Genomic DNA, 60,948 nt, shown 5'->3' on the forward strand with positions numbered 1-60,948 from the left:
GCTGAGGGACACATTAGCAGGGGAAGCAAGTCATAGTTGATAGTGAAGGTCTTAGCATAGATTAGAACACATTACAGAAGCAAGTCAGCCATTACAGGAATTCAGAATAGAGTAGGAAAGAAAACTCATGTCAAATAGTAAATGTAAACGTTCAGGTGCCAAAACATAAGTCTAAATGAACTTAAGAGGGTCTAAATTATTCAAGGGAAGCATATTCAAATAACATCTCTCAAAACTGGGAATTTTTGGTAAAAATCAAATGCTAAAGAGGTTCAGATCATAAGACAAGTTTAATGCTAGCAAAGTTACACACACGGATGGTCTAAGAACATATTAGGTCATGAAATTCAGAGGCATGAATATGCAGGAGAATAAGAGAACAATAGAGTAATAGCTTTGATCTTTTTTAGTGAATCCGGGTAATTAAAAAGTCTGTTTCAAAGGGGAAAGGGGAGGGGTTTAAATAGTAGTAGAAATCAAACAAACAAATCAAGGAAATACTGTAAAATCAACATAAATAAGGAAATAATAACATGCAAAATCAGTAAAAGTCAGATAAGAGAAAAATTAGGTAAACCCTAGTTGACAGAAATCAAAAATGGGCCAGAGATCTTGGCTAATCGAACCCATATAGCCTTGATATAAATGTATCTAGATGAAATATTGTCTGAATCCCAATGATTAGAACTTATTCCCTTTGATTTGAAGATTTGTACTTTTTCAAAAATAGAGCAAGTTTTGTGTAATACCATAAAGATGTAACCAGTGGAGAAGGAACACGGATATGGTAAGTAAATAATAGGTGAATCTCATGGCTAACGGGATTAGAAGAGGGATACGTGAAGGGCGGCGATTAGGGTTCTTCAGAGAGAGGCGAGACAGATAAATTTTAGAGGCGGCGGGTAGTAGGATTTGTCTCTAGGGTTTGGGGTATTAGTAGTATAAGGAAAATGAGGGGAGTGTTGTGAGCATTGATCAACGGTGGAGAGTTAAACAGGCTGGGGTCAGGTTTTCGACTGGGTAGGTTCATTAGGTTGCTTGGGCTGCTGGGGTTATTGGGCCAAGGGTCTATTGGTCCGAAATTGATCTTAATTTTGGGCCAGATTTGAAAAATAGAAAATTAAGGGGAAATAATTTAATAAAATAATAAAATAAATTATAAAAATGCTATTTATGCAAAGTAATATTTTAAAATAATAGTATAAGATTATAAAAAATGTAAGATATTATTTTGACCTTAAATAAAATGACAAATGCAATACAATTGTAAAGAAAAGGCTATTATTGAAAGAGTGTGCAAATGGCCTAAAAATACTAATGTAATTATAAAAAATAGAGTAAAATATCTTAAGAAAGTATTATAGATGCAAAATAATAATTTTAGGCAATTAAGTCATCACAAAATAATTGAAAGGAGTAATTAAAAAATATTCAAGTAATTTAAATGCAGGAAAATTAATTTTAAAGCTCTGAAAGTTATGAAAAATTATAGAAAAATGCTTGTATAGATTTGTAACTAAATAATGATGCCAAACGATGTTTCAAAAGTATATATACTATTTGAGAAAAATATGAGAGCAAAATTGGGTATCAACAGCTACCTCTCTTTATCCGGGAATGATGAAAGAGTTGTCGGGTAAAGAAAATGATGACCAATTTTGGCTGAATTGAGTGAGGAATGATGTGATTTGAAAAATGGGGCCGAACCCTGGTTTCTGAGTTGCCTACATATCCCTGGTGTTATGGGAATCAGGCCGTGTGTAGTTCTGGACCTAACGGTGAATGAAACCGATGAAGTTGTTATAGGAGTGTTCGCATGTTTCGGAGAGGGTTCTTTTGGGTAGGATAGTATCGGATGAATTTATGCGGAGTCATGCATGTGAATCTGAAACATTACGGATGTATCACAGAGAAAATATCTGAACGGTCATAGAGTAAAAATGGGCAATTGCTGGTGGTCTGTTACGTTTGAAACAATTGAAGGATGTGAACGTTGTGAACGGAAACCGGAGCGAAGATTGCTCCAGTTTGTAGAACGGTTACCTCTTGGATTACCTGTAAAACTTAAAACATGGTGCATGCGAATATATATATGGATTATTGCAAAAATTTAAAACATGATGCAAATTCCCTTTGGACCATGAAGGTTGTCTTTGGACGGTGAGGATGATATCCTTAGACCATGACGTCCTGGTCCATGAAGCGCATGACAAGGATTTGCAGGCCATGAAATGGTGTCCTCGGGCTATGAGGATGGTGCCTATGGACGACGACGCCTTTGAATAATGATGTGTAATATTGAGAGATCCTCAAGCCATGGCATGGTGTCTCCCGGCTATAAGGATGATGCCTTTGGACTATGACGCCTTTGGACAAGACGGCGATGTTTCAGCCCATGAAATACAAAATATGATGCTTGGTCACATACGAAAATGAGACAAGACAACGCTTAGTCTTGTGTAAGATGAGGGCAGTGCTTAGCCCTAGGTGAACAGAGGGATAGTGCTAGGTTTTAGGTAGTGTAGTGGAGACAGTATTTAATCTTATGCAAGGAAAAGGCAATGCTTAGCCTTATGCCAAAAGGGAAGACAATGCTTAGTTTTGTGCAGGGAAAGGCAGTGCTTAGCTTTATGTAAGAAGAGGAGACAATGCTTAGTCTCATGCAATTAGGGGAGACAGTGCTTAGTCTCATGCAAGGAAAGGAAATGTTTAGCCTAATGCAAGAAGAGGAGACAATGCTTAGTCTCATGGATACAGTGCTTAGTCTCATGTAATTAGGGGAGACAATGCTTAGTCTCATGGAATTAGGGAGGCAATGCTTAGCCTCGTGCAAGAAGGGGGGACAATGCTTAGTCTCATGTAAAGAAGGGAGATAATGCTTAGTCTCATGCAAGGAAAGGCAGTGCTTAACCTTATGCAATTAGGGAGGCAATGCTTAGCCTCATGCAAGAAGAAGAGACAATGCTTAGTCTCATGCAGGGAAAGGCAGTCTTAGCCTTATGCAATTGGGGAGGCAATGCTTAGCCTCATGCAAGAAGAAGAGACAATGCTTAGTATCATGCAAAGAAAGGCAATGCTTAGCCTTATGCAAGAGAACAGTGAGTGACGGTGAGAAAGTAAAGTATTTCTTAGCTGGAGGTGTTTGCGCTAGGTAATTTGTAATCATGAAGGTAGTGACTTAATGTATCTGCGGATAATGTTATTTTATCGTGCCTGCATCTAAAGAAATATTGTGAGTTTTGTGGAGGGAAAGGTCGGTTCGTGCTTTTGTCTTCTTGCTCGGCCTCTGCTCCTGTTTTGGGATCCTGTTTGAGTTACCCTGGGCAATATCGGCCTGTCATAGAAACAAAATTTTCAAAAAATATGCAATGCATTTGATAAATATAGTTATTTGAAATGTAGCAGTATGCGACATCAAATAATTTAGATGAGTCGGTGACTGTGACACATTTTAGAGACATTGCGACCTCCTTGCCTTAGAATTTCCCCTCAAAATTCTGCCCCAATTTAAATGCATGCTTCTGACAATACTTTTAGATGTTCCACATATGACGAAGTTGGCTGAACTTGCGATCTTGCCCCAGTTTCTGATCGTGGGGGAAAATGAAGATTTTATTAAGATGTGGTCGAACCCACAGGGCTGCCTACGTATCCCCTCTTAAATGGGAATCGGGTCAAGCGTAGTTCAGTTACATCAAGTAAAGAAATGTAAACAATCCTAAACATAGTATCTCTTGACTGCGTTTGAGCTGATAGGTTTTGGCCAAATCTCTCCGTCCATTTCTGCAAGTATGAGTGCTCCTCCTGTTAGTAATCGATGAACCATGTAGGGACCTTGCCAGTTGGGTGAGAACTTCCCCTTGGCTTCGTCCTGATGTGGGAAGATCCGCTTTAGCACTAACTGCCCCGATGTGAATTGTCTTGGTCTGACCTTTTTGTGAAAGCTCTTGCCATTCTATTCTGGTAGAGTTGACCGTGACATACCGCATTCATGCTTTTTCCATTGATGAGAGACAGTTGTTCATATCGGCTCTGTACCCATTCTGCGTCGCTGAGCTCAGCTTCTTGTATGATTCTTAGAGAAGGGATTTCTACTTTGGCAGGGATAACCGCTTCCGTACCGTAGACCAGTAGGTAAGGAGTTGCCCCAGTTGATGTGCGCACCATGGTACGATACCCGAGCAGAGCAAATGGCAGATTCTCGTGCCATTGTTTCTAATTGTCTGCCATTTTCCTAGTATCTTCTTGATATTTTTGTTGGCGACTTCTACAGCTCCATTCATCTGTGGCATGTATGTTGCGGAATTCTTATGCTTGATCTTGAAAGTTTCACACATGGCCTTCATTAAATCACAGTTGAGATTGGCGGTGTTGTCGGTGATGATTGACTCCGGTACTCCAAACCGACAAACAATACGATCCCGAACAAAATTTGCGACGACCTTCTTAGTTACGGCTTTGTAAGATGCGGCCTCAACCCACTTTGTGAAATAGTCTATGGCCACTACAATGAACCCATGCCCATTTGAAGCAGCGGGTTCGATGACATCTATGCCCCAAGCGGAGAAAGGCCAAGGTGCACTTGTTGGATTAAGTTCATTGGGTGGCACTCGTATCATATCAGCATGTATCTGGAATTGGTGACACTTCTGGACATACTTGATGCAGTCTGTTTCCATAGTCATCCAGAAACATCCTGCTCTTAGTATTTTCTTCGATAAGACAAAGCCATTCATGTGCGGTCCGCAGGTTCTGGCGTGTATTTCCTCGAGCAATCTGGATGCTTTTTTGGCGTCGACACACCATAATAATCCCAGGTCTGGAGACCTTCTGTATAGAATTCCTCCGTTTTGAAAGAAATGGTTGGCTAACCTTCGGAGTGTGTGCTTCTGAGTATGAGTTTCGTGTTTCGGGTACTCTCCCTTTGCCAAGTATTCTTTGATGTCATGGAACCACGGATTTCCGTCACTTTTTTATTCAACATGAGCACAATAAGCCGGTTGTTTATGAATTCCTATTGGAATAGGATCGATGAAATTCTTGTCTGGGTGTTGTATCATGGAATATAAAGTGGCCAATGCATCTGCGAACTCGTTCTGAATCCTCGAAACATGTTTGAAGTCTATCTTCGTGAACCTCTTGAACAACTCTTGTACACAGTACAAATATGATAATATTTTGGTATTCTTGGTAGCCCATTCTCCTAAAACCTGATGCATCAAAAGATCGGAATCTCCAAACACCATAAACTCCTGAACATTCATGTCAATGGCCAACCTGAGTCCCAAGATGCAAGCCTCATATTCTGCCATATTATTGGTACATGGAAACCTGAGTTTTGCAGAGACCGAATAGTGTTGGCCAGTTTCTGATACTAAGACAGCTCTGATACCCACTCATTTGAAGTATGCAGCTCTGTCGAAGAACATTCTCCAACCATCATATGCTTCGGTGATATCTTATTCTACGAATGATACCTCTTCATCGGGGAAATACATTTTCAGTGGTTTGTATTCTCCGTCTACAGGATTTTCTGCCAAATAATCTGCCAACGCTTGCCCTTTGACTGCTTTCTAAGTTACATAGATGATGTCGAATTCACTCAGAAATATCTGCCATTTTGTTGTCTTTCCTGTAGGCATGGGTTTCTGGAAAATGTATTTCACCAGATCCATCATTAATATGAGATATGTGGTGTATGCACAGAAATAATGCCTCAACTTTTGAGCTATCCATGTCAAAGCGCAGCAGGTGCGCTCCAGCACAGAGTACCAGGTTTCGTAATGTGTGAATTTCTTAGTCGGATAATATATTGCATGCTTCTTTCTTCCAGTCTCATCATGTTATCCCAAAACGCAACCAAAAGCCCTATCTAGTACGGACAAATAAAGCAGCAAAGGTCTTCCTGGTTCTGGTGGTACCAGAACATGTGGTTTAGACAAATACTCCTTGATTTTGTCGAAGGCTTTCTGACATTCTTCAGTCCAGCTTGTTGCAGCATTTTGAAGATCGGCTCACAGATCACGGTTGATTGTGCTATGAAACGGCTGATGTAGTTGAGACGCCCTAAGAAGCTCATCACATCTTCCTTATTCTTCAGGGGTGGAAAGTCCTGGATAGCTTTGACCTTTGACGGGTCCAATTCAATCCCTCGATGACTAACGATGAATCCTAACAATTTTCCGGTAGGGACTCTAAAGGCATACTTTGCAGGATTCAGTTTCAAATTGTACCTTCAAAGCCGATCAAAGAATTTCCTCAAGTCTGCTATATGATATGTGCTTCTTCAGGATTTGATGATAACATCATCCACGTAGAACTTTATTTCCTTGTGTATCATGTCATGGAAAATGGTTGTCATGGCTCTCATGTAAGTGGCTCCAGCATTCTTCAAACCAAACGGTATCATTTTATAGCAGTACATTCTCTATGGTGTGATAAAGGTTGTCTTATCGGCATCCGCTTCATCCATCCAGATGTAATGATACCCTGCGAAGCAATCCACAAAGGACTGGAGTTCATGCTCGGCACAGTTATCGATCAGTATGTGTATATTGGGCAATGGGAAATCATTTTTGGGACTCACCTTGTTTAAATCTCGGTAATCAACACACACTCTGACTTTCCCATCTTTCTTCGGAACCGGCACAATGTTGGCCAACCAAGTCAGATATTTAACCATTCTGAGAACCTTGGCTTTGATATGCTTGGTGACCTCCTCTTTTATCTTCAAACTCATATCCGGCTTGAATTTTCTGAGCTTCTGTTTTACCGGTGGACACCTGGGATTGGTAGGTAGCTTGTGAGCCACTATGGATGTGCTCAAACCAGTCATATCATCATAGGACCATGCAAGGATATCTTCATACTCTTTTAGGAATCGGACATACTCTTCCTTCTCTGATGGTGATAGGTGAATGCTTATACGTGTTTCCTTGGCCGTTTCGGAGTCCCCTAAGTTAACTGTCTCAGTCTCCTCTAAATTAGACTTAGGCTTGTTTTCAAAGTTTTCCACTTCTCTGACAATTTCCTCATGTATTATGCCGTCTTCCAGATCCTCTGAATCATTATCCTTATGTTGCGTTGCCTCATTACATGTCACAGTCGTAGATTCATCGGGATAGGTAATAATAATGATGTAGAGAGAAAATATAAAGAATAACAATAAATACTAAAAATAGCAATGCATTAATAAAATCTTGAAAAACGTCAACAAGTACGGCTCGATGACTCGAGCAATTATTTCAAAACAAAATACGTTCAAAACAAAATACTGAAAATGTTTTAGATGCTCAAAACATTGCTTTAAAATAATTGATGTTAATTGCCAGGCTACCCAGGAACTCTACAGGCCCGGGATGGTGCAGCAGTCTAATTCTTGAGAACAGCTCCTTTTTTAACGGTCTGAATGGTAAGGTCTTCCTCTTCCTCCTCCTCAACTATCGCACTGCAATCCATGTCTTCGTCATCCAGAAACAGCTTCCTTATGCCAGCTAAGGCTTCATATTCCTCAGACCCCCACATCATGTCAGCTTGATGAAATGTCTGGTGCAAATATGGTACCGATTGTCCCAGCGGATAATAAGGACCATGCCATGGTGGCGACCAATCCTGGCACTCTTGTCAAGTATATTCATACCCAAGTCTGAAAGTTGTACCATGACGCTTCAGCTATACCGGTTTGTTGATCCCTTGGAGATTCTTGCCGAGACCCTTACCAGGTTCATACCTTGTCCATAGCAGTATGCTTTCTATCTTGTTGCTCCACCATTTGTCCTTTTCAATTGCACTTACGCACTCAATGCGATGGTATATTTCTCCACCTAACTTCTTCCTATTCTCGATGATCGGAACAGTCTGATTGGTATAAATGGGATTACTTCTGTATTCGTGGATGATCACCTCCTGGTGGTTCCATTCAAATTTCACGGCCTGATGCAGAGTAGAGGTCATTTCCCCAGCGGCATGTATCCAAGGTCGTCCCAACAATAGATTGTAGGTAGCAGATATATCCAGCACTTAAAACTCAACATCAAACTAGGTTAGGCCCATCTGTAGGCTGAGGTTGATTTCTCCGATTGTGGCTCTTTGAGATCCATCAAATGCCTTCACATTCATGCTTCCTGCTCATATCTCATGCAGGCCTTTACCCAACCTCTTCAGAGTGGTCAGTGGATATATATTGAGACTCAAACCCCCATCTATCAGGACCCTGGTGATGAATTTATCCTCAAATTGCACTGTGATATGTAGTGCCCTGTTGTGACTAAGTCCTTCTGGTGGCAGCTCGTCTTCATGAAAGATGATTTTGTGGCTTTCCAGTACCAGCCCGACCATGTTGGCCATTTCCCCACTAGTGACATTGGCGGGTACATAGGCTTCACTCAGCACCTTCATCAAGGCATTCTTATGTGTCTCGGAGTTTTGTAGCAGTGACAAGATAGATATCTGAGAGGGAGTTTTGTTCAAATGGTCAACCACAGAGTATTCTCTCGCTTGCACTTTTCTCCAAAGGTCATCATGGACAGTCTCAACAACAGGTGGCTTAGATGCAGCTTCTTTGCTTGTTCCTCCCAAGTGCTCTAGTATATAAACCCTGCCAGTTCTAGACATGCCTTGTGCTACACCTGTTTCTTCCATTTTCGTTTTTCCTTTCCTTCTCGCTTCCGCAACATAATCCCATGGTATAGCATTAGACTTGTAAGATAGAATGGGTGCTACCATCACAGTGAAGGGTGTGGTTACCTCAACTTCAAACGGTGTTGGTGCGGTTACCTCAACTTCAAGCGATGCTTGGGTTTGTACCAAAATGGGCATGAGGGTGACTGGAGATGTTTTAGGATCATCCATCTCCCGAATAAGTCCAATGGACCCCTCCGGATCCCATTCTTCATTGGTCTCTATCACATTGACTCTCTCACCTCTGTGATTCGGCAGAGGATTATTACGAACATTGGGTGCGGCTTCTTTTGCCTGTATGACCTTGGTGTCGATCAATGTCTGAATCTTGTCCTTTAGAGTGAGACACTCATCAATAGTATGGCCATTCATGCCTGAGTGATAGGCACATGTCTTGTTTGGGTTAATCCACTGAGAAGAGTTTTCCATAGCAACGGCGGGAATGGGAGTGACATAACCAGCAGCCTTCAATCTCTCACACAGTTCGTCTATGGGTTCAGCAATTGAAGTGTATTGTCTAGGTGGTCTGCGGTCGAAGTTTGGTCTTGGTTTTTGGTAATTTTGGCAGGCGGGTGGTGATGAGTGATAATATACGGGTTGTATATTATAGGCATGGTAGGTAGTGGCAGGTTGTTGGTATCTGGGGGGTGAGGGATGGTATGTGGGTGGAGGTGTTTGGTATGTGAGAGGAGACTTAGGACCCTGGGCCACCATTACAGCACCCACTTCTTTCTTCTTCGAGATACCTCCTAACTGCAAAGCTTTATTTGTGGCCTGTAGTGCTTCGAAATTTGTCATCATTCCACTCTTGATCCCTTCTTCTATTCTTTCTCCAAGCTTGATGATGTCAGAGAATTTATGTTTTTCAATAACCATCAGCCTTTCATAGTATTGCGGGTCTTGAGCTTTGACGAAGAACTTATTCATCTGTTCTTCTTCAAGTGCTGGCCTTACTTTTGCAGCTTCAGATCTCCATCGAGTAGCATACTCACGGAAGGTTTCCGTTGGTTTCTTCTTGAGATTTTGAATGTAGAAAACGTCTGGTGCATTTTCTGTGTTGAACCCGAATCGGTCCATGAAGCCTGACCCATGCTCACCCAATTAACCCACTTCTTTGGGTTTTGACTGATGTACCAAGACAAAGCATCTCTTGTAATGCTTCTTATGAATAGCTTCATACGGATTCGTTCATCTTTGCCAACTCGTACAAGTTTGTCAATATATGTTCTTAGATATACTTACGGATCACCGGTTCCATTGAACATTTCTAACTTAAGAGGTTTGTAACCCTCCGGCAGTTCTACATCTGGTTGAATGCACAAGTCCTCATAGTTCAAACCTTCAATGCCCCTACCACCTTCGACATTCTAAACTCTGTCAGTAAGATTCTTGAGTTCCTCCGCCAAGTTCCTGATAAGCAAATCCTTCCCGGTTGATTCCGGTATATATAGGGTTTGTTGTGGGGTGTGAGGTAAAGTTTTCACATATATGGGATTGCTTTGGTGAACTCCGGGAATCTGGGCATAAGGGTGGTCATTGGTTGGGTTTTGGGGATCAAGAGTAGGTTGTGGTGAATTCTGGGGAGTGTGACAAGTGGTGGTTTGCGGGTATTGAGTCGGATGATGGTGGTGTTGTTGAGGAGTAGGTACTGGTGGAGGGTTATAGTTCTGAGGAGGTGTGGTGTATTGATGTGGTGCAGGAGGATTTGACGGTGGATTTTGGTTCTGTGTGTTTTGGGTGGTGCCGGGTTTTGGGCATTTGGATTTTGTTGGTTGATATCAGGGACGTTTAGGGTGAGGGAAAGGTTCGCCAAGTTTCGGACCTGCTCAAGTTCTCCTTGTAGCTCCAGGATTTTCTGTTCCAAGCATAAGACCAATTTGTTCTATGTCGGAGTACTTCGGCCATCTGAAGCTTCAACGTTTTCTGCCATAGTAGCATTGTCTTTTCTGATACCGCTTAAATCATCCATTTTTCCTTTCCCTTTGCTTCTGCCTTTAGGATCACTTAGTGGAGCAGGAGGTGGAGGACCTCTGGATCTAGTGTGATATGCATATGATACCAGTATGCACGAACCAGCCTTGGAGAATGGGAATAATTAAAAGAAAGAAAAAGGAAAAGGTAACCAAGTCAGTAAGGGATATTTGAAAGAATGATTGCAGTATTTAAACATGTTCTGTAAAATCATGCAATAATTCGCGTCCTAATTGGGGACCTTATTGTGCCTGAGGTAGGCCTAAGCGACACATAGACTTGGAAAAATTGATGCCAATATTGCGTCATTTCATTAATGTGAAAATGAGCCAAACTTTTACTAAATCGATAATAATAATGAAGCTACTAATGGCATCTTATTACAATCAAAATCTAAACTAAGCTAGAAAATAGTAAAGAACATCATTTGCTAAATCTATTTGGTCCCTGAGGGACCTTCTCCATGCTTGGCTCTTTTGACTCTATCAATCAGGTTTCCCAGGTCGCGCATATCCAACAATAAATAAGCTTTTTCTAGATGCCCTCCTTCGCTGACATCTGTGTTCTGACAATCCGCAAGCCTCTTTCTCATCTTTCCCTCAAGCTCCATCAATCCTTGCTCTAGATATTCCAATCTCTCGGTGGACTTAGTGGAGATTTCCTTCCATTCATTAATTGCCTCCATGTCCACTTTATGTTGTTCCAGATGTCTAGCTTTGGACTCAAAAACCCTTTTGCGAAGCCTTCTATACTTGACCTGTGCCTCAGCAGCATCATCGATGATCCTATTTTCAAAATTGACCCTTGGCTTGACGTCTCCCGCTACATCATCTACCAACCATGATGGATAGAAATACACATGACCGGCATGGTACCTGTCTGGCTCGATAGTCTCTCTTTCCACAATGACCTTCTGGTTCCATATATGTTGCGCCTCGAACTTGAAAGGAATGATGTCCCCTTTGAAATCTGCCTTGTACTGGACCATGTTGGAAACTCGAGGTATGACATTTTTCTTCCTGCTTGTCTCATTACCCTTATAGGAGCATAGGGATAAATGCCTCGCAACCAGATCAATACCAAATGAGTAGTATCCCTTGACCTGATGATGAACGCACTACTAGGAAACCACTCAAACATCCAATGTACCTTATCGTCTGTCAGATTGCTGAAGAAACGTACCCAACTTACAACACTTCCGGGTTGTGCGAACCTAACTGGGATGAATGTCATTTTATTTGGATGGTGGTAAACTATGTAGTCATTCAATGACCGTCGCAGAATCTCTTGACGATATTCTCCCTTCTGAAAGTATTCCAATAACTAGACTTGCAATAATAGATTACAACCTTCAAAATGTCCGAACCCCTACTTGCACCGATCTAGAGCGCGGTACAATTCAGCTAGGATCATAGGGATGATGGTGTAGCTTTGCCCCTCGATGCCTTCCATTAAAGTTCTTGCAACCATAGCTAAACGAGTGTGAATCCTCCCCCCTTTCATTGGAAATATCAACAAACCCAAGAAGCAAATGATGAATACATAAACTCGGCGGTGCGTCCAACCTAAGGAGGTAATGGCAAGTTCCTCATGATGAAGACGATATAACTTACTATGCCCGTAACGCTCATAAAGGAATTCAATGGGATGTATGACTTCTTCAAACAAAGCAACTCATCATTTTTCTTGAAACCTAGCATTTTTAGAAAACCGCAAAGGGTGCGATTCTCTGGCACTAATAACCCTGGACTATCCCATGGCAGCTTAGCGAAGCCTCCTATTTCTTCTAAGAGAGGAGTCATTTTTATGTCACCAAAGCGGAGGACGACCCTTTTCTCATCCCAAAATATGGTAGGGGCCTCGATCAATGCCCTATTTGGTCGGATGTCTAGCAAGGACGGAAAATTACCAAGGACCCTTCTCACATGATTCTTGTCGCAAGGCGCGAGATTTTTCCACCAATCAAGTAGCAGAGGTGGGATGTTTTGGACCATGCCAAACCTGGGGACTTCATGCTTCATTTTCTGCAAGAAAATTAAGTTAGCCCTCTCCCCCTCCAGATTCGACCATTTACACAATAATGATCAACATATTGTCACATTTTCTCCAAGTAATGCACATAACATGGTAGTGTCCATTAGGATTATGGAAATCCCGTCGAACTTTGGACAGGGCTTATCTTAGCGGGCTATTACATTAACAACGTCATAACTCGTACTAGGTTTAACATGATGCATGTACATTTGATGTTGGAGTAAGGTTTCTAGAATGGTCTAGACTGGTACTCTCAAGTGGACAACTTGAGAGGGAAAGGCATGAGACTGTCGATTGCACCGTTGATCGACTAGTCTACCGCAAATAAGCCTTTCTGATTTAAAAAGGGTCTGGAAGAGCGCGGACACTCATCAAGTGCCGCTATGTTGATAAATGGCACGAGTGGAGTATGATGTGGAGCATGCTTTATGCAGAGATAACACGTTGCCAAGTATTTTCATGATAAATATGTAAAAGCAGTAAATACGGTAATAAGTTAAAACATGAAAAGCATAAGAAAGAAAGACAAAGGGAGAAGTTAGTTCGTGAAATATATGCGAGAATGTAATAAAGTAAGGAAGGGAGTAGGGATGGGAGAGGCATGATATAGCAATCTTTAAACAAAATGAAGAGAAGTCATAGCAAATAATGGCGAACGGGAAAGGGATGTGCATGTTATAACAAAGAAAATAATCCGCATAAGCCAAGTTCATTATGGTAAGAGCCTAAGTATTTCTCCAGCAGAGTCGTCATGCTGTCACGCCCCGTTTTCTCGCGAAAGTGGGTTTCGACGTTGTGACAACTTATTTGGATGAGATATAGAGTGCTAAAAGAAGAAGAGTCGCCACCTAACGGTTTTTGAGGTGTGTTAGGGCACCTATTATGTAGATAACTCTGTTTGACTAGTCAACGCCACCAAAGATTGGGTAAGGGCTCAAATTACCTCAAAGAGAAGGTGTTAGGCACTCTTCGAGGTCCACAACTGTGGGTCCCGGCCGAACTTAAGATTATGTGAATTATAATTAGGCAAGATAAACAAAGAGAGTAAGGGTCAAAGAAATTTATTATAACACAATGAGAAATAAGGATTACAAGGATATAACTATGACGGTCTATATTAGACGGCTAAAAGTATAAACAAGAGAGGGGGGGCTAAGTTTTTTAGCCTAAAGGATCACCCCGTGCAACATAAATAATACTTTGCAACTCCCTTGAGGTAGGGAATTACTCATATTATTCAGCGGGCACAGACTATCATCTCCTACTACCCGATTACTATGTTAAATTTGTTTACTTAAGCGCTCTAATTCAATTCTAAGGCATGCCCTATGCGTGCACTGCTCGTCCCGTACCTATGGTCCAGGAGACATTGGACCTCTATTTAGGGTGGTTCTAGACTTTACTTAGGCTGCTCAAAATGATAAAAATAGGCGACATACAAAACAAGTTGGACTTCATGTAAGGACAGTTAGGGGCTCAAGTTAGCCTCCACACTTAAACAACAAATACACGCAAAATAGGTTCTCACATTAGGCGTTAGACAGTTTCAGAACTGAGACAAATTAAAGCCATTTAAGCCCTATAGACATGGTTTCTATATGACCTTGGAATCAAACGTGCAGGTAGTTTCAGATGCAAGACACCACTTTAAGCTTATAGAAATGATCGCTAGGTGATTTACGCAGCAGGGGGCAGTGGGAACCATCAGAAATATTCAGAATTACTTGTGTTTGATCCTATGGTCATGCTCTCTAATAGTGGCATGGCTAAGCAATGAAATAGTGTTTGAAAGTTCAGTATTGACACTTTAAAGCGAGTGGTAATACCCCATAGGCAAGATTTCTAACGATTAACGATTGAAACTGATTTTTTATACTTAGCCCCTATAGGCATATTTTCTAGGTGAGCAATATGATAACAATAGCAAATTAACCAATTAAAGTCCTATAGGCATGATTTCTAGATGAAGATCAATAGAACATAAGCTAGTATAATCCTATAGGCATGGTATCTAATGAATATGCTGCAGTTATTGAAGGAATGGTTATTGACATTTGTTTCCTATAGGCATGTTGTCTAGTAACACATGGCATTAGACATAGGAATAAATAAAGCACTTATGCCTTGGTAGTAGACAAGTTGTGTGAGTGTGCGATTTTCCTAATGGCATGATTTCTACCAGTGTATGTGGAAATTGAATAGCATATATGACAGGTTGGATAAAATAACAAGTAGATCATACGAACCCTATAGGCATGTTTTCTACCATTTCATGCAAATATTAGAGTATGCTCATTTCCCTGATTTCACTAACACCCCAATTATTTATTATAAAATTATTACAGACCCAATGATGAATGTAATTACAAAATATTATACAAGCAATAATAGTAGGCCTATAGCAGGCCCTAAAGGAAGATACCCATTATTGCCTGGGCCTCCAACAAATGCTTTCTTCACAAATAGCATACCCAGATCCCAACAGGGGACTATATTCATCAGCACAACCCAAAAATTATAGAGGAACTCAAACCAAACCAAACCAAACAGCCAAAGATTGATCATACGACCCAAACATTGAATCACACAGAAACCACTTAAACAACCCAGTTTGCATATTCAGTAGATAGAATGAGGAAAGAACTGAGTGTCAGAGACAACTAAGGTCTCAGTAGTAAAGAGAGTGGCCAACGAACCCCAAATCCTAGTGTGTCAGAGTTCACAAGGGTCTCAAATTGACCTCGAGTAGTGCTCATACTAGGGAGGTCAATAGAGAGAGTCTTAGTGGCCTTGGCTTTCAGCCGGCCAAGAGTGATAGATTCAAAATAGTGTAGGTAACCAATAAGAGTGAAAGAACAGTGATTAAGGGACAGAATGTGGAGAGATGCACTTGTATTTTAGAAAGCAGACATAGCAAAGTTGCTTAAAACACAAAACATGCTAGTTAAGAGGGTCAACAAGACTTAGAGGGAGGTTTCTATTACAGGTTTAACACTTAGCAAGACATAACATATTCGCAGAAAATACATTGAGAGAGTTAGAGTAGAATCAAGTTTCCTGAGATTACAAGATTAACATACAAATGTGCATAATACCAAACAGGTCTAAGTAGGGTATTAACTTAGAAAGTTTAAAGCTTAAGGGTCCAAATTATGCTAAGTATCCATCCCAAATCAAAAGACATACATGTTAACTTACATCGTGAAGCAAAACAGTGTCAAACATGGTAGGGAAACACAAATTAAGATAGCCATTCCAAAGGTCCCAAATAATCACTAATGCTACAGGATCATGCAAACCAAAGACATGCTGAGGGACACATTAGCAGGGGAAGCAAGTCATAGTTGATAGTGAAGGTCTTAACATAGATTAGAATGCATTACAGATGCAAGTCAGCCATTACAGGAATTCAGAATAGAGTAGGAAAGAAAACTCATGTCAAATAATAAATGTAAACTTTCAGGTGCCAAAACATTAGGCTAAATGAACTTAAGAGGGTCTAAATTATTCAAGGGAAGCATATTCAAATAACATCTCTCAAAACTGAAAATTTTAGGTAAAAATCAAATGCTAAAGAGGTTCAGATCATAAGACAAGTTTAATGCTAGCAAAGTTACACACATGGATGGTCTAAGAACATATTAGGTCATGAAATTCAGAGGCATGAATATGCAGGAGAATAAGAGAACAATAGAGTAATAGCTTTGATCTTTTTTAGTGAATCCGGGTAATTAAAAAGTCTGTTTCAAAGGGGAAAGGGGAGGGGTTTATATAGTAGTAGAAATCAAACAAACAAATCAAGGAAATACTGTAAAATCAACATAAATAAGGAAATAATAACATGCAAAATCAGTAAAAGTCAGATAAGAGAAAAATTAGGTAAACCCTAGTTGACAGAAATCAAAAATGGGCCAGAGATCTTGGCTAATCGAACCCATATAGCCTTGATATAAATGTATCTAGATGAAATATTGTCTGAATCCCAATGATTAGAACTTATTCCCTTTGATTTGAAGATTTGTACTTTTCCAAAAATAGAGCAAGTTTTATGTAATACCATAAAGATGTAACCAGTGGAGAAGGAACACGGATATGGTAAGTAAATAATAGGTGAATCTCATGGCTAACGGGATTAGAAGAGGGATATGTGAAGGGCGGCGATTAGGGTTCTTCAGAGAGAGGCGAGACAGATAAATTTTAGAGGCGGCGGGTAGTGGGATTTGTCTCTAGGGTTTGGGGTATTGGGAGTATAAGGAAAATGAGGGGAGTGTTGTGAGCCATTGATCAATTTTGATCAACGACTGAGATTTAAACAAGTTGGGTCAGATTTTGGACTGGGTAGGTTCATTAGGTTGCTTGGGCTGCTGGGGTTACTGGGCCAAGGGTCTATTGGTCCGAAATTAATCCTAATTTTCTGCTAGATTTGAAAAATAAGAAATTAAGGGAAAATAATTTAATAAAATAATTAAATAAATAATAAAAAATGCTATTTATGCAAAGTAATATTTTAAAATAATAGTAGAAGATTATAAAAAAATGTAAGATATTATTTTGACCTTAAAGAAAATGACAAATGCAATAAAAGTATAAAATACAGACTATTATTGCAAGATTGTGCAAATGGCCTAAAAATACTAATGTAATTATAAAAAATAGAGTAAAATATCTGAAGAAAGTATTATAGATGCAAAATAATAATTTTAGGTAATTAAGTCATCACAAAATAATTGAAAGGAGTAATTAAAAATATTCAGTAATTTAAATGCAGGAAAATCAATTTTAAAGCTCTGAAAATTATGAAAAATTATAGAAAAATGCTTGTATAGATTTGTAACTAAATAATTATGCCAAATGATGTTTTGAAAGTATATATACTATTTGAGAAAAATATGAGGGCAAAATTAGGTATCAACAAAACATACTACGAAGGAAGCTTCAACAGCAGAAATAAGACCTTTAATTGACAAAGCACACAAGCAAAGAACCACTACGGAGCAGTTAGATAATCTTTTGCTTGGTAGCAAAGTTCCTACCGGGAAGCAAAGTTTGTTGTCGAGTAAAGATTACCCGACCGTTCACAAGTGCAAGCCATTGGGGGATTGTTAGATAATCTTTGGCTCGATAGCATAAATTCCTAAGGGGAAGTGAAGTTTGTTATCGAACTGAAGATTATCTAGCATTTCACTAGTGGAATCCTCAAAGGTGAAAAAACTTCCAGTGTTCAAATTCGCATTCTTCGCATTCAAACACTAGGGGAATAATATGAGGATACGGCAACAATGACTATCACATAGACAGGAATACAAAATCCGAAAACATAGTTGTATCATTGGGACCGTGGACTGCGCGGCCAGCCCCGTAGAAATAAGTTGTACAAGTTAGCCACAAAAAATGACAATTTCTTTTGTACTTTTGTACAAGTCAACGAATGATTATGTACTTTTGAAAATGGAAAGAATAAAGTAAAGTTCTTTTTTTCTATATTGTTTCTTGTTTGAACGATGAATTGATTTTATCATTTGAAAGTTAAACAAGTACTTCAAATATTAGTGTTGTAATGAACAAGAGACGTCCTCTTCAAGAGCCCCGTAAATATAAGAGGGCCTTCTCTTATGAAACCCTCACGTTAAAGGGTTCGTTGCGGAATAACTTATGCCCGAAATTCAAATAATGCTGGGGAAAAATACAACTGAAACCTCGCATATCTCGGTGCGGAAAACTTGCGAGAATATTTAACAAAAAAGGCGCAAACAGATAAACTTGTGCAATAGCTAATCAGAAAATACGCAAAAGAAAAATTTGTACGATACTTGAACGAAAAGATGCTTCCATTCACAAAAAACGTGCCATACGGCACAAGTACTAAAGTATGAGAAAGAAAAGAAAGTAAAAACTAAGCTACTGCATCTCTTGAACTCGGGGGAAGAGAAGCATCTGCTCCCCCAGGAGAAGTGGGTGGATCCGCCGTCGGCTCAATATTTTGGCCTTCACCATTTTGGCCTTCAACGTCATCACCTTCCTCTTCTTCTTCAGTTCCCGAGAACGGGCCTAGCCGGGAGACCCCTTTTGGTAGTTGACTCCAACTCACGGGCCTTAGCGATTTCGGCATCAAAGTCAATGACACCCACTTTGGCCTGTTCCAAAGTTTTTCTCCCCATGCTATACATAGCATATGTTTTTTCGACAATGAAGGAAGCCGCTCAGCACTAGAGTTCTTCTTTAAATCGGTTAACCTCGACAAAAAGGTTATCATGCGTTGATCTGGTGGCCCGGAGGCTCATATCAAGGTCGCGGATTGTGGAGCTGAAAACTATATTGTGCTCGATGGTCTTCTTATGCTTCTCCACCAATCGGGAATACTTCGCCTCGGCAACAGTAACTTCTTCGGTTTTGGAGTTTAAGTATGCCTCCAAATTATGCAATCTTGTTATAGAGGCAGCCTCACCATCGGATGCAGCAAGAATGACATTATGGACTTCAACCCATTTGGCCCTAGCTTCTTCAAATTGCGCCCTTAATGGGGCGACCTCCTGGCTAACGCTCATTACCACTTACTCGCTTTGCTGCAACCGAGCCTCCAACTCAACGGCCGCAGTAGCTCGTGCTCCAGTTCTGAGAGGTGAGTAGCAGTCTAGTCTCACTCAAAAAAAAGATAATCCCGTATGGAGGTAAGTTCCTCCTTATCACGAATCAGCCTTTGAAGGCCCTCAGAAGTGAGGAAGTTGGCCTGCAAAACAAAAATGCAAACTAAAAACCCTGCCATAACAAAGATAGAAGAAACAATAAAGAAAACAAAGGTCATACCGTCGTTGCGTTGTGCATGGCATTGTTCAAGAAACACTCTCCCAAGAGAGTTTGTATTTTATCCCTATCTTTTTCTGAAGCTAAAGGCTTCAGATAATTAGCAAGATTCACCGGCCGGGATAATAGATGGCATCCGGTAGAGACCTAGAGGGTGATACTCCTCCTTCTTTAGGGATCTTCGGAGGGGGAAACATAAAATTGTCCCAAACTCCCATGAACTGGGGACTGGGGAAGAGGGACACCCTCCCCTCAGACAACTACATCCAGTGGAGATGATGTAGCAGTTGCTGGTGGCGAAGGCAGAGTGGGGGAAGAAGGAGATGAAGTTGATGGCATTGTAGGCTGAGAAGCAACTGCGGCGAATGCGGTGCTAGTTGTTAGTTGCTCATCAACAAAAGACAAAAGAGACCTGGTACTCAGCCTCACGGTACCGAGTATCGCGACTAAGACTAGGAAGTGGGAGTTACCATCTTCCACAACATTATATTCCTCCCAGAGTGTCGAGGCGTCGTCCTCGATTGGTGTAACTAGCTCAATAGATTGAGCATTCTGTTGAGTTGATGAAGGTCGTCGTCTTCTATGTAGAGAAGCCCCCTCATCGCTAGATCATCCATCATCGTTAATCACCACAATATCTATGGCCGGCTCGGGTGCGGCACTCATCACCACAGCATCCGAAGATGGCTCGGGAGTGGCACTTTTTGCCTTTTTATTTTTTTTCCCCGGCCGCAGAGGAACGTCTCCTTTTTGTTGCTTATTCTCCGGCTGGGGACTCCGAGAAGAAGCACTTGCACCAGAAGCAGGCCCGGAGACACATGTTCGGGTAAAAGCCTACTACAGCAGTCGCGCCGCATCAGCAGGATTAGCCAAAACATCCTCCTCGGGGACGACAATTGAGCCCTGGGGTATACCTAAATCCAACAAGGGAAAAAGATTAATCAGCTTTCTTATACGAAAAGAAAAACAAGATGAGTTCAACCTACCATGATTTTTGGCCTTCCACCATATTTAAGGGCTAGTTCTTTCCATGTACGGGTCTCGGACGTAGTGACATCCAAAATTATTTGGACCCACTGGTCCAAGCCTTCAACCCTCGGTGGAGTCCATCGAGTTGCTGAAATAAGTGAAAGAAGAGGAATTAGTAACAGCATGGGGTGATCTTTAACTAGAAGAAAAGACAAACAATGGACTTACGAGTACGGTTCCACAATTCCGGAAAGGATGCAGCTGTGGTAGGAATGATGTCCCTGGTGGCAACTGCAATGAACCGTTCCATCCACCTACGGTCGTTGTCATCATCCATGCTGGTTAGCAGAGCATGGTGGCCACGTTTACTGAAATTTATCATTTTCCCATGGAAAATCTTGGGGGAATAAAGGCTCATTAATTGAGTTAGGGTCAGCTCTTCTCTCGTCTCCTAGCGTAGACACCGAAGACAAGCAACAGTCCTCTACACATAAGGACTTACTTGTGTCAGGCATTCCTGATAACGAACGCAAAACTCCACGATAACTGAGTCAAGCTCCCCGCTCAAAGAAAACAGCCCCAAAGTGAAGGGATACATATAAAAATACGTGAAACCCTTCTTGGGTAAGGTTATCCACTCCGCCAGGTCAGGAGCGATGATGTTTAAGTCATGGCAATGGCAGTCTTCCTTCACAACAGGAATGCTGGAAGGATGGATAGAAGAAGGATACACGCCAACAGTCTACGTACGGGGATTAGCGGATGAGTACTTCTCTTCGAAGTCCTTAGTTGTGACAAGGCTCCTTAGAATGATGGTGCTCACCGTTGGAGGAGGAGAATTATCAAATTTACCTTTGTTCTTTGATGAACTAGAGTTTTTGGAAGAAGAAGCCATTTTTATCAGAAGGGAGGAAGACGTTTTCTCTGAAGAAGAAGGCTAGAAAAAGTTGAAGGCAAATACGAATTGAGAGAGTTTGAGAAATTTGGAAAATTATGAAATGTAAATGAAGAAGTTTGAAGCATAGAAGTAAAGGAATAGACGGCTAAAAGCATGGCCGTAATTACCTCGATAACCGGCAAAAGTGGTGCTGAATCATGTTCGGGGTATTAAATGCGGAGAGACGTGCGTCTAATCAACTGTCATAAACTTTTCAGAGGGGGTCAGAGAATTTTTCGCCAAAAAAGGTATCTTTACCAACTTTCCGGTGACACAAAGTTATGCCACCGAAAAGCAGGGGGACTATCTGTATAGGGATATTTAATGATCGCACGAGAAAGCGACACGTGGAGCCGAAGACAAAAGACAGTCGGGCCCGAAGGCAATAATCTCGCTTGTTATCGGAGAGAATGATATTCATAAAGGCAAAATAAATGCCTGCCACCCGGTAGCATTTAATGAAGAATATTCTATAGCATTAAGTGCAAGGTCCGTTACAGATGATATGACATTCACTGCCTACCGTTACACATTCTTCAATGGTGAGCTCTAGGACTTTATTCCCTAGGTGCAACTATAAATAGTGAGCTCTACCATCATTGTAAAGGATACGAATTTTCTGGCAAGCCTACACTATACTCCGTTAAAAGTTCAATAACATTTTACTTTCTTGCTTATTTACATTGCTCTTACTGCCCCCAGAAGCTTTGTTCCCGGGCTCAAGATCTCTATTGTCCTATCTCGATTTTGACGCTAAATCTTATATTTTTTGTCTAATTCATTTATCATTTTAGGATCAAATCGATTCATTTGTCTATAAACCACATATAAATTCAACTGTACCATTTTACGGGTAAACAGACATGCCGTTTTAACTTCACTAATGGCGTCTGAAACGCCGCCATTATGTTTTCTTTTGCGGCGGTTTCTTTCAACGGCCGTTATTTAACCGCCGCAATAATCACGATTTTTTATAGTGTGTGTGGTATGACCTAAGTCATTCCGTTTTAAAGTAGAACTATGTGACCTTTTGCTCCTACTACCTTAAAGAGATCCATACTTTAACTCCAACTTTATTGAAGAGTAGTTTTATCTTAATGTGGGGGTTACAAAGAAGTACATCTTGCTCCGTTGGGGCTGTACACATTAGTTCTAACATTACCTATGATTTAACTTAATGAACCTAAAAATTTTAGCAAATGACCCAAACACTTGCCACTAATTTCCTCCAGTATTTTATGGAAACGAACTCAGAGAGCAGAGCTGTACAACCAAATGTGTTTCAAAGTTGATTCCCATTTTAAAATAGCCAATGCCAGAATGCTGAATTTTCTTTATATTTTCTGTACTTTTTCAAATATGAGCTCCCACTTTCCTCGCCTTTTAGAATCTGGGACAAGAGATAAGAGTCAATGACAGAGTGAGCAAGAGTTGAGATCATTATTGACTTTTTGTGAATAAATAAGTACAGGAACAGCAGTCTGATAGCGTGGTCCCTTTTGGCACGCATCTCAATTCACACATAACTTTAGTTAACCCTTCGACAAGTCCGCTATCCGAAAAACCTCTGGTGAAGCTTGGGAAATCACCAAAAGGCTATTTGCTTGCCGTGTGCGGAAATTGGAAGAGTGACGGTTGATGATGCCTACTTTTGATACTTCCAGTGGTCCTGCATGTAGACTAGACATCTAGTTTCGGATTCGTGAACTTCTAATCCAATTAGCTATAGCCACGTTTTCTATTGGACGAAAAGGTAGTTGAAAGCTATTCTTATATACGTGAAGAGACAGACAGGTACTAATTTCTCCTCTTTGTAGATTAAGGTGACGTTCAGCCACTGATAACGAATGCTCTGATCGATAACTACTATTTTCCTGTATTGAACTCTTTTTAAAGTGTTTAATTACTCATGAATAAGTAAAATCATTAACTTGAAAAATGTAGCACGCAACTAGCTACAATCACCCTAATATTGTAAAACGTAAATTTACACTATTATATAAGTTAAGTTCCTTCTTAAATGAGCACGATTATAATAGCACAAAGTTGTACTTTACCATAAGCGATATTATTATTATTATTATTATTTCTTATTTAACATAAGTCAAAATGCGGTTTTGCATGCTTTCCCGACATATACTAAAACGACTCGGCATTTTTTTCATTTTCTTAAGTAGCTATCATATTTAAACAAGAGTATGAAGTAAAACACAAGGAAATGAGAAAATGACACAAATATGAAAGTTTGGGAAGGAGTAACAAAACTATTAGAACTAATTAAAGTGATCAAGAGTGAGGTATAATGGTCGATAGATTAAAACTTTGAAGTTATAATCCTTTACTATTTGAAAACAAAATGCAATTCTTGCATTGTAGCTAGTCTCAAACGCAATTTTTCCACCCCCTGGACCATCGTGTATTAATCCATATGTTTTTCATGAAAATCTAAATTCCCCGTAAAGTCCCAAAAAGTGTAAATACGTGATAATGATTACAACTATTTACTCAACATAAATAACATTCTTATATCAGTAAAATTCATTCTATTCATTTATCTTGGTCAATTTTCAGGGCAAAAGGTGAAAAGAAGTTGAAGAACTCGCTTAAGTATTTGATTTGCTAACTCAATTTTGGAAAGCGACTAGTCAATATAATTGAGGAATCAAATGTCTTACTTCTGCCAGTTTTCACATTTCATTGAATTGGTAAGTATGAAAAAGCACGCCAACTTGTTTTCTTGATAAATTAACTCCCTACACACAGAGGCCTTAGCCTGCGACTACAATAGGCTATCATCAATTGAAAGAAGGAAGTGAAGTTGGTTGGATGCAGGCCTTGCTGAAAACTATGGAGTTACACTGTTGCCTTTAATTTCTCCTGCTTCTTCCTTTCAATTAAAAAGAGCAACGAATATTCCCTCCTTCTAGCCAAATCAACTTGATCAAAATTAGGTCGTTTTTGAAATTTAAAAAGGATTAATTATTTTTAAAATTTTTATTAATTGCTCTAAAAAATAATCTTAACAATTTAATTAAATAATTGTTATATAATTAATGCTAATAAATGACTCTTTTAATATCTATTTTAAAACTTTAAACAACAAACATTTGGGATTGGAATCTGTAAGTAGCGATCCTGGAGTAGTACTACTTTTGCAAATACTCAAAATGAAAGCACAAAGAGAAAGAAAATGGATACTGAAATGGAGCAGAATTCGATAAAAGTGGAGCAGAATACATATATAATAAGTAAAATAAAAATATTGAATACATATATAAAATTTGACACCAGTTATAATTATCATTACAGTAACTCACACATTTATTCACTTTTCTAAATATTGACATCCTAAAGTAAAAATACTTTTGCAAATAGTGAGTGAAGTCAAAAACAAAGCACAAAGAAAAAATGGATACTGAAATGGGGCAGAGTTCGATAAAAGTGGAGTGTATATACTGTCTCTGAAACTGAGCTAGGTGAAGAGCATGTCCAGTATTGTGCCTCTCGTGCGCCAGAAAGTTGGCCTCACCTGACACTGTTTAGAGATAGAAGTAGAATTATCCTCTCACCCCGTCTTCTCCAACCAGCTGCCCTCTCTCAATTTCTATTTTTTGGTGTTACAATTTACCAACCCCCCCCCCCCCCCCCCATGCTTCAGTTTTCATAACCAAAAGAAGACCGGTCAAGGTCTGGTGTTTGGCATAAGTTTTGGAAGCTTTTTAAAAATAAAAAATTAGATAAGTGTTTATTTATAGAATTAATTTAGTTTTTGGGAGATTTTAAAAATTAAAATTTCAAATCCCAAATATTGCTTTTAAGATCTCTTTTTGGGCCAAATCATAACCATTTGGCACATTTTAGCCGGAAAAAAGAAAAAAAAAAGTCTTTTTAACATGTCAAAACTTTGTCCCAAAATTGAAGTCTGACTACATTCGAATTCGTGTTGGGAATCTCACATTGGGAATAAAGCGTTTTCTAATAAAGGAGACTTCATACTCAGAGTTCGAAGTCGAGACTTCTAGTTAAAAATGATAGAGTATTTATCACTCCACCATAATTTTTGATGGTCAAAGTCTTTACGAGTTGCTAGCTACTCCTACTAATCTAATCTTAATATCACCAACATTTCCGTTTATGTGATCTTGTTTAACTAGATAAGGTTGTAAGGAAAAAAAATTGAAGTTGATGGTCTTATATATGTCATTATGTTTGTATGATTATAAATTTTTTAAATTTATGATCTTAAATAAAATATAACGTCTGTATCGCTATAAAAATTAGTTCATTAGGAATAAAATGAAAACTAAGTGAAGTTATTTTCAAATTTTGGAAAAGGTCATTCTTTTAGTAAAAAAATATAATCACTTACACTGAAACAATATGACTTACAATTAGTTTTCTTTCTATAGTTAAATAGGTGTATATAATTATAATAGGTGTGTATGACAAAGTATTGTATACGGTCGAAATAGATTTCGACCTTCGTACGATTGATCGAGTTCGAAACGTAATCGATCGAAGTGAGATTTTGAGATAGGTTCCGAAGATGGTACAAACAAGCATCGAGCCCGAGGGGCCGATCAATGTCGAGCTCGATATCATTATCAAGCTCGAATCCAAATCGAACTATGTTGCAAGGTAAAGTTATCGAGCTTAAGATCCAAAGACCGACCAACATTGACTCCGAATCAATTCAAGGGTTCGAGTCAGACTCGAGCTCAAGCCAAGATCGAGAGCTCGAGTCAAGACCGAAAACTCGAATCAATATCGAGCTCATAGACAAGAGTCGTTACAATCCCACTAGATGAGAGAATCTTGGCAGGAATTGTGAAAAAGTTGATTTATCATGGGTCTCTCACTGTATATTTTTAATTATATCTAAAGTAAGATCCCTCTACTATAAGGGGATGGTTATCATTTCCGTAGGCGAAAGTTTTGGCTAACATTGTAATTCAAGCACCATATTCTCCTATAGTGAAGAGTTGTTCTTTCAAGCTTCTTAATTGGATTCCACTTGTTTAGTCTTAAAATTCATCTTCTTTACAACCTTGTCTATTTTACATTCTATACAATTCATACTTGATATTTCTATTTATCCTTATGATTTGTATTAAGCTACACCACATATCCTTAGAACTATGTACAAATTCAACTCTATCCGTTTTTCGGGTAAACAGTTTAGCGTCCACCGTGGGGCTAAGGATAACAGTGGTTATTTGATACGAATCTGCAAAAACACACCGTTTTGTGCTTGTTTCTGAAAGTATCTTAGATTTCGGACTAGCAACGACTAACTACCAATCAAATGGCCTCACCTATCGACAACGAAGCTGGTCTTCAAAATGAGAACAATAACTTGACACCCAGTACCGAAAGACCACTTGTCAAAGTCGTTGGAGCTCGAATCAAAGTGTCGATTGATATCAATTCGCATGCGGCCATTAAGGCAAACCTACATTCTGAACCTGAAAATAGCATTCACGGTATCACTGGGTCTGCAGCTCGAGATACCCATCACGTCAAGGAAAACGGCGTCAGCTTGCGTATGATTTTTGAAATGTTGCAAGCTCAACATGCAACAATAACTCAGTTTTAGAGCCAAACCCAGCTACCGAGCAGGCCGGAGCCCAGTCCACCTTGAAAAATTGCACGCAGAATGAAGCCATCCATAGTGAGGTCAAATGAGCAAGAGTCGAGGACTACTCCCGAAATTGCTAAAATACTCGAGGAGCTCACGAAGCGAGTCGAAGCCAACGATAAAAAAGTAGAAACATATAACTCCAGGGTTGATTAGATCCCGGGGGCACTACCTATACTGAAGGGCTTAGATTCCAAAAAAATTATACAAAAGCCTTTCCCCCCAGCGCGGCTCCTAAACTGATCCCAAAGAAGTTTCGCATGCCGGATATTCCTAAATATAATGGAACGACCGATCCCAACGAACATGTCACCTCTTACACATGTGCCGTCAAAGGGAACGATCTAGAGGACGATGAGATAGAATATGTATTATTGAAAAAATTCGGTGAAACCCTAACAAAGGGAGCAATGATATGGTATCATAATTTACCGTCTAACTCTATCGATTCTTTTGCTTTGCTTGCAGATTCTTTCGTAAAATCACATGCTGGGGCCATAAAGGTCGAGACCAGGAAATCGGACCTATTCAAAGTAAGACAAAAGGATAGCGAGACACTAAGAGAATTCGTATCTCGTTTCCAAATGGAACGAATGGATCTACCACTAGTCACAGACGATTGTGCTGTTCAAGCTTTCACTCAAGGTCTAAACGAACGAAGCTCGATGGCTTCACGGCGGCTGAAGCATAACCTGATCGAGTACCCAGCTATTGCTTGGGCCGATGCGCATAATCGGTATCAATCCAAAATAAGAATCGAAGACGACCAGTTGGGTTCTGGGTCCATTATTAAAAGGGCTGCCAACCGAGAATAGAGATCGATCAAAGATCGATACCGGCCCTATAATGGAAATTATACGAGCTCGGTGTGATAAACGGCTAAAATGATACTACCGCTAAGGTACGATTTCCCCCTCCCCCCCTCTGTTCAATTATATTTCAAAACTAACCCTTGCAGGTCTTCGACCAAAGACGAGGATTAATGAATTCGATCAGGAACAAAGATGGATTATTCAGCACGAAGCCTTAGGTCTGAAAGCACACGTTGTACTCTTTTTCCCTTAGATCGGTTTTGTCCCAAATGGGTTTTTCGGCAAGGTTTTTTAATGAGGCAACCATTGATCGTGCTAACTCGGAACAATTCAACAGTATTCGAGGCCTCCTTACAATCAACCTCGAATACTGGGGGGCATACCATTGTCATCGAACATATCAACGATGATTATCAAGTACGATGCAAAGGAAGTTACTTCGTTATTTCATAACAACAGAGTTCCAATAGGAAAAGTTGTAAGAGCCAAATGGTCAAAACGAACCATGCTCATGTAGTTGGCCCGAGCCCTGACACAAAATATGAACACGTATAATGACTTACAGAGAAATATTTCTTCTTTACCGATATCTTATATCCAAGAAATATTCCTCTATTTAGAGATCTATTATGCAAACAAGCTTAAGGGTCAACCATTACCCCATAAATCGGGGACTGCAAACCAAAAAATCAACAAGTTCGAGAAACACTGCACCGACTCGAGTTCAAGCAACTATTTTCACTCGGGGACTATCTACGAAGCCCACGGGCTACTTTATTTCGAGTTCAAAATCATTCACTCGACTATTAAGCCTACGGGCTACATCACTTCGAGTTCGAAATTACTCACCCGACTACTAAGCCTACGGGCTACTTCTATTTGGAGTTCGAGCAAGCACTCACTCGACTACTATGCCCACGGGCTACATTACTTCGAGTTCGAAATTATTCACTCGACTACTATGCCCACGGGCTACATTACTTCGAGTTCGAAATTATTCACTCGACTACTATGCCCATGGGCTATATTACTTCGAGTTTGAAATCACTCACTCGACAATTAAGCCTACGGGTTACATTACTTTGAGTTCGAAATCATTCACTCGAATATTAAGCCTACGGGCTACATTACTTCGAGTTCGAAATCATTCACTCGACTATTAAGCCTACGTGCTACATCACTTCGAGTTCGAAATCACTGACTCGACTACTAAGCCTACGGGCTACTTCTATTTCAAGTTCGAGCAAGCACTCACTCGACTACTACGCCCACGGGCTACATTACTTAGAGTTCGAAATCACTCACTCGACAATTAAGCCTACGAGCTATATTACTTCGAGTTCGAAATCATTCACTTGACAATTAAGCCTACGGGCTACATTACTTCGAGTTCGAAATCATTCACTCGACAACTACGCCCACGGGCTACATTACTTCGAGTTCGAAATCATTCACTCGACTACTACACCCACGTGCTACATTACTTCGAGTTCGAAATCACTCACTCGACAATTAAGCCTACGGGCTACATTACTTCGAGTTCGAAATCATTCACTGGACTATTAAGCCTACGGGCTACATTACTTCGAGTTCGAAATTATTCACTCGACTATTAAGCATGCGGGCTACATCACTTCGAGTTCGAAATCATTCACTCGACTATTAAGCCTGCGGGCTACATCACTTCGAGTTCGAAATCACTCACTCGACTACTAAGCCTACGAGCTACTTCTATATCGAGTTCGAGCAAGCACTCACTCGACTACTATGCCCACGAGCTACATTACTTCGAGTTCGAAATCACTCACTCGATAATTAAGCCTACGGGCTACATTACTTCGAGTTCGAAATCATTCACTCGACTATTAAGCCTACGGGCTACATTACTTCGAGTTCGAAATCATTCACTCGACTACTACGCCCACGGGCTACATTACTTCAAGTTCGAAAGCACTCACTCGACCATTATGCCTATGGGCTACATTACTTCGAGTTCGAATCATTCACTCGACTACTAAGCCTATGGGCTACTTTTATTTCGAGTTTGAGCAAGCACTCACTTGACCATTACGTCAACGGGCTACATTATTTCGAGTTTGAATCATTCACTTGACTACTAATCCTACGGGCTACTTTTATTTCGAGTTCGAGCAAGCACTCACTCGACCATTACGCCTATGGGCTACATTATTTCGAGTTCGAATCATTCACTCAACTACTAAGCCTATGGGCTATTTTTATTTCGAGTTCGATCAAGGACTCACTCAACCATTATGCCTACGGGCCATATTTCTTCAAGCTCGAATCACTGACTCGACTAATAAGCCTAAAGGTTACATCACTTTAAGTTTGAGTAAGCGCTCGCTCGGTTACAGAGGATATGAAGTCTAAATTTGATTGAGTTGTTTAAATCCTTGTGAAAATATTCATAAGGTGTGAATAAAGTCTTCACAAGACAGGAAACAAAACATAAGCAAGTTGGCAAAAAAAGGGATATTTTTATATACAAAATTGTTTACATGATTGATTACAACGTAAAAATTAAGGACTAAGCTTCCTGGTCATCCCCAGGAGCGGTCTCTTATCTATCGGGTTCCCCCCTATTCTCGGATCCGCTCTTACTCCCATCGTCATCATCATTGTCATTATCATCGGAAACCAAGGCTTCAACATCGGCTTCGAGTTCTTTGGCCCTTTTTATCTCTTCAGCGAGGTAGAAACCTCGAGCATAGATCTCCTCGAGGGTCTCCCTCCAGGATCGGCACTTAGCAAGTTCAACGACCCAATATGCTCAAGTATCGGCGGTCTCGGCTGCCTCTCTTGCTTGGACCTGGGCAGCTTCAGCATCGGCCTGATAGACGGCCACGAGTGCATCCATATCGGCCTTTGCCTTTTCGGCATCAGATTCGGCCTTGGCAAGTACAGAGGCCAACCGAGCCTCGAGCTCCTCTATTCTTCTTGCTTGGACCGAGCTTTTCTCCTTTATTTTTTGAAGTTGATTTTTGGCCGATGACAATTGGGCTCGAGCAGTTTCTTTCTCTGCAGCAAAGCGGTCCATTCCTTCTTTCCACTTCAAAGACTCCGCTCTTATCACATCGACTTTTTCACGGAGCTTTCCGATTATCTCAATTTTTCTGCTGCAGCTGTGAGACCGAAAGATTACCCATCGTTCCGGTAACAAGCCCATAGGCTTTTAAAAGCATTATTACCTGCTCGGATAGATCGATCTGATCTTGGTGAGACCTGGCCAACTCAGTTTGGAGGTCTTTTATTTCCTCTCCCCTTTGACCCAAAAGGAGCTTTAAGGAGTTCCTCTCATCCGTAACCTGTTGAAGCTCGGCCTCGTATCGACGCAACTCAGTTCGGGACTGAGAACATGATTCTCAATGAACTACCGCGGCCTGCAAAGAAAGAAGAAACGAAGTCAGAAAAGAAATGCAAACTTAAAGGTAACGCTATATGATTTAAGGCCTACCTGATTCAAAGCCTGCTGCACTCCGTGAAAAAGATCTGATGCGTCACTTGTACCGGCAGTGTCTTCGACGCCGATGAACAGGTCACGAAAAGGATCCTCTCTATCATGAGGCATATCTAATTTGAGGGCCCCCAAAGCTTGGGCTTCCCGAATCGCCCCTGCAGAAAAAGCGGGGAAGGTAGGCGAGCCTTCGATTGCTACTACCCCAAATGAGTCATCTGGGGCATTCTCTTCGGTCCGAAAAGAATCGGGAAGAGCCCCTTCAGACATATCCCCCATCCATCGGCTTCGATGAGAAACATCTTCGATCTCCAGCAACTTGGGGACTCCGCCCGAATCTCTCTCCGATATATCCTCAGTTCGAGGCGGAGCCTTATGAACCACCATCGATCCAGCTGCCTGTGGAACATCGGTGGTCTTCTTTGTTCGGGCTGCCAGAGCAGACCCATCGTTCTCTTCTTCTTCTTCTTCTTCATCCCTCAGACGCAGAACTGATTTTACGGTTAAAGGAATGACATTCTTATTCGGCTTACGAGCCGTCCTCTTCTTCAATTTTTTTTATCTTCGAGGACGGGGGCTCTTTTCCTCTTATTATCTTTCACCGGCTTTGGGACAGAGGCCGAAGTCTCTTCCTTGGCAGACGAGGGCCTCAAAACCGTATCTTTGCCCACACCTGCATACAAATTTTTTTACTGAAGTATGTGAAAAACATCTTATTCGAATTACCAAAAGATACGAGAGAAGTGCTCACCGTGAATTTTGGCCTCCCATCGGCCCTTTGACAAGTCGCGCCATGAGTGCTCGGCATATGAGGAGGTCGAAACCAGATATCGTACCCAGTTCTTGAGATCAGGCACTGCGTCGGGCATCCAGGGAATCGCTGCATCACAAAAGAGGAATATTGGTAAGAAAAGAAATGAAAGAACAACACAATAGGAGATAACAATAGAACTACACTTATGCTTCATGTTTCACTCTTCGGTAAAAAGGCATCTTTTCGGTTGGGATCAGATCCGAAGTCCTCACTCGAACGAATCGGCCCATCCAGCCTCGATCCTTATCCTCGTCTATACTCGAGAACAAAGCCTTGGTAGCTCGACGTTGGAGTTTTATTAACCCTCCTCGAAAAAGGCGAGGACGGTATAATCGGATAAGATGATCGAGGGTGAAAGGCATCCCCTCGATTTTACTCACAAAATATCGGATCAAAATAACGATCCGCCAAAAGGAAGGATGTATCTGGCCTGAGGTTATTAAGTATTTATGACAAAAATCTATGATAACAGGGTCGAGGGGACCTAACGTGAAAGGGTAAGTATACACGCTTAAAAACCCTCTCACGTGAGTAGTAATATCCTCTTCGGGAGACAGCACTACCACCTCTTTGTTCTCCCAGTTACAATCCTTTTTTATCCGCTCGATATGCTCCAGGATTATCAAACAAATATATCTCGATACGGGCTCACATCGGCCAGGAACTGGCGAACCTTTATCGAGTTTGAAATCGGAGGTAAGGACATACGCCGCCGGAACGTACTCCTTAGGACGAGGATCCACCGGTGTTTTACCGGCGGCGGATTGGGAAGAAGAAGCTTTTTCATTTTGGGGGACGGTTTTAGATGTTTTCACCATGTTGGATTTAAAGAAGGTGACAAAGATTTGGTAATTTGGAAGAAGAATTTTGCAAAGAGGAACCACAGATTTGCGAATAAACTCAGAGAATACGAAAAACAACTTGGGAAATTTGGAAGATTGAAGATGTAAAAGTGATAAATGATAAAAGGAAGGGTTATTTATATGTTTAAAGCAATGGCGTTTCAGTATCAGTAGTGGCCGACCACCATCTGACATGCATTAAATACCTTGAAAGATCAAATCGACGGGACAACTATCACGTGCGTCATGGTCGAGCCCAATGGAAACATCAGCCTATAGTCCGATCGAGCTGTTGAAAAATCATATCGTTTCTCACCACATTCTTTCGGAGAAACGAGGGGACTATCTGTATACGGTCGAAGTAGATTTCGGCCTTCGTACGATTGATCGAGTTCGAAACGTAATCGATCGAAGTGAGATTTCGAGATGGGTTCCGAAGATGGTACAAACAAGCTTCGAGCCCGAGGGGCCGATTAATGTCGAGCTCGATATCATTATCAAGCTCGAATCCAAATCGAACTATGTTGCAAGGTAAAGTTATCGAGCTTATGATCCAGAGACCGACCAACATTGACTCCGAATCAATTCAAGGGTTCGAGTCAGACTCGAGCTCAAGCCAAGATCGAGAGTTCGAGTCAAGACCGAAAACTCGAATCAATATCGAGCTCATAGACAAGAGCCGTTGCAATCCCACTAGAGGAGAGAATCTTGGCAGGAATTGTGGAAAAACTGATTTATCATGGGTCTCCCACTGTGTATTTTTAATTATATCTAAAGTAAGATCCCCCTACTATAAAGAGGATGGTTATCATTTCCGTAGGCGAAAGTTTTGGCTAACATTGTAATTCAAGTACCATATTCCCCTATAGTGAAGAGTTGTTCTTTCAAACTTCTTAATTGGATTCCACTTGTTTAGTCTTAAAATTCTATCTTCTTTAAAACCTTGTCTATTTTGCATTCTATACAATTCATACTTGATATTTCTATTTATCCTTATGATTTGTATTAAAATACACCACATATCCTTAGAACTACGTACAAATTCAACTCTAACCGTTTTTCGGGTAAATAAGTATATACACCTATATTCGAACATACTTTCGTGAAGAAAAAAATGTGACAAAATATAATGAAATTTGTGTATATGACAAAGTATATTCACCTCTAAGACGTTAATTCCATTGGTTTATTCACTTTAATGCAAATCCGCCCACAATCCCTTTCAGGCCTATGTCTGTCTCTCCTGTTAAGTTACTTCAGCACGGTTGGGTAATAAATACACGCTCCTCCGCTCGTTCGGGGCAATTACCCAAAATGTCACTTACTCCTAGACTCGTACATAAAAAGAGTGTGCTAGTGGGTTTTACAGATAATGGAAATTAAAAAGACAAGTCTCTGCCCAAGAAAAAAGTTGCACATCTTTGGGAATTGGCTTTATCTCTACTTCGTCTGCCTCAAGCTGAACTTGATCTTTCTCACTTTTTAATGCTGTGATAAAAAAACCGTCTTGTTTCTTCTGTATCTCTATACTAATGGCCAACAACAATATTTATCATCACAATGCTAGAACTTCTTTTTCTTTGACTGAACCTGACGCTGAACCTGACGATATTTCTGTTTTTCTTCGTCATATTCTCAATCATTCGTCTAATTTTATGACCCATGAAACGCAATATTCCTCATCGCTACCTCATCTTCTGCCTAAAAATCAGCATGGCGAGTTATCTTCCGTATTGAATTCGTCGGCTGGCGGCATTTTCTCGTCTTCTTACGGAGCTTATAATGTCCCAGCAAATGTTTCTTCTTCATCTGTTGGGACTATGGACAACGACCCAGATGAGTATGAATGTGAAAGTGAGGTATTTCTACCCACTTCCTACTTTTTTCATTAGTTTATCAATTTAAGTTCCGAATGCCCTGGCATACGTGATAACATTGATTCTTTATGCGACAGGGTGGTACGGAGGACTTAGGGGTGGAAGGTTCAGCACAACAACCACCACCTCGTAACACTAATTCCAAGAGAAGTAGAGCAGCTGAAGTGCACAATTTGTCTGAAAAGGTTTTTTTTGGGTTAAGTTCATCTAATGTTATAGTTATTTGTGTTATTTTAACCCACAATTGCAAAAGTATAATAAATTCGTACCAAAAGTCTTAAAGATCGAATTACCCACTAAGCTTAAATCTTGAATATGACTCTGCTTACCACTGATGTTGTTGCTATATACTTGGCAGAGGAGGAGAAGCAGAATAAATGAGAAGATGAAAGCATTGCAAAATCTTATTCCAAATTCTAACAAGGTGAGGAATCGCATGTTTAGCAATTTTGAATTAGTTTTGAAACTAGAAAATTTGATTTATCAGCCTAGTTAAAGATTGATAGTGAGTCAATTATTTCTAATGGATTTTTGAACAGACTGACAAGGCGTCAATGCTTGATGAAGCTATTGAGTACCTCAAGCAGCTTCAGCTCCAAGTACAGGTCTGCTGCTTTTTATTTTAAATTTGCTGGTTCTGGGTTTTTCCCAGGGGATTTTATTTTAAATTTGCTGCATGTTTTGGTTATTTCTGTGTTTGATGATAGCTAAAAACATTAGATGGATTTGCTTTTTATTCCTGTGTTTGATGACCGTTCCTTTCCTAGTTTATGTATTCTGGTTCTAAAGTATTGAACTCTTACTGTTTTTGTTTGGGATAAAATTTCCTCTACCGGTGCACCGTTTTTTTTTTTGTTGTTGTTGGAAACTGAAAATCTACACAAAATCTGCAGAACAAAATTCAAAAGCCTAAAATATCTCAACTAAACTTATCTAATAGAAATTTAAATTTAAACAAAGTAGATTCCTCCTGCTACTAAATAACTTATTATTCTAGCAAATCAACAGTAACAGAAGCAATATTTAATAGTTTTGAAAATTCACTATTCTAATAGCTCAACCAGAAGTGCAGAACCTGATCAAATATCTATATTCACCTTTCATGTCATCTGAATAATGTTGGCTTTCTTTTTCTGTAATGATGAATAGGAGCTAGTGTTATACTATGTTATTCTTATCATTCAGTAGGTTGGGGACTTCTTTCTCCTATGGATAATCAGTTGTACGAACTGGGTAAGTGTGGAATGACATTGGCGTCATAAGTGACACATTGGCTTGAAAATGTTTATGTGGAATTTTTTGAATTAAAAAACTCATAATTTCCTGTTCCATACCTGGAAAGTTTGTTTTCACATTGGTAACTTATAATGGAAAGATTAGAGAGAAATGAAACTGGATACATCAATATTTGATTCAAGATGCTTTGGATTGTTATTAACGTGTTCTCTACCTCCTTTTGTCATCGAAAATTCTTTTGGCTAATCTATAACTCAGGATATCTATTGGTGCTAGATTTGGAAATTCTGTTATTAGCTAACACTAGTTTGTTTGATTAAGTTGTTATGATTTGTAGCATGATAATGTGCTTCAAATTTCAGATGTTGACAATGAGAAATGGGTTAAGCATGTATCCTATGGGCCTACCACGAGTGTTACAGCAAAATCAAGTCTCCCAGCTAAGTATGGATTTATGCGAGGGGAATGGATACACAAATGCTAAAGCGGCTGGGGCTCTCCACGTAAACCAAGACACTTCGTTAAATGCCATTTTTAGTCCATCTGAAAATCGTACAGAGACAAAGCTAACACCAGTGGCAACTATGTCAAATGTAAACCATTCAAACAATGCTTTTGAGTCAGAGTCGTCGATCAATGTTCACCTTGATCCCTTTCAGCTCTCAAGATCTACTTGTAAGGTTAGTTGAATGCGACCTAATGGAATACCGATTAAGGAATCAATATGTAACCATTTGACATTCACATTCTGTTTGTTGCATAGGGAATTTTGAGGGAGGATTGGTTACCTTTACATGAAATGAGCGAGCGACAGTCCAAAACTGTTTCAATTGGTAAGTAGTTTGCTTAACATCCTTACTTGTTTGACAGCTTTTGCCTTGCATCCTGTTCTATTTACCATCGTTTTTTCATTGTATAATAGGAGAAAATGTGGCACCCACAGTTCCCTTTGATGCATCTGGCTTGAAGAGAAATACTCTAGAAGCATGCTTTCTCCGATATCAATTTGGAGCTATGGGTGAAACCAATATGGATTGCGACCAACTTCTTGCCCCACAATTGTATAGGTAATTAGTAACAGGCACAAGTACTTTTCCACAGATTTTGAAATAGAATTTGTATTACTAATTTTCGTAGTTCTATTGTCATCCACGTTGGAAGAAGTACATCTGTTGACACTATCAAAACCGAATGCAGCAACTTCTGAAATTTTGGCTGCATCATCCTACTGGAATTTGTCGAAGAAATGACATGTATCTTGCTGCTTAGGATAATGTTTAATGTAGCTAATTTATGGGTTCAAACGTTATTCTGTGGAGCGAATCATGTCTGCATTGCTTGTACTGTTGTTTAGTGTAAAATTTGGCATATAAATGTAAAGACGAGACTATATTCTCTCTTGTTAAGACTGTTAAGACGAGTACTACTAGGCATATACTTCTTTAATACTCAGATTTGTCCGATTAATCTAAAGCTGATTTGATACGCTTCATGCACGAAGTTTAGTTAATGCATGAACTGAAAACAGCTAATCAAGAGAAACAAGAAGAATCACTGCAGTTTTATATATATACACATAAGATCAAAGGTTTTCTTTTCTTGTTGAGGAACGAGGCATGTAAGAAATACCTTTTTTTCACCTTATAAGAAATATCTTCTCAAAGAATTTGACAGAGAAGTTTATTCATAAGTTCTTGTTTGGTTCAAATATTCTCATGTAATAACGTATTGACGTCAATAAAAAAAAGTTTTAAGAACTAGAAGTCAACTGATTCAAACTTAGAACATTCTTTTCCTGTAGATTGCAGAAAAGTGGCTCACATCTCATTCTATAGGGAACGGATTGCAATGTTGGAATTGGAACGAAACTGTGGTTGATTGACTTATTAGCAGTAATAACTACAAGGTAGCAAAGGATTTAAGTTAAATGCTTGATACTATATATAATTGTTACACTATTAGCATATTTTACCTGATTATAAAAAGTTATTTACTTTATTCTCAAGATTATCGAAGTAGATTTATTAATAAGTATTTAATGCATAGAAGTTAAACTCGTTTAATTTATTCATCTTTAGTGAAATGTGCGGATATTCTCATTTTCTTGTCATTCCACTGCAATATGATTCATTGCCTTGCGTTTTGGGTGTTGTTGACAAGATAATAAGGCCCTGATTAGTCTTTTGAGAAGTTTTTTCTAGAGAAAAGTTGGTTGAAAAACAACAACAAAAAAAAGGTAAGTAAATGAATAATTTGATTTTTAGAAGCTATGTTTTGTTCCTAAAAGGGATTTTCAGAAAATGTCTAAAGACAATTTAATTCAAGTTTCTTTAATAGATTATTTGTGGACGGATAAACCCTTGTTGGCTCAATGTTGACACTAACCAAAGAACAGACAAGAGAAGAAAAGAAAGGCAAAAAAGTAGTGGTGTTGATCGACATATCCTAAGTTTGCAATTGGAAGAATAATACCCACTAGTCCTATATTTTTTTTTATGACAAATGGAAAAAATAGGACAGTTACTGGTCTACATTCTTCAAAGAAAGTAACTTCCCTTTTTGAAAAATAAATTCCAACATCGCAACAAGAGAACAAGACGCGAAAGAAAACAATGAAAATTGAAAACTCATCTATTACGTGAGAGATTCTCGCCACTAAACTATAAGAAGGCTTGATTATATAAATTTCTCTCTTTTACTTTCCTTTCCAAATATTTGCCAGCTCTTCCCACCCCAAAAAAATTAAAAAAATTTATATTTTAATCATTTCCAAAAAGTAATAGCAGATAAAAAAAATATATATTATTTATTTTTTAGCTAAGAATGCAATTAGTTTGGATTAATTTTGTGTTTTATCCAAAAAATAAAATAAACTAGTTTTGTGGAATTCTCAGTCCCAAGTCTTTTGACAAAAAGCAAGAAAAAAGACTTCCTACTTTCCCAGTCCAAGTAACCCAACCCAAGAAGTGGGCGTTTTTTTGAATACTCTTAACGTGAAAGACAGGCAAAAAGCAAGAACAACCCGATCAATCTTTGGCGCTCTCCTCTTTATATATTCTTCTTTTTTCGCAATTTAGTTTGTAACGGTCTCAACAAATCCTCTCGGTTCCTCTACCCTTCTCTCTATAAAACCTCCTTGCAGTTTCTGTTTGCGAATTAACCCAATTTCAACTGCGCTAACCCTAGGATTTGTGTGGAGATTGAGGACAGTTATGGCTGAAACTATAGCTAATGGCCGGCCTGATCAGTTTGCCAATAATATTGATGGACCGACCAATCCTATGGTCACTCCTATTTTAACAGATCTCTATCAGTTTACTATGGCCTATGCTTACTGGAAAGCTGGAAAACACAATGAACGAGCCGTGTAATTATTCATTTTCTCTCTAATTCCTCTTCGTTTTCTCTCTATGTTTCGCTAAATTTATTTCTTTTATGTAATTATTTCTGGACGCTATTGTTATTGATCAACAATTTCTAACACTTTAGCCGTAGGGCAAAGCATTTTGTTTGCTGAGTTGGCGGATTACGTTGATTATTTAATTATTTGGTTAATATTTTCAGGTTCGATTTGTATTTTCGGAGGAATCCATTTGGTGGTGAATATACCATATTTGCTGGTTTAGAAGAGTGCATTAAGTTTATTGCTAATTTCAAATTTACTGAGGATGAGATAGCTTTTATCAGGTCATCATTGCCCCCGTCATGTGAGGTAAAGTTGTTATGGACAAGTAAATATGGAACCATAATGTGTGATTAAGTTAATTCGTTATGCTTGATATATATATTGATTGTCAGTGCTCGATCATAAGCATATTTAAATGGATTATGTAGGATGGCTTCTTTGAGTACCTTCGGGAACTTGACTGTTCAGATATTGAGATATATGCTGTTACTGAAGGATCAGTAGTCTTTCCCAAGGTACCGCTGATGAGGATTGAAGGACCAATTGCTGTGAGTTCCATTAACACTATCCTTTTATTCGTGCTTGTTGTTTGAAGCTTCTCAACAGGGATGTTTGTTGCATCTTCTTAGTTTTATGTTCATTTTTTATATGCTTGATGATTACTTATGTCTCAAAGGTGGTTCAACTACTGGAAACTCCATTTGTAAACCTCATAAACTATGCATCACTAGTTACAACTAATGCTGCAAGACACCGTTTCGTAGCTGGAAGGTCCAAGATACTGCTTGAATTTGGGCTTCGGAGAGCACAGGTTGTTTACCTTGTGATATTGTTAAATAGGAAGGTCTATATGACTTACAAACTGTGAACAGACTATTTGAACCTTCGTGAACAGGGTCCTGATGGTGGTATATCAGCATCAAAATATTGCTACATGGGTGGATTTGACGCGACAAGGTGATTCGTGTTTATTTCACTCTGTTTCCATGAAATATTGACATTATCTATTTATCTTATTAAATGAGATGTGGATTTCTAAATTCGTTATATTTTATTACTATAAAATTTAGAGATTCGTGAGCTAGTACCCGCAAAATATCTACTGCTATGATTCGTTTAATTTAGAATTTGAAGAACTCTTGGGTCCACTAACTTCTTTCTTTTGAAATGCAAATTCCTTTAGATTCAATTTCTTTCAACACGTAAAGAATATTCTGTAAGCTTCTTCCAAAAATGAAGCAGGACGTATTAGAAAGGATCGCTGCAATTGTAAGTCACATGTTGTTGATTCTTATTCAAGAGCAAGATTGCAAGAGTGAGAAAAGAGTGGGGTTTTGATAGCAACGGCATATGCAGGATTTTTCATAAGCGGTGTCTACATTTGAAGAATTAAACAAATGAATAAATCACTATAACAACATCATATTAAAAAAAATTATATGTAAACTTAACTTTGGAAGGAGCAGGCAGCAAGCCGCAAGCCGCTAGTTTAATGATAATACTTTCAAAATTTGGGTTTTAAGTTTGGTTGAATAATGCCGGACTGCAAGTTATTTCTTGTCAATAGTGATAAAGAAATTGATTGCAGCTCAGTTGGTTTAGTTACTCCTTTTTAGGTTAGAAGTCGGCAGTTCAATCCCTGGTATGTTTAACCATAACAAGGCTCAAATTTTTTGAAACAAATGCTAACATAGTGAGATTCAAACCCTTGACTTCCCTGAGAAAATTGAGGCGCTTCACCACCGAGCCAACAAAGTTTGTTGACAAGTGGTGTCATTTTCTAATATTTATAACAATATATTTTTGCATATTACATACTTATATATGTATATTCAATAAAAATCTTTTGATGAAGCGGTGTCGGATGACACTGCTTCGATCTATGTACCTTCACCCCTGCTTGATATGAGTGTTTTAACATCAATGAAGATTATTAAATTGCACATTTGCATGCCGGTACGGACGTCAGATAAACTTTTAACATTATTTCTTTTGCTTTTTTCCTATGATAGAACTAGAAAATCAATTGTTCAAGGACAAATTTGATCCTTAAGATGGATGCATCCACTTGATAAACAACTGTGGTGCATGTCTACATTTAAATGCTGCATATCAGCAACCTGACATTTACTTGATATGTTTGTCAGTTGTCATTTTATTGATACGGAAATACAGCTTCTTCATTTCCTTTTGATGTTCTATTTCTTTTATCATAAACAATTCAGGAGGATCACTGTCTTTTTGTGTTTTGACAGCAATGTGGCAGCTGGAAAGCTGTTTGGAATCCCACTCCGTGGAACACATTCCCATGCCTTTGTTAGCTCATTTCTGGTAGGTGCAACCTTCTGAACAACTTTGCCTGCCCTTGAAATAAGTGAGACCTGTACTGTCAAACTGCTCTGACAGTTTGTCTGGCCCTCTATATTCAAGATGATAATTACTTAAAGACCTGGTCTTTAATCAGAGCATAGCAAGAAACATGTCTTAAGCTAGTAAAGTGCTCCGTTCAATCCCCATTTTAGTCCTTTCAACAAATGTTAGTTAATTAGTTTGTCTTCAGTTACCAATCTGGTCTTTAATCAGAGCATAGCAAGAAACATGTCTTAAGCTAGTAAAGTGCTCCGTTCAATCCCCATTTTAGTCCTTTCAACAAATGTTAGTTAATTAGTTTGTCTTCAGTTACCAATCTATTTGTGTATTCTCGTATCCCTTGACTTCTGTGATTACCTGTTATTGCTTTCGTGTCGGCTTTCTGGTTGCAATACCTAGTGTATTTAGTTTTGTATTTTTGCGTCGGTTTTCTAATTGGTATGCTTGTTGTTGTTGCCCTTTCTTTTACCTATCCTAAGCCGAGGGTCTTCCGGAAACAACTTCTTTGCCTTTTTGAAGGTAGGGGTAAGGTTTGCGTACGCACTACCCTCCCCAGACCCCACTTGTGGGATTACATTGGGTTTGTTGTTGTTGTTGTTGCTTCAGTTACCAATCTATTATTATTACCATTTGTCATTATTACAGTCGTTTTGAAGGTATAGTTGCCACATCTATTCGCTTTCTGGCCAATTTTGATGAGGACATAATCATTTCATCTGTAACACATATCTGATGACAATATTGTGAATTAGATACTGTAAAGATGATTTTGGTTGTTAAACAAATTACTTAAACTCTCCAATAGAATTGTTCGCTGTTGGGAGTGGAACGCAAGTGTTCTTTTTCCTTCTTATAGCTCCATAGGTATTGATAGAGTACATAAATGCTTGTATACTCAATTGGTTAAGTGACAATTGTAGTTTCTTCTTCAAATGTCATCGAGTGGCATCAGTTGACTATGTTAGTCGATGCATAATTACACATAGCTCGATTACGAGCTCATTCAGTTTTGTGCATTGGAATTGCCGCATAGAGCTGATTATTGGTATGCATACGGTCAAATGATCTTCCATCTTGTCTTGTCAAAAACACAAAAACAACAATTTTTCCTCCCGACTTCAGTCAGAACCCTTAGTAGATGAGTGAGCTGTAATTTGTAAGCTCATCAAGTCATGTTTTCTTTGTGGATATTCATTTCAAGTTTTTTTTACTATCAATTGTTTTGTCGTGTTGCTTCTCTTTATGCCTAGAACTTTTTTTTGCACTGGATTGTGCACTCAACATCGTCTACTTGCTTGAAGTCATTTGTTATCTAACTTAATCCTTATAATGCAGAGCCCAGATGAGATCATAGAGAAATCACTTCAACATCGTGATGGTTCTATTGTTTGTGAAGATTTCGTTAGCCTGGCACAGACATGGCTTAATAAATTAAAGGTATTACCTCACTTAAATTCAGCTGTTTATCTAGTTCTTTTGATATACCAGTTGGATCATCAAACTTTATTGAAGTTTTCCTTTTGGTCTTTTTAAATTCGATCAGTAAAAGTTTTTCATCTGGTCTATTCTTGGATTTTGACCATTTCGATTTGTTTCTTTATGATAAATCAAATTGGTTCTCTTATATTGTTATTACCTCTTTCATTCATCAAAAAGAAAATTTGTTATTACCTCTTTCATTTAAAAATATCATTTAGGGTTCACTTCAATTTTCACCTTTCCATTTCAATACAATATCGATGCTCCTAATCTTCCCTGCAAAACTTGCTCAAACTTCAAACCATCAAGAGGGATGGAGTTTGATCCAATTCAATTGATGTCAGAGTGTGAATGCTTGTCAGTCTTCAATAAAGTAGGCCTAATATAGAAAACCTGATGGACTCTATGTTCCCTATGTACCATTTAATTGCCAAAAGGTAGTAGGACTTCTATATTCTTACGTTTAATTCTGCTTAACCCCTAGGGATAGCTGAATTCATAGCCAGTTCAGTGGATATGTTCCTAATGCGTGATCCCTAGGGTTTGATTCCACTGAGACAAACTGTGTCCTTTCAGGTGATGTGTGCTCAGATGTAGCTAATAATGCCCCCATGGCCCTCCCTTCCACCCCAAAACGAATAGATAATGCTACTTAGAGGTTGCATACCATTACAAAATAAAATCTACTGTATATGTTTTTTATGGTTGATTATGATGAAGTAATTTCATTAATTGTGAGAGCCTTCTCTTAGTACTCTTACTTTGATGCTGGAAGATAAAACTATCACGAATCTCATGTAGGCCTTCCTTAATTCTTATACAAATTTTAAAAATCTTTCTAGCATCATTAGAGTATTTCCGTTTTTTGATATATCAAAGCAATTGGTACACTATCAGTACAGGGCTTTACGCTGGAAACTGCTTCTCTACCATTTTGAGCATGTATATCATTGATGTGATGACTCTTTGATCTTTTCAGTGGTCACACTTATTAGGTGGAATTTTCAGTGAGACAAACCAAAGTGAGTTAGCAGCTTTCACCTCATATGCACTCGCATTTCCTGGAAACTTTTTGGCACTTGTAGACACTTATGATGTAAGTACAACTTGTCGACTTATGCAATTCCTTGTGCTGCTCCTCTGCTTCTGACACATTTGGCCTTGCCATCTAGAACTATGCACATGTAGATGGTAGAGCGAAAAACCATAGCCAACAATTGCATTAATTTCAGTTAGTATCATAGACAGCAAAATATATCCTTAAAGAGAACACTACCTGTCTCATGATATTAAAATATCAGGCTAGGTTTTTGTTATTTGGTTACAATGTTCTTCGACGGTGATCAAACGTTTTGGTTGATCTTGACCTTTGATGACGTTTTCATGTACTTTAACAGGTCATGAGAAGTGGTATTCCAAATTTTTGTGCAGTTGCCCTTGCACTTAATGATTTGGGGTAAGCTCTTTGCATGATGAATTCTATTTCGATTGTAAACAGGCCTTTCTTTACTGCATGTCTCTGCTTCTTGTGTGATGCTTAATTTGTTCGATGATGTAGTGTCATAATATTCTCATGGATTATAAAAGGATATGCCAACTGGAATTCCAAATTTTGCAATTTCGTTAATCTGATATATTTAAGCTTGTGATATTATACTTCCATGAAAGTGAGAATAACTAGCCTAGAAAGAAAACAGAAAATGTGTATTCCTTCAACCCTTCCCCCCCAAAAAAAAAAGTTCTTATAAAGCAAAAAGCACAAACAGGCAACGTTGGCCTGGTCATTAAAGGTACTACGGCCTTTTGCCCATGAGTACTTAGGTTGAGAAACATGTGCCCTTCCTCTTCGTACTTTCAAGATGATATGTATTTATGTTAAGTGTATATATGTGGACCTGAAAGGGAGGGATAACCTAGTCGAAAGGACCCTCGACTTTCAACCATGAGGTTCGAGTTCAAGTTACCAAGAGAGCAAAGTAGGAATGGGCCATCATTGACTCCTGGGTAGAAGGGATTTCTAGGAGAGGGGAGGTATTGTCTATATTTAAAAGAAGGTTTCTCAGACCATCTTCGTGTGCTATTAATGAAAGCTATTTACTTATTTACAATTGGTAGTGCAGACCGTTCTATTTCATAATTTCTCCAGAACTTTACAGTCTTTTGAATCAGAGCTCGATATATCTCCCCTTGCTTCTGATCAATAGATTTGTTTTTTGGGCAATGTATTTCTTTAAGCCTGAAATGTTACTTTGTCTAAACTTTTCTGTTTCTACGTTCCGTTGATAATTTTATAGTGTATTTGTTTGCTCTTTTGCTTCATGCCTTCTATATTTTGTTTTCAGGCTGTTTAGCATTATTGTACTATTATGCAGGTATAAAGCTGTGGGCATTCGACTAGACTCTGGTGATCTTGCTTATCAATCATGTGAAGCTAGGAAATTCTTTCGTGCTATTGAGAAAGAATTTGGATTGCCTGGTTTTGGAAAGATGAATATCACAGCTAGCAATGACCTTAATGAGGAAACTCTGGATGCACTAAATAAACAAGTAAGATCATGAGGATTGCTACTTGTGCTATGTTATTCTATTTTTTAATGGTCTAGTCTCTGAATGATTTGTAGTCTAGTTGACACCTTTATGCTTCACTTTGTTGTTAATTTGGTGCCATTATCTGGATTAAGGGTATACATACACTCGAAGTGCTCGTAAATGTATTTCTTCAATGCATATATTTTTATCAGCTGAGAATTAAGTATGAACAGGAAAATATCTCTAGCTTGAATGTATGAAGTTGGCTTAAATAGCCCCCTCATGATTTTGTGGACACAAACAATTCTTCTAGAAATAAATCAATAACCTCCTTACTGATAGATAAAAGCACATCCTCACTTACTCGTAGTTAATGGAATTGTTGAAACACCAAATCTGCCTACATTGGGTTATGGAGGCGTGAATACTCTACCTAACTTGATGTCTTTTCATCATAGAACCCTCAAATTAATTTGAGTTTATAGTTTTAATGTTGGTTTTCATACCTGTTGACTTTCATTTTTATCATCAGGAAAGCTGTGTCAACTAACTTATTTTCTAAACAGGGTCATGAGGTTGATGCATTTGGTATTGGAACTCATTTGGTTACCTGCTATGCTCAAGCTGCTCTTGGTGTTGTTTTCAAGTTAGTTGAAATAAACAATCAGCCTAGAATCAAACTTTCTGAAGATGTATCAAAGGTCTGCTGAAGCTATGGATATTCATTTGGCATTCAGATTCAGTGCAGAAGTTCATAATTTTTTTGTTTCTAGGTCTCTATTCCATGCAAAAAGCGGTGTTATAGATTGTATGGGAAGGAAGGATACGCCCTTGTAGACATAATGACTGGCGAAAATGAGCCACAGCCTAAGGTGATTTATGAGGCTTGCCTTATTGAGCCACTAGTAGCTCTTCCTGATGTCTTCCTTTATCAATATTTATTTAGAAATTAGATAAATTTTGTGGGTACAACAAACAGATAATGGGCAATTGTTTTCCGGCAATTTGACAGGTAGGTGAACGAATTTTGTGCCGCCACCCGTTTAGTGAATCTAAAAGGGCATATGTGGTGCCCCAGCGTGTTGAGGAGCTTTTAAAGTGCTTTTGGTCTGGAAATTCAGGTAGGAGTTGTTATCTCTCCAAATGTATTAACTTTTTAGTTTGAATTATTTATTTTCTGCAAAAGCTTGACCGTAATTTGCTGTATATTCCAAATTATGTGTTGGAAGCCTATGTTGGCGATATTATTAAGTTCCTGCGAGATATGGAAAAAGTGACTACTTCTGCTTAGAACTGCTTGAACATACTTTTTACAACATTATCCTGTTTGATCACCTTAGTTTAAGCTTCAAAACAACCAAACCATTTACTTTTAAGGAGGATTTAATGATTACCATAGGGAAACCTCTACATCAGCTGCCCCTATAGTTCATACACAATGTTGACTAACTGATGTTGGTTTGTCATTTCTGAAGATAAAACAAGAGAAGATCTTCCTCCGTTGAAGGAGATCAGGGAAAGATGTATTGAACAACTGGATAAAATGCGACCAGATCACATGAGAAGGCTGAACCCAACACCATATAAGGTAAGAACCAAATGAGAATAGCGACTTCCACAGAACAGATTCTGCAGATTCAATGGATCTTTGACTGAAGCATTGTTTTTCATTTTGCTGGTTTTGATTGCATATTTGTTGAGCAGGTCAGTGTAAGTGCAAAGTTGTATGATTTCATCCATTTCCTATGGCTCAATGAAGCACCTGTAGGCGAGTTGCAGTGACCATGAATGAATAGTTTGAGGACTTAAACTGGAACATCCGTTGGTTGAAAAGAGTCTTTCTAGGTTTTCCGCAATGTGTATCTTTTTTCTCATGTAGTCTAAAATTTTACATAATGAAACCAACCGAAGGAAAGTACTTTTGCTTCTTTTTGTTTCTGATGCTGTTACGAGTCAAATGTATAAGATTTCTTGGAAATTTGTAAAAGTCAATAAAAGTGCGGTTGTTTTTCTTCCGCTTGCTTCTTTCTGCCAGTTCGTTGCCTCAATGAAATCCTTTCTCAAAGACGAGGGGATAAAACGGAATATGTAATCTATGGGCACAAAATATTGTTATGATTAAGATAAGTGTGGCTAAATTCAGTGACTGCGAAAGGTTTCAGTTGATTTTCTTAATGAAAAATAATAAGGCTTCATTCTGAAATTGCTCTGCTAGTTCCGATGCCAACTAAACATTTTTCTTATTATTTACACGAGACATCACAATAATGGTAGTATTAGACTTGCTAGAATGAGACAATCAAATCCTTAAGCTGCACCCACCCGAAGGCACATCTATCCCGGAACTTCTGTACGGTTGATGCTGCTGCTTCAACCGCGGGTCGTATCCTAGCAAGCTCCTTCTCTACTTGTATTCTCATGTTACTCTCTACCTGCCACTCAAAAGACCATTTCGAGATTAGCAACTTATTCACCGGAGGGGGAAAAACAAAAAACGAAATACCATTTTGATGAATTCACATACTGGGCTAGAGACAACCTTATCTATGCAGCGAACAGTGTCTAAGACGTAGCAGAAATAAGCAAGCTGTCTGTAAAGATCTGCTTCCGTATACTGCCAGGGTGCATTGTACAAAAAATTTATCAGGAACCAGCTAAAACAATACTGCAGGTTAACTAAACAGAGGAAGCAAGCTATATATCAGAAAGTAAACCTGTCTTAGTAAATGCCCGTTACAACGGGGATAATTTGGACAAACAGTTCCCCTCTCTGAGTCCCCAATTGCTCGCAGGTTCAGGCTACGAGTTGTGTAGTTGCAAGTTTCGTCATCGCACTGAAAAGAATAAAATGGTCTAATTAGACTATTGATGTCTAGCAAGCTCGTCAGAGCAATAGTTATAAAATATAAAAGCACATACCATCATCACTCCTTTATAGTATGTTGAGACAAAGCCTTCTACTTGCCTTTTAACCTGTCAATGATGGCATTACAACATCAGTCTACAGCATAGATGTATCAATCGGCCTGTCACTAGTTATATAGCGTATATATATGTAAATCAACATAGAATTTCTTTTCTTTTTCAGTCAAAAGAACAAGCAAATAAAACAAAGCAAAAATATCCTTCAAGTGACATTTTTTCAATGCACTGATACAACTTAAAAAAGATGACTGATTGCCAAAAGAAGAGAGGAAATCACGGAAATGAAAGGTAGATAATGCAAGAAAATGAGACTGATACCAAGTAAGGAATCAAGGGAAAGTTAACATGACACCAAGAGAGAACCACAGAACTAAACGTTTCGAATGAGAGAATCTAGAGATGAGATCGTCTTAGCACTTCATTGCCATCTATACTCATAGCGAGAAAGAAATCATATCAGTTGGGAAGAAAAATAGAAGGCACTAAGGGACTTTTCCATGATTATATGTTTAAAACAATTTGGACAGTACGGAACAGTTGAAACTCAAGACAGTACCTGGTTTGCTATCAACGCCCGTGATATATTCCCCTCACTCTCCTCTGGGCATTTGGGACAGCTAAATCTTTCCCAGAACTTGCTGGGAGCCCCTCCTACTTGAAGGTCTGCTGGCTTTTGACTAATTGATGAACATATAGAACTAAATATAGGTGTGCATTCAAAAGAGCCGGAGCAGCTGGGGCATGTCAAAGTCAAAGGCTCACAACCCCGATATCTGCATTTAGGATTGTCCGAAGAAAATTATGTTTCTCTCTTGAATGTTCATATAGCACACAAGATAGCATTTTAAAATGTAAACTCAAAACTGAGTGAGACTTGGGGGGGGGGGGGGGGGGGGGGGGGCAGATAGAGATAGAGAGAGGTGAAGCAGGAAAAAAAGTGTGAAAGGAAACTGATACGATAAAGTAATAACTAGTATGAATTAAAGTAAACGAAAGGAAAACATCTTCAACCTGTACTAAAGATAAAAGGAAAAACTAAACTTGTTTTTTTCCTTTCAGTTAAAATGAAGCCTAAAATTCATTTTACTATAACTAGTGAAACACTTTAGATGATTGAGAAAAAATGCCGCTTACACCCCCCAAAAGCATTTTGTGATGTATCTCTCAAAAAACAAATGCATGATCATGCATCAGAGTTTATTAAATTGCTAGAACACTTCTCTGAAAGAAATTGATACCTCTCTTCATCATCTGCTGCATACAAAAGCAAGTTTGAGGGATCATCATTGACGGCTTCACTTGATTTATTTTGGAACTGATCAAAAAAGCCAAATCAGTAAGCTATTTGTCAAGACTATGCCATGTTGAAATAACATCAGTTTTGAAAAGTTGCCTACCCTGGATGAATCTAGTCCTAAGCAATCAGCCAGACGTGTCGGGCTAGTACCCTGAATTGATGCACATAGACGAGATATCACAGGATGTATCTGTGACATTGAAAATGGTTCACAGTTAGGTGGAGTGATGAAATATGCACAGCATAAGAAACCAACACTAACCCAGTAAAATTGAAGATCAATATAAGTAGACTGCAAAGACCTGTTGTGCAAGGTAATAATCAATGTCAACTATCCAGTTTCCATTGTCTCTTTTCAGTTCATCTGGATGTCTTGCCCGCTGAGCAATCCCCACAGAGGTACTTGAACCATTCCCCTGCAAATGTGTGAAAGAACTGCATTTTTAAGTCAACAGAAGCGAAAAGAATAAGCAGAATTTAATCATTGCCCCAATAATAGGAAATAGACCTGCTCACAGCAGATGACATATGGTACTGTATCACCAGCAGAGCAACCAGTGACATACCCACTTTTCTTCAACCTAAGTGCTACCTACAGGAGACGTAGAGGACGATAATGTTAAATCTTAGTTTGAAATTAAGCTAAATGGTGACAAATCAGAGAAAGGCAAAGATGAGATGATTAGTGTGATACAGTTCCTTAGTCTGAACATGAATTGATCAAAGTTTTTGTACTTACTTCAACATGAGGTTGACTTTTAGCATCAGGATAGGCTTCAGGTGGTTTAGTTAACGATTTGGTGATCACGTATTTTTCCAGTTCAATTTGCCCATTCCTCATATCCTCTTGTACCTGCAGTAGAACAGAGAAATTCAAGGATAATCACAGTAGCTAAATTGTGTTGATTGTGTTGATTGCCTCTCCAGGTGCTAACAGTAGCAGTTGGATTTTCCCTCTACTAGAATGAAGAAGACTTGCTGTAGATAAAGATTCCAGGCAGCGCATCAAATTTTGGAACAATGCACTAGCAAGAAAATAGTTGAGATGCACAGAGGATGTATGGTAGAAAGCATTAGCCGCTCAATGATTGAGGCAAAAAGGGGAGGGGGAACCTACTTTATAAAGGTGGAACTCCCTAAAGAGAAGCCACAAGCTCAGAGCCGTTCCTAGAAATAGTATCAATTCTAAAGTAATAACCTATAATATAAACTAAACAGTGCTCACGATGAAAACTTGAGGAGCCATTCAGCTCCTGGTTTATGATTTTCCATATCATTGAGAATGTTACCTTCATAAGTGCATTATGTATTGATTCAACAACATCTTCACAGGACCTGCAACCATTAAAGACACGTAAACCATTCAGTACTGAGCAAATCACATATATGAGGATATGAATAGGAGAAAGAAATAAGTTCACAACAAAATGTACCCGCCGGACAGTATTTGGCTCAGGCAAAAATCTCCCAATTCCTTTGACAGCAAACTCCAGTCACGACGCACCATATCAAGACCTTTTTTCTCAATGACCTACACCAAAGAGTCAGTAACATGGAGTAGATGAGGAATTATTTGAAAGAAGTTCAAAAGGATTTCAACTTTAAGTAGCATGCAGTAGCTACCTCATAGGGTCTTCCATCCTTAAACTGCACTTTTACAGCTGCATATTTCTTTTTCTTGAGAAGCAGCATTCTCTTGTACAGACCATCAAGATCAATCTCTAAGCACCTATATTTCTTGTTAACCTATAAAAGAGGAGGCACCTTAACGTGATGAATTCTAGTTGATTTAGAAGTTAATTAAACCTAGCAGATCAATTTCCAAGAATCTATCTTCTCAACATACAAGAGAGGATGCATTTTTGCATATCGTATCATTTCATGGTAGAGCACAAAATAATTAGAACAATGTTTAAGTTTACGCCATTGTGGCCAGTAAAATTATGTGCAGATTCCATTTCTGCTTTCAAGTTGGTTGGATGCCTTTTCTTGCGATGTTGATTTATGTGATATAATGAGTCTAACAACTGTGAATAAAAGCACAAAGGCTTAATAGATCTCCCTATGAACACAAATATATAGATGAATTCATTGTTCTGGTGTCAGTATAACTACTACATTATATCCCTATGGTGAGACTGCAACTAGACAAGGTCTCCATACAAATATATCAGTACATACAATCTTAAATCCTTAGGTAATAAATATCTAATATAAGGCAATGAAAAATGTTAAAGAAAAGAAAGGTAAAAAAGTGCAAGTGCTATCATAGGATAGTGAGACAAGAAGTAGGCTTCCACAGTACACGAGGTAGAAAATACAAGTTTCTTTATTTTTCTTTAAGAAGTCACCCGACATACAAAATTAATCCCAAAAGAAAGAAAGTATGCAGCCAATACTAACCTCTTGAATAACTTTGGCTGCTATTGCTTTGGCTTTTCCAATGTCATCAAGTCCACTATAAATCATAATTGAATCTGTGTCACCATAGATAACCTGATTCATAGAAGAACAATGGGTTCAAGGACCAATTTTGACATGTAAGCAGGATAAGCAAATACAGCATATTGCACAAGAAGAAAACCTCCAGGTTTAGTGAAGTCTGAACTAGGTCAACAGTACTCTGTAGAATTTCCCTTCCCTACAAAACAAAATAGAGATGTCAGACGTGCAGTCATAATCTGCTTAAATAAAACATACAACAGTTTAGGAAAAGAGAGCTTCCTACTTGTGAGGTTATAAGCTCGGCTAACGACTTCGCATAGAATCTGGAATTGGAGAATCCTAAGCATCCATACATACTGCAGTGAAATATATCACCTCAGGAAAAATATCTCCAATAATATGATAATGATGCATCAAGTAGCACGAGTATATACAATAGTGCGTGTGTATATAACAAAAACAGGCTAAGACCTGTTTGCTGTAAGCTTCAGAGCTTGTTGCTGTATGTCAAACTGTTGGGCCTTGAGGCCAGATGCTGTTTTTAACCATGACTTGACCATTCTTCTCCTCTCGACCAAATTCTTAAGCAACTGCAAGATTCACCGCAAAAAGTCGTGAGTATGTATCACCTTCAAATTTTGTCTGGAATTGTATAATTACTTCCATCTGCAAGTAACCATAGACTTAAAAGAAGTCTTGATTTAACCGAAGAAAGACCAGCTCAAAGTGCGATGGAATATTGAAACAGTATTTTGAATAAAACCAACAAAATTTCGCATACACAGTACACAGAGTACGTGTATGTCAAATTGTGCTTCAGAGTAAAACTTAAGGCACCAGATAGCCCTTAACTTTTTTGGGGTCAATTATCCAAGGCATTCACTTAATGATTAAAGAAGATCAGGAGATGCAAAATCGTTTAGTTTAATTATTTCTCTGAAGCCAATTTGGAAAATTTGCTCTTTCTTCCAAATTCTACTCAGGGAGTTACGAAAACATGCAATAGACTGTGCTTACCTCTGGTAGAAGTCCCGTCCTTTTACTTGACGGTAAGCGAGGAACTGATCCGTCCAGAGACCTTTCAACTGTTGTGAAACAAATATTGTATTCCTGCAGAGGAAAAGAAATAAAGAGGAAATTAAAGTATAAAACTTGCAATATCAGATAAAAGGGTTTGTTCGAGCAATCGATATCACTTGGCAATAAATAAATAAAAAATTGAACATTCCAACCAACCTAGTAGCTCACATTGTAGCAAAAGTTCAGGTAATGCTCCCCCTTCGGGGGGAGGGGGGGGAGGAATGAGGGGTAAATATGAGTGAGGGAATGAGAAAAATGTATTAAAAATAACTAACCTGAATAATGGAAGGGTATAGACTGTTGAAGTCCAGTAGCAGAATGTACTTATCATATAAACCTCTTTTTGGCTCCAAAACTAATCCACCTGAATAGGAAGGCCCCTTTTTTGTTTTCCCATGTTGGACATCTGGAATCCCACTTTCAATATTCGGATCATCAGCATCAACAGGGACAGTTTCTTTTCCCTCATCACCGTGGTTCAACTTTCGTTTTGTAATTTTAGCTTCTCTTGCATGAGAGGAAAATTTGTCTGGCACTATGAACTTCTTGGCATGGAATGCATGCAACAAGAGATACTCTACTCTTTGGGCCCTAGCACCCTGAAATAAAAAGATAACAATGACTATACCCCAATAACATCCACAAAGTTGTCTCATAAACATGAAGTAGGTTTTTTAACAATTCACCTGTAGAGTTTTCCCCCAAAGATTACCACTGATATTGGTCAACTGACGAGTTAAGGGAAGTACACTTAAATGAAACATGAGTTCCATTGATAACCATGCATCAGTTTCTCCGCATTCAATCTGCGCAGATCACAAATGCCCAAAAGGATATCAGTTCTGTGTCTGTATTAGAGAAAATTATTAGGTCAACAACTTCATTTCAGAAGGACGAGACAAGGCACAGGCTTAAAGATTAACTAGAAATGAATTAGAAAATCCAGAGTTGCAAAGCAACTGATCCATGACAATCTATTAGCAAAAAGCCAAAAAGATCATACTTCTAGTTTATTCAGGTATGTAAACTGCATAAAGGCGTGCTTATGTTATATTTCTTCTACAAGTGAACTTCATTATTATTTTGTTTCTAGCAGTTAAAAGTCCATCAGCAGTAATTTTAGTTGGTTATGGAGTGGTACAATGGATTCTAAACTTCGTTCAGCAAGACAATAAATGGCACAATGCAGCACGCCAATCTGTTATGCCATGGGTTAATACTTCTCTTATTGTTGACAGAAAATCCCATACTAAAACCTAAACAACAGATAACTCTCTCTATGCTAATAAAAATGAGAGCAATAGGATTCGAAAAGTTGATAAACCAGAATCAGAACCTACAAGTTCCACAAGTGAATCAGCAGCCTGAAACATTTGAGGCACATCGTGTGGAGAAATCTCCTTCCTATCCTTGTTCAGTTGAGTCTTTGCGAGTTGTGTCAATGAATAACTAACCTGAAATTGGATATAGTTAAACCAAAAGTTACGTGAGTCAAAAAGTTATAGGCAGTTATCCCAAATATAGCTTAACAAATCGGAATTCTACCTCTTTTAATAATTCACGAGAAGATAAATAGGTATCACATAAGAGACGCCCAGCAATACAAGACATGATCCCTGGACTTGCTCCTGAGCCAAAAATTGTATTGCCCTTGGTAAGTTTTGGCATGACAGAACGCTTAAGGCGGCCTATTTTTGACCACATACTGCTTGGGACTTTGCAGGCCTGCAGAAAATCAAATAATATATAGCAGCCAAGCAACAATAAGCAGGCAGCTATATCCTATATGTTTGATTCTCATAATCAAGAACTACTGAAAACCTTTAATTTCTTATTCCAAGAATACTGCAAATTCATAGCATTTAAAGCTAAGCATTAATCTGAAAATTTCAATACCTTTATTAAGATTCAAAATAGAAACAGAAGATTCTGCTGAATCATGTCTTCTATAATTTTTGAGAAATTACTACTATGAAAGGTGGAGCCAATTAAATATATACAAACCTGAACTCTGTGAAGAAGAACATCCAAGTCAAAGCCAGATATATTATGGCCAATAAGCACGTCACTGTCCAGTTTATGCAACTCGATCATCAACCGGTTCAATAGTGCTCTTTCACTGGTATTCAAAGAGAGAAAGCAACACTTAAGTAACTCAAGGGAGAAACAGATAAAGGTATAGACAATAACATGATTACCCAATGAACTTGCCTGCTCTCGGAACTAATAACATTTGATCCAGCTTTTGCATTTCTCTCTGCTGCTTCCTTTGTAAATCCCATAGGAAATATGCCTCCCTCAAGCTTACGCACAACAGTAAAATGAGAAAGCATCCCTGGCTTTGTCCATTCAGATGTTAACATGGGGGCATCAATCTGCAAAATCAACATATGCTCTCTTTAGTGAAACTTCAAGGAAATTCTTGTCAAGCAGTTTCCACATCAAGCAAACTAAAAGTGTCTTTTTTCCTTGGCCTAGTACCCGCTCTAACATTCTTATTTTACTGATCACCGAGCAAGGATATTAATTTCAGAAGTGCAATTCAAAATTACCTCATGAATATGTTCATGTGTGTTGCGAGTTGATTATCTGGGTGTGAAAGAAGATAGCACACCCTAATACATCAGAATGCAACTCATGTGTGTGATTATGATAAAAGTACAGTTTCACTCTGATCATCATACAAGTAAATGATGCAGGGCTCCCTATTTTACCATCATATGCGTCATACAAGATTGACCAAGCCAAAAAATCCCCAGTAAACTGCAAAGATTTAACTACCCCTAGGAAAAAGACCCTATGTGAGCTGAAAGATACTCCGCAACCTAAATCTCGTTTCCCTCGACCTGTTTTACTATAATTACTTCATAACTCATATTCATGTAGAGACTAAATTTCCAGACGTGATGCACTAAAGAAATTACAGATGGCAACTCAGGTATTAAACATGGTTGAGGTCCATTTACATTTTTAAATGCATGGCATGAGTTCAATACCATCAGAAGGTCCAATAATTCCTTTTACTATAAAAAAGAAGAAAAATTTGCCTTCTGAAATCCTAAAAGCAAATGTCTTTGATCAGACCGTGATTGGTAAAAGTTATTAGCCTCATGGACTTTACCTTCGCATTCTGACAGCAAATGACTGATGCAGAGACAATTTCATTTGTGTTTTGCTTCTCGTTGATGATAGTTTTCAGATTTATTGATGTAACAACCACTGGAGGAATCTCAGCGACATTCTTAGAGGACGTGGAGACTTGAATGTCCTTTGGAGTATCTACAATGACCTCAAATTTACACCAGCTCACCTGTGCAGATCAAAAAGAAGTTCAGAAGTATAGACCAGGTGAACCACCTGAAGACAAATCAGGGGATTTAAAACTGCTTTGATGGCCTTACACGTCGAGGAATAGGACAACCAGAGAACTTCAAAATTGATAGCCATGAGGGTCCTTTTATTTTCCTCTTGATCAGGAACAGCTCCATTGCACTGCAAATAGTAAATGCTGGTTGGATCACATCACATATACTCAAGAGATTCAAAGAAAGCAGAAGTGAACAAGGAAATATCCAAATATTGATGCACGCCCACAGAGAGAGGGGTGTGAGGTCTTTATGTATAACTGATGGATGCACAGCTGGAGCCACACCACACTCCATAGAGAAATTAAGGCAAAATGTAAAAAATAATATTGGTCTTAAACTCTTTCAATTAATACTTTCTACTAAAGAATGCAGCACCCAGTTGAATTGATAGAACAAGTAATCACTTTTTGCAATTGAAGCTCTTCGTAAAGACAGATATCATACACGTTAGAAAACCGTGAATGCATTGCTTGTAAACTTGAAAGTCCTCCGAAACATACCTGGAATTAGTACCAAGCAAAGCACTAAATTTTTCTCCCTTGAGATCTGATGGAAGTGGTGGATCCTGGAAGGCATGTCATGACAAAATTCAAAACAGGTAACTCGAAGACATGACACCAAAATGTAACTTAACAGAGGAAATCTGGAAGATTGTTTGAATTGGAATTAGAGAATCCATAATGTTTTGGCTAGAGTAAGTTATTAAATATTCTAACTACTAAGTAAAACATACAGAAATGACAAATGTACCTTGAATGGATAGTTCATCTTAAGGACAAAATTCTCCCCACGAGGTACATCAGATCGTTCAAATGCATAATTTCTCTGCAAATGTAGCAGAAGAACGCAATGAATAACAAAAAGGAAGAGAAAGAAAAAAAACAAGAATATTGCAAGTTGCAGTTACAATTTACAGAACAAATTTGCAAGTAATTACGCTTCAAACCTTCACTGGTGCCATGCTAAAACTTGAAATGTTATGTTCTAGTAGCTTATTTCTACATTCAGCCTTCAATCCTGATGCCATCTCCTGGAGGCAAATATGAGAGGGGAAGGGTGAGTAAATGAGCAATATGTAGAAAACATACAAGTACATGAAAGGAGAAGGCATTTCAAGATATTACGTGCAACTGACTGCGGAAGTCAGAGGGAGAGATTCGAGACTCTTCTACATCTCTAGAGAGATTTGAGATTGTGTCAGTACAAAATACAGAACCATCTGGAATCGCATAAACACATCGTTGCATGTTCTTCACAACGATACAGCAGCTATGGTATGTACGTCCAGCTTTCACCTAAGCTCAAATAACAGATTTCATCTGTCAGCTATCAAAATATATGCTATACTGTTCAATTGTCACTTTCAGATTGATCATACAAACTTCCTAAGTCCCAATACTGAATAAAGTCCTCTAAGCAACAGTTGGCTGTATAGTGGTATAATCTTCAGGTAGAATCAAGCATATTTAAATCAGTATAAAGAAAGAGTAAATAAACAAAAGGTTTTGGAAGTACCTTCCCAAAGAGATAAAGATTGCCAGCATTTGCACCATACAGCTCCTCGTGGGCATCAAGTATGAAGAAAGGCAATGATCCATCAGAATCCAACTCAAAATCTGTTTTCTCTTCTGTGTCCACAAGTTTTGCCCCCGAATCATTGCAGTTTGAAACTCCACTACCCGCATTCCTTACAGCCTGCCATCCAGCCGTAGCACTCAAGCCTGAATCCTTTACCTCTTTAATTTTCGCATTGAGTGCAAACACCTTCTCTTCCACCAACGGCTCCGACTTCACTTCAGCACAATTTACTACAGTTTCATTAACCAAATCACCTGATTCTACCACTTTCTCCCGCTCCAATTCACCATCTAAAACCTCACTATCTCGAATATCTTTAGCTAAATCTGATATAGTCTCATCATTTTGAACAGTAACACTCTTAACTTCCTGCTTAACCATGAAATCGACATTTTCTACTACAGGCTTCTCAATTTTGACATTCAAGGAGTTGGAATTAACAATTGAACTCCTCGAAGCCTGCAATGATTTAGAGTTAGAATTTACCCTTCGCCTTCGCTCTCTATCAGCCTCATCAGGAGCGAATTCAGCTATAACATCATCTACGATGCTATCACATGACAAATTCCTCGCCTTTTCGTCTCTCTTAAACACTGAAGAGGTAAACAAACTAGAAATTCTTTGCTTACCCATCAATGCCGCAGCAGCTGAAAGAGCTGCCGATGGCTTTTTAGTAATTTGCTGCTTCTTCTCCGATGCCTTCCTCTTATTCTTCGGCTTCTCATTCTCTCCGTCTGATCCGTCGGAAGATAAAACGCCGGCAACTGACCAATCCTCTTCCTGGCCTTCATCTCCGTACCCTAAACCGTTATCATCAACGATAAATCCCCGAGCCGCTTCACGGCGCTTAGCAACTATGTCATTATACTCGTCGTCCTCAACTACATCGTAAATCGGTTCTTCTATTTTGACCTGTAAACCGCCGTTTTCAGTGGACCGACGACCACCGCTTCTGAGAGCTTTGATCCGCTCGAGCGCCTCTGCTCTTTTACCACCGCTCGTTTTCCTGCTCGAGCGCCTTCCTTCGACTGCTGGCTGCTCCTCCGACATTTTTTTTTGTGTGTGTGTGCCCTGTAAGCTGAAATTGACTCGCTTTGAGATCTGAAAATAAGGTTGAAGATGATGATGACATAAATGGCGGGAACGTTTTGTTTTCGCGCCGAAATACAGAAAGCCCTATTGGGCCTCCCAGCTTCAAATTATTGGACCGGACTGTGAAGTCAGCCCAATTTGTCAACGAATATCTTTGGAGCAAGTGCACAGATAGCCACTCTTACGGATATTATTTAGATATTAGCCAGTACTTATTTTGTCCTGAAATTTTAAACAAAAAGTCTTAATTTCAGGATAATTCGGGACACTTTTGTCCTGAAAAATTGAAATTCAAGATGTACTGGCTAATTCTTAAATAGCAGTCTTTTAGAATGGCTACCTTATGTTATTTCCACAATATCTTCTCTTGTCAACCCCATTTAGGGTCTATTTGGAAAGTCATGTGCAATTACACATTGTAATTACTAGGGTAGTAATTATACATTCTTGTAATTACACAATATAGTAATTACAATGACATGTTTGTTTGCCAAAACGTAATTACAATGTAATTCTCAATGTCATGTTTGGTTGGACGAGTGTAATTACTTAGTTAAATAATTTTTTAAAATTAACACACACACACACATATATATATATATCAATAAGTATTATAATAAGTATCCTAAAAAATGATTGGAATCTTCCAACTAAGCAATATTGTTACCAACTCATGTGAATATAAAAAAGTTAAATATGAGCTTAGGAAGTATTTTTTATAATAAATATTTATACTAATAATTATAACAAAACAACTACTAAAATACTGAGATGGTTCACGGAAGACGCCATGATTTTTCCTCGTGAAATGTATATTTTATAGTGTTTTGCTTATTTGCCATCACTTGTAAAATTCAACATATATTTCTTTTGAGATGAATTTAACAAATATGAAAGTTTAATCTTAGCTAAATATGATTTATAGATTTAATAAAGTGAAATAAGATTAAGTCATATTCTACATAATAAATCATAGAACGTGACGTAACTAAAAATGTTCAACATACATAAAAAAAAAATTAAAGCAAGCCCTTTTCTGTTTGTTTGCATGTGTATTCGAAAAATGTTTAAAATAGCTTCCTTAGAATAATATAGAAAAAAAAAACTTTTAAGAATATAAATATAAGAGGCAAATACTTGATGCAATAGTAAATATATATAAAACAAATATAAAAAAACAAGTACATACCTGGTGCGAAACGAAAGTTGCTGCTGCTAACGTTTGGAATGTGGAAGGAGTACTCAAAGAGGTACGAGTGAGAGAGAAATTAAAAGGATTTTTTTTATTAAAAGT

At 38.7% G+C, this 60,948-nt stretch overlaps 4 protein-coding genes across 5 annotated transcripts; 2 read left to right on the plus strand and 2 right to left on the minus strand.

The window, feature by feature from the left end:
- Positions 1–8,127: 8,127 nt before the first annotated feature.
- LOC138905416 (uncharacterized) lies at positions 8,128–9,555 on the minus strand. The gene has a single exon (XM_070193939.1). It carries the CDS (start codon positions 9,553–9,555, stop codon positions 8,128–8,130), a length of 1,428 nt encoding a protein of 475 aa, XP_070050040.1.
- Positions 9,556–34,277: 24,722 nt separating this feature from the next.
- Positions 34,278–37,971, plus strand: LOC104102013 (transcription factor SPATULA). The gene is made up of 8 exons (XM_009609595.4): positions 34,278–34,831; positions 34,927–35,034; positions 35,208–35,273; positions 35,389–35,454; positions 36,448–36,765; positions 36,849–36,918; positions 37,008–37,152; positions 37,887–37,971. Exons 1-8 carry the CDS (start codon positions 34,505–34,507, stop codon positions 37,918–37,920), a joined length of 1,134 nt encoding a protein of 377 aa, XP_009607890.1. The 5' UTR covers positions 34,278–34,504; the 3' UTR covers positions 37,921–37,971.
- Positions 37,972–39,009: 1,038 nt separating this feature from the next.
- On the plus strand, positions 39,010–47,903 carry LOC104102014 (nicotinate phosphoribosyltransferase 2-like). 2 transcript variants are annotated; one of them, XM_009609597.4, is made up of 15 exons: positions 39,010–39,452; positions 39,650–39,797; positions 39,920–40,039; positions 40,168–40,302; positions 40,387–40,448; positions 41,717–41,822; positions 43,197–43,298; positions 44,320–44,436; positions 44,738–44,796; positions 45,713–45,887; positions 46,436–46,570; positions 46,643–46,741; positions 46,882–46,990; positions 47,345–47,457; positions 47,574–47,903. In XM_009609597.4, the coding sequence occupies exons 1-15, from the start codon at positions 39,298–39,300 to the stop codon at positions 47,649–47,651; spliced, it is 1,713 nt and encodes a 570-aa protein (XP_009607892.1). In that variant the 5' UTR covers positions 39,010–39,297; the 3' UTR covers positions 47,652–47,903. The 2 variants fall into 2 exon arrangements, with proteins under 2 accessions (XP_009607892.1, XP_009607893.1); XM_009609598.4 differs by having other exon boundaries at positions 39,012–39,452; positions 41,747–41,822.
- Positions 47,904–47,965: 62 nt separating this feature from the next.
- Positions 47,966–59,688, minus strand: LOC104102015 (DNA polymerase alpha catalytic subunit). The gene is made up of 31 exons (XM_009609600.4): positions 58,500–59,688; positions 58,109–58,279; positions 57,931–58,014; positions 57,735–57,809; positions 57,485–57,549; positions 57,018–57,108; positions 56,738–56,926; positions 55,828–55,991; positions 55,621–55,735; positions 55,162–55,341; positions 54,957–55,070; positions 54,303–54,422; positions 53,892–54,215; positions 53,554–53,646; positions 53,008–53,126; positions 52,820–52,892; positions 52,676–52,732; positions 52,495–52,587; positions 51,715–51,837; positions 51,525–51,622; positions 51,381–51,426; positions 50,831–50,944; positions 50,600–50,683; positions 50,394–50,507; positions 50,192–50,281; positions 50,033–50,109; positions 49,351–49,567; positions 48,789–48,842; positions 48,584–48,703; positions 48,409–48,483; positions 47,966–48,301 (listed from the first exon to the last, which is right to left on the minus strand). Exons 1-31 carry the CDS (start codon positions 59,610–59,612, stop codon positions 48,155–48,157), a joined length of 4,599 nt encoding a protein of 1,532 aa, XP_009607895.1. The 5' UTR covers positions 59,613–59,688; the 3' UTR covers positions 47,966–48,154.
- Positions 59,689–60,948: the final 1,260 nt, after the last annotated feature.

The sequence above is a fragment of the Nicotiana tomentosiformis genome, chromosome 2 (genome assembly GCF_000390325.3).
Source record: "Nicotiana tomentosiformis chromosome 2, ASM39032v3, whole genome shotgun sequence".
Taxonomy (NCBI): Eukaryota; Viridiplantae; Streptophyta; class Magnoliopsida; order Solanales; family Solanaceae; genus Nicotiana; species Nicotiana tomentosiformis.

Bases quoted from the DNA above. Each gene is read 5' to 3' on its own strand.
- LOC104102015 (XM_009609600.4), bottom strand. From the start codon at position 59,612: ATGTCGGAGGAGCAGCCAGCAGTCGAAGGAAGGCGCTCGAGCAGGAAA. The intron at 53,647-53,891 runs GTTAGTTATTTT...TTTCCTCTGCAG, and splicing joins TATACCCTTCCATTATTCAG to GAATACAATATTTGTTTCAC. The intron at 52,893-53,007 runs GTCTTAGCCTGT...ATTTCACTGCAG, and splicing joins CTGAAGCTTACAGCAAACAG to TATGTATGGATGCTTAGGAT.
- LOC104102013 (XM_009609595.4), top strand. From the start codon at position 34,505: ATGGCCAACAACAATATTTATCATCACAATGCTAGAACTTCTTTTTCT. The intron at 35,035-35,207 runs GTTTTTTTTGGG...TATACTTGGCAG, and splicing joins TGCACAATTTGTCTGAAAAG to AGGAGGAGAAGCAGAATAAA. The intron at 35,455-36,447 runs GTCTGCTGCTTT...TTCAAATTTCAG, and splicing joins AGCTTCAGCTCCAAGTACAG to ATGTTGACAATGAGAAATGG.
- LOC104102014 (XM_009609597.4), top strand. From the start codon at position 39,298: ATGGCTGAAACTATAGCTAATGGCCGGCCTGATCAGTTTGCCAATAAT. The intron at 39,453-39,649 runs GTAATTATTCAT...TAATATTTTCAG, and splicing joins AAACACAATGAACGAGCCGT to GTTCGATTTGTATTTTCGGA. The intron at 46,571-46,642 runs GTCTGCTGAAGC...TTTTGTTTCTAG, and splicing joins TTTCTGAAGATGTATCAAAG to GTCTCTATTCCATGCAAAAA.
- LOC138905416 (XM_070193939.1), bottom strand. From the start codon at position 9,555: ATGGTTATTGAAAAACATAAATTCTCTGACATCATCAAGCTTGGAGAA.